This window comes from Populus trichocarpa, chromosome 8 (genome assembly GCF_000002775.5).
Source record: "Populus trichocarpa isolate Nisqually-1 chromosome 8, P.trichocarpa_v4.1, whole genome shotgun sequence".
NCBI lineage: Eukaryota > Viridiplantae > Streptophyta > Magnoliopsida > Malpighiales > Salicaceae > Populus > Populus trichocarpa.
The window spans coordinates 17,196,888-17,268,976 of NC_037292.2; the positions used below are offsets into that span (position 1 = coordinate 17,196,888).

The 72,089-nt window shown below is 34.3% G+C and overlaps 2 protein-coding genes across 5 annotated transcripts; both read right to left on the minus strand.

The window, feature by feature from the left end:
* Nucleotides 1-17,537: 17,537 nt before the first annotated feature.
* LOC18101869 (leucine-rich repeat extensin-like protein 3) lies at nucleotides 17,538-18,484 on the minus strand. Its single transcript, XM_006380150.3, has one exon. It carries the CDS (start codon nucleotides 18,343-18,345, stop codon nucleotides 17,827-17,829), a length of 519 nt encoding a protein of 172 aa, XP_006380212.1. The 5' UTR covers nucleotides 18,346-18,484; the 3' UTR covers nucleotides 17,538-17,826.
* Nucleotides 18,485-37,645: 19,161 nt separating this feature from the next.
* Nucleotides 37,646-41,974, minus strand: LOC18101870 (two-component response regulator ARR2). Of its 4 annotated transcripts, none has more exons than XM_024607461.2 (6): nucleotides 41,449-41,974; nucleotides 40,831-40,983; nucleotides 40,358-40,741; nucleotides 39,864-39,940; nucleotides 38,514-39,698; nucleotides 37,646-38,395 (listed from the first exon to the last, which is right to left on the minus strand). In XM_024607461.2, exons 1-6 carry the CDS (start codon nucleotides 41,624-41,626, stop codon nucleotides 38,318-38,320), a joined length of 2,055 nt encoding a protein of 684 aa, XP_024463229.1. In that variant the 5' UTR covers nucleotides 41,627-41,974; the 3' UTR covers nucleotides 37,646-38,317. The 4 variants fall into 4 exon arrangements, with proteins under 4 accessions (XP_024463229.1, XP_024463227.1, XP_024463226.1 ...); XM_024607459.2 differs by having other exon boundaries at nucleotides 37,646-38,401; XM_024607458.2 differs by having other exon boundaries at nucleotides 37,646-38,404.
* Between the last annotated feature and the right edge of the window lie 30,115 nt (nucleotides 41,975-72,089).

The window sequence follows — 72,089 nt, forward strand, 5'->3', positions numbered from 1 at the left end:
TTTTCCCAAATAAAATTTTTAAAGGTCACCACGATGTTGGGAGCGATAGAATGACGACTCCACTGGGAATTGTTTTTTAGACTAAGCTTTGCCTTTACTTTGTTAATTGCTAAAAATGTTAGTATGTTGTGTTTATTTGGTTATCTGTTTTTATTTTCACAGCTTTAGCATGCATATTTATTCATGTCATCATGCATATATTGGATATAGATTTGTGCCTTCACATACCACTCATTTCATTTTAAATATTTGGGATATCAACTTTAGGTTAAATGGAGAAGTAATGGTACCTCAATGACTTTAGCCTGGATAAGACTCGTGAAACTATCCAACTCTTGCTTGATTGTTTACTCGATAGTGGTTGGTATGCCAATCTGATATCACTTAGGGCCTCTATCTTCACACTACTTGTAATCCTTATATCGATATTTCAAGGACAATCGCTAAGTATGCAAAAGACCCTTTGAGACTAGATAGTAACCTACCACATGCACTTAATGGCTAGAACTTACCCTTTAAGTTGTTCCTTATGTAATTTCACTAAAGCAAGCTTAACATGTAGCATCTTTATTACAGGACTTTTGGGTGACATAATAGTCGTTAATCGTGAGATCACAACTATTAAGTATGAGTTTGAATCTGAATCATTGCAAATGACCGAGAGAGACTGCCCTAAACTGGATATCAATGGGATATTGTTGCTCAAGGATGTAAGTGTGTAATAAATGATGCCAACTAGTTGTTTTTACTCACCAAGTATTTAGCAGATGAGACATAATTTACCAAGATATATGGGAGAATTTTGCACTTTCTAAAAGTTCCAGTGCTTCCATTAGCTATAAAAGCCTTGATTCATTTTTGAGATTGTGCATATTTCTTTCAATTATGCCTTTTATTCATTGACTATTTACTTTTCCAGAATTATACACTCATAACTAAAACTCTTTCTGCTTTTAGAAAATCTAAAAGCGGATTGTCAATAAACTCACAAACTCATTGCATTGAGAATAATTGGCCTAACTTTGATAAAATTATAATCGCAATGGATGAGAAAGAATGTGGGAAGCAAGACATCGAAGAGTTTACAAAGTTGGTAGAATAGTTTAAGCATGGATGGGAGCCTATAAAAGAAGAACTAGAACTAATAAATGTAGGCACTGAGTATGATAAAAGAGAATTGAAAATAGGAAATCTAATCACCGCTGACATGAGAAATGAGTTGGTTGTTTTTTTACAAGAATATACTGATGTTTTTTCCTGGTTATACGCTGACATGCTTGGTCTGGATACTAATATTATGGTACACAAGTTATCCTTGATAGAAGGTTGCAAACCGGTCAAACAAAAGTTAAGGAGGACAACGCCTTATATACTGATCAAAGTGAAAGAAGAAGTAAAGAAATAGTGGGATGCTGGATTCCTGGAAGTAGTCAAATTTCCTCAACGGGTGTCCAATATTATAGCAGTACCCAAGAAAGACAAAAAGATCAGGGTATGTGTGGATTTTAGAGATTTGAATAAGGCAAGTCCGAAGGATGACTTCCCTATACCGCCACATAGATGTACTTGTGGATAATACTGCTAAAAGTTCTATCTACTCTTTCATGGATAGTTTTTCTAGGTATAATCAGATTAAACTGTTTGACAAAAATAATCATAACTTTTAATTCAATCATTAAATTAGATTCAAATTGTGGTTCTATAGGCCCAATTTTATTAGAGATGGTTGTTTGTAACTAGCCAATGTTTGCTAGCTATAACCAGTCTGAGAAGATTCTCAAATTAGATTTGAAGGGTGTTGTTTTTTCTATTTTAACTAAATTTTTATTTACTTTCATATTTTAATTATTTTTTCTACTTATTTTTGGATTGGTTTGCTGTATAAATTTATACTTTTATATAAACATTTGATGTATTTTTTTCATTAGATTAATGAAATAAAATTTTTTAGAATATATAAGAGTTTTCTCTATAATTTTCACTATAATAAGAGTTTGAAAACTCTATTTTTTCTAATTTAAAACTATAAAATCTTAAGGATTAAAAAATTCTAGCACTATTTGCTTTGTTAATGGGTAACTATGTATTTTGTTTTGTGGCGAATAAAAGCATATTCAAAAATATATTTTTTAGTTAGCGTTTGGTTACTATCTCGGGATAAAAAAGAAAGAGGTAGCGAGGATATAAATGTGAATGGTTAAAGAGACAAACAAAGACATAAAAACAATCTATCTGTAGGATAATTTTAAAGTGAGTTTTTATACTTTCAAAACAAGAAGTACAGAGAAAACATGTCTTCAAAAATATTTTTTTTATTTTTTTATCCTTAAAATATCTTTCTCAAAATCTCTTAATTTCAAACTTGTCCAAATAAGGTATGCAAGGATAAAAGTAATTATTATTATAGTTTTAAAACTTAACTTCAAGATTGACTCGGGGCAAGGTCTGAGTCACAGATTGAGGGGTCAATCCGGGTGAATCTTATGTTTTTTAAAATGATCAAAACAACATCATTTTAACTATTTTTTTTTTAAAAAAAGCCAATAGGTTTTTTTACCCAGGTTTTGACCGTGTTTTATATCTAGTTGACCGAGTCAAGGTGGGTTAATCATTTCTCTATTTGTTTTTAAACTCAGACTAGTCTAAGTTCCGGATCAACTGGGTCTCAGATTGACCAGTCGAGCCAGTTTGAGTTTTATAATTAGGGTTATTATATTATTATTATTAATTTTATCACTTAATATAAAATAAAATAAAAAAAATATCTAATTATTTTAAAAATATATATAAGTTTGACAATAATATATATTAATAGTAAAATGAATTTTTTATATTTTATTTTATCTTATCCAACATAAATCAAACATGATATAAAAATATTCATTTTATTTTGTACATTGTTATTAAATATAATTTTATTTATATCATCATTTTTATTTTGTCTCATCTTCTTTATTATAATTTTTTATTATAAGACAAAAAACAAACATTATATTAGAATTCAAAATTGTTAAGTTGTCTGTCTCCATACGATGCCATTGCCTAACTTGCCTGGACCTGGACCCTACCGTCATCACAATACGTGCCATCCAGCTAATTTTTCCTGTATTTTGTCTCGTTCAAAATGTCAAAGGAATAAATAAATAAATAAATAAAAGAAAGTGGGATAAATGTCCCCGTACTCGCAAATAAAATGTGCCAGCAACCATCAAGCTGTTTCGTAGCATTTTGATCACTCCATTATTGTTTACATGAAAAGAAATGCTTCGAAAGATTACATGTGTTTTTATGTTTACACAGTCGCTAGTATTTTCGAGTTAATTTTGAAGTCTTCTATTTAGTGAAAGCATATATCATTGACACTAAAATTATTTTACCCTAGATCCACCACTCATATCTTGACTTATAAAACATATTTAGAATAAAAATTTCATAAAATTATAATTTTTGTGTGAACCAGTCGACTAGTTCATACAATTAGTTTAACCAGCCGACTAGTTGAGTCAGAGGATTGGTAGTAAGGCTACTGCCCCTATTAGCAACAAATTCCCCCAACATCTTAATCTAACAAAAAATATTTTTTATGAGATTTTTTATTTAGTTTGTTAATTTGAAATTTAATTTAGTTAATAATCTTAGATAGTTAAATGTTTTTCAATTTTAACAAAATTTGAGCAAAGTTTTCACTATATAGGAATTATATCTAACATTTTATCTCACTTTAAAAAACTTGCAAAAAGCCACAATAATCAAACTCAACAAATTCTCACATTTCATAATCACAAGTAGCTCTAGGAATGCAAATAAAAAAAAAACATATATAGAAAATGAATCTCAAATATTTCAATAATACAACATTCTAGTAATTAAAATCCTAAAATATCTCAATATAACTCATCTATCTATTTACATCTACATCGTCTACTAGATTATTTGGGCTCATAAATAACTCGATTGGATCCAGCTCTTACCCTTGTCCGAGTGGTCTCGTCTTCAGTCATGACATCATTAAGAGTTAACTGCTCTCCAAATATTTCAAGTCCAGTGCGAAACACATGATGACTTAACCAATCATGTATCCTTTGTTAACTGCTCTCCAAATAATGAACCACTGGACGTATAAATGTATCCTTTGTTTTCTTCATCAATATTATGAAACACGGATATGACCTCTCAACTCTTTTATAACATGAAGTCAACCTAATATTAATAAAACATTAATGCTAAATTAAAAGATCAATAAATAAAACTTAACGATTTGATTTCTTACGATATTTTGAATCTAATTGGCATGTTGTTCGTATTACATGTATCTAGGTAGAGGAACCTGCTAGGGCTCCGAAGTAATGACCCGACATGTGATACTCATATACCTAATTAAATACTCATCATTTGTAATCACATGATGCATCTTTGTAAATATTTCATTCATTCGTACATCCCATTGTAATACATAAACTTCATGATGACTTAACCAATCATAATAATTATTTTTACCCCGACGATTTATGGCATGCAAAGCATCACTCATATCGATGTCAAATGGAATGTGTTGTCTATAGCTAAATTATCGCATTACCTAAACTATCACATTACCCAATCATCTTAAAAAATATCAATGAAACCACTGATATTCATCCTGTTAGTGCAAATAACCGGAATAATTATTAGTCTTTCATCTGAATAAGGTGTTTATATGACCTGTAGAATATAAGTTTCTTCGATTTATACTTGTAGAAGTAGCAAACATTCCCTAACTTATGTGGCCTCCTTTATGCATGCAAGACATAGATTTATATACAAGCATGTCAACACAATCAATCCCCAGCTATATATGGGAATGGTGTCAAAATCATCCAGGGGCATTAGATAAATTAAAGGCATATATCTCCATGTGAGATCTGTGAATAATATACACTATCAAACAAATACAATATATGATATAGCATACCTATATAACACATTAAAATTATCATAATAATTCACGCAAACTTAATAAATAATCAACACATTCAAATTATAATAACTACTTAGTACCTCCGCAATAAAGAATATTAAACTGATATGCACTGAATTAACTTTATTGCTTGATTTATTTCTCTGTGCATGTATCATGCATATTTATTTACATTGGTTATTCACTAGTTCTAGAAGTCCATTGTGAGTAGGACTTTGTATGAAGCTAAACTTTGTCTTTAAATAGAATTACACTAAAACAGAGTTGCACCAGGTGTTAGACCACATAAGTGTAGGTGACAGATTCTCTTGAGTTTCTAGGATTAGCAGTATCCTTTATACGCCTCCTCAAGATTGAGCTGCCATCAAGCAGAAAAATCTTGCTACACAAATATCACATGCGTTGTCGGGATAGAGGCTTGGTAAGCAAATCAACCAACTGATTATGTGTATGCACATGCCGTACTTGAAGACACCCTTGGCTGACCAGATCACGTACAAAATGGAGATCAATCTGAATATGTTTCATGCACGCGTGATTGACAAGATTAAAGCTCAGCTGTGTGGCACCAAGATTGTCGCACAACAACATAGGAGGTTGTGGGAAAGAGAGACCAAGCTCAGTGAATAGGATTTGCAACCACAAAGTTTCAGCTTCTTTAAAAGAGCGAGCAATTACACGTTGTTTGTTGGATTTTCAGGAGATAAGTGTATCCTCGAGAAAGCATATATAGGCAGAAGTGGAGGATCTATCATCTAGGTTTCCAGCCCAGTCAGCATTAGAGAAAGTATTAAGAGCAGGAGCACCAGTTTTTGAGATTTGAATGCCATGGAAAATGGTCTGCTTCAGGTAACGCAGGAGACATTTTGTTGCAGTCCAGTGATTTTGGGATGGTTTGTGCATGAATTGGGAGAGTTTGTTGACAGCAAAACAAATATCGGGACATGTAAAAGAGAGATATTGAAGGCTCCCAATAATGCTGTGAAACTGAGAGCAATCCGTGGGTGTTGTACCATCTTGTAGTTGAAGCGAGTGGCTAGTGGAGAGGGGAGCCGAGACGTCTTTAGAACCCACCATATTTGTATGAGATAAAAGTTCACGAATGTACTTATGCTACGTTAAGAACAGACTAGCATGATTTGGATCACCTCGACGCCCAGGAAAAAATACAGATCACCCATGTCTTTGAGATGGAACCGGTTGCTAAGGTGCTGAGTGACATTGTTGATGAATGTTGAATTGTTTCCTGTGATAACCAAATCATCAACATAAACCAATAAATAACTGTCGATACACGACGTCGAGCGACGACTTCGCTTTTTGTTTATTTAACAAAAAAAGTTTTTTTCTTGATTGGGGGAAATGAAGATTTTATTGGAGTCGCCATATAGTAATTTGAGGGAACTAGAAATTCCAAATTAGACACTGGTCCTAGAGATTCGGGTACAGGGTTAGTTATGATTAAGGGAAGGTAGACACCACCCTTAAAACATCCTTTCAAGAGAAAGGTTACCCTTACTTGTGTGTTTTTTATTTGATTCAAATGCTATTATATTTTGGGCTTATTGATAATTTGTTTTTTTAAATGGTTAACGTCGGTCCCTAAAAATAGGAGACACGTTAAAAATGACATCAATCCCTAAAAATTAGGAGACTCGTTTGAAATATTGATGTTTTAACCCTAAAAAGGAGAGTTACGTCTGAGTTACCAAAAAAACAATAATGGACATAATCCATATTTTGTATTTTAAATTTTTGACATCGGTCCTTTTCTAAAAAAAAAAGACGTGTCGACAAACAATATTTATTTATAAAAACAAAATTATTTTGATATTGTTGAGAAATATGTATAACCATACTTGAGAACCGGGCTTTGGACCCACAAACAATGACATGATAATATGGGTGTTGGACCTACGTCATTATTCCGTTTATATTTATTTTTTGGTTTTTTTGTTATTTTTTAGAATGCGAGAAAATTTACAAGCATTTATATATACAAAAATATCAAAAATACCATCAGGAACCCCAAAAAAATTACCTGAGTGCCACTGTATATGTAAAATACTGAAATACCCTTGAATTTCTCCGAAATTTACGAAAATGTCACTGGCGGCGCGTGTGGCCCACGCGCGGTTACTGTTGGAGCGGTGAAATTTTCTGGCGAGATTTCCGGCCAAAAATGGTTGATTCTGGTAGATGTGAGGGCGTGGATTCTGATGGCGGTGGTCTCAACGTCCTTTGATGGCTGATGAGGGAGAATCGTCGGTTTGAAGCTTCGGGTGGCCGACAAAAATTGCGGCCTTTTTCCGACCAGATAAGGAGGGGAGAAAACGCTGAAACAGGCTGGGGTTTTGCTTTATAGGAGGGTATCAACCTTTCTGTTGTGGTTCGGATTCTTCACACGGCCGGAAATGGGATATCGGATGAGAGAGAGAGAATCGCCGGCGAGAGGAGAGAGAGACTCCGAGATTTTGCTACGGTGTGAACGCGAGCATGCTACACCCGTGCAGCTGAAGGTTTTTAACCGTTAGATCGCGGATGAACTGATCCTGTGGCAGTGATTGGCTTGATCTGTAAGTTGATCGGACGGTCCGGATGGTCTGAGTTTCGGCATGGCATGGCGCGGTGTACTGAGAGCTTTGTACACCTGATGACGTGGCACAACAGGATCAAAGGGAAGATTGTTTTAAGGGCTGAGATGGATTTGGATTTTAATCTAGTGCGGTAAGCCCTATTGTATCCTATTAAATCAAAGGTCCAGAACTAAATACTATTAGATCTAATGGTTAGGATATTTTTGATATTTTTCAAATTTTTTTTTAAATCAATATCTTAAAGAAAAACTGAAAAAAACTCAAATAATAATCCAAATCTCTCTTTTTTTTCTTCTTCTTTTTCCTCCTCTCTCTTCCGAGTTGTAACTGGCTCTTTATAGCCAATAAGCAGGAGACATAAAATCTTATCACTATCTGATTGTAAGAAAAAAAACTCGTCGGCACAACTGCCCCGCCTGCTATGACAAAAGAAATTTGCATTATATATAATAATAAATATTTATATGGATAAAACTAAAAACTCAAATCAGTATTAGAAAAGCCTATTTCAACCACTAAAAATCAATTTTAATTATCGAAAATTATTTTGGAACACTAAATAAAAACTCCTGATGGGTATCAACCCGGTGGACCGGGTTTTGACCAAGAATAACAATTTTAACCCAAAATGGCCTGAAACTCATTTTTTATCTCGGTCAACATGGTTGGACCCGTATTGATCGGGTGGACTCGATTTTGACAAAAAATGACGGTTTTGACCCGAAATGGCCTGAAACTCATTTTTTATCCCAGTCGACATGGTTTGACCAGTATTGACCCGGTGGACTCGGTTTTGGTCAAAATGACGTTTTTTACCCGAAACATCTTGAAAACTCATTTTTTACCCTGGTCAACATAGTTTGACTCGTATTGATCTGATGGACTCAGTTTTGGTCGAAAATGACGGTTGACTCGAGAAAAATGTATTTTTGAATTTTTAAACTTTTTCTTAATTTTTTTGGATTTTTATGAATAATAATAGAAATAAAATAACATTCAAGAAAATATTGGTGAATCCAAAATTGGGTTACAACAATAACATTTGTGAGAGTCAGTCGAATAAATAACATTTGTGAGAGATGGATCCGCCTTTGATTGAAGAAAATATAGCTGAGTGATAGCAGCCTTGAAAGTTGTAAACCAAGCTTTGGGAGCTTGTTTCAGGCCATAAATAGCTTTCTTTAAGTGACACACATGATGAGGTTTTGTTGAATCTTTGAACCCAGGTGGTTGAAGCATGAAGATTGTTTCGAAGAGATCACCATGTAAGAAAGCGTTGTAGACATCCATCTGTTGTAAACTCCAGCCATGCATAACAACAATTGTTAGGATAGGTTGGATGGTTGCAGGCTTGACCACAGGATTAAATGTGTTCGTGTAATCCAAGTCGAGCCGTTGATTATATCCCTTAGCAACGAGGAGAGCTTTGAATATGTTAATTGACCCATCTGGATGATGTTTCACCCGAAACACCCATTTGCAACCCACTGATTTGATAGAATCAGAACAAGGAACTAATTCCCAAGTGTCATGGCGCATTAAGGCTGTAAGTTCAAAGGACATGGCTTTACGCCACTGTGGGTTGGAAAGAGCTTGAGTGACACTAGAGGGTTCAATGGCTTCAGGTAGGGGATGTTTATTGACGAGGTTGAGTTATTTCTGCTTTAAGATATTATTCATGGACCTGGTGATCATGGGGTGAACACGGGATGATGATGTAGCGGGAGCAGATGTATTTGGTTGAAAAGGGTTGATGGGGAAAGGGAAGAACAAATCAGAGGGTAAGGGGTTGCATGGGGATGGTAACTGAGATGAAGGGGATTAAGGGATAGAGATATTACCTGAGGAAGAGGCAGCAATGGTGGTGTCACCTTCCTGTGTGGATGATGGAGATTGGTGCGAAGGCATAGTGATTGATGGTGAACATGGAATTTTAACAAAAAGGGACGAGAAAGAGGGAAGTAGGGACTGTGAGGACACATCGGGTGGAATGGGAGGGACATGCCGGTTTTCATCAAAGAGAACATGACGGGAGAGAATCAGTCTATTTATGGTAGCATCCCTGCATTTGTATGCATTTTGAGTTTGAGAATAGCCTAGAAAAACACAAGGGCGGGACTTGGGCTGGAGTTTGTTGGTGTTGTATGGACGGGTGAGAGGGTAGCAGAGACACCCAAATTTCCTTAGTTTAAGGTAATTTGGAAGCTGACCAAAAAGGTATTCATAAGGAGAACAATTCTGCAGGAGAGGAGTGGGGTGGCGGTTAATAAAGTTGGAGGCGGTGTGAAATGCATGGGGCCAGTAGGAAAGGTCAAGGCTGGCATCATGAAGTAATGTGAGACCTGTTTCAACAATATGACGATGGCAACGTTCAGCGACACCATTTTGTTGTGGGGTATGAGGAGCGGTGGTATAATGACTGATCCCACTATGTGATAGAAAAGATCGTAAAGTAATGAATTCACCACCATTATTAGAATAGAGCGATTTTATCTTTGTTTGAAATCGTGTCTCGGTGAAGTTTTTGAATTTTGGAAAGATTGTCGAGACATCAGACTTTTTAACCATTGGATAAAACCAGATGTATTTACTAAAATGATCTACAAATATTAGGTAATAACGAGATCCATCAATACCAGTGGAGGAGGCATGTCCCCACACATCAGTGCAAACTAAATCAAGGGGAGCCTGACTCGTGAGACTATTTGGACGAAAAGAAAGTTGATGTGCTTTATTGATAGAGCAAGAATTACATAAGGAAGAGAGTTTGGAAGATGAAACTAGAAGGGAAAAAAACTTGACTAGATGAGCGACTATTTTAGGAGATGGATGACCAAGATGTTTGTGCCAACCATCGGTGGAAGTTCGTTCATGAACGTAGGCAATGTCTTTTAGAGAGGACGACACCATGGGTTTCGGAAAGGTGTACACTCCATTGCTACATGTTCCTCTTAGTAGAATCACCCATGTGTGTTTGTCCTTCACCAAAAAATAGAGAGGATGAAGTTCAACTAAAACATTATTGTGTTTTATGAGATGGTGAACTGAGATTAAATTTTTGCAGAGATATGGAACACACAATGTATCAAGGAAACGAAAAAATTTCTTATGAAATTTTAAGGATAAGGATCCAGTGTGAGAAATTTCCAAACCTGAAAAATTTCATCAATGCCATCATATTCTGAGTGTGTGGTGAGATTTGCAAGATCACTTGTAATGGTGTGAAAAGCTCCTGAGTCAAGAAGCCAAGGTTTGTCCATGGCATTGGATGTCTGAGTGCAATTTATCGTAGCAGTGTTGGAATTGAATTTGGAGCAGGTCTTTGTGGTATGTCCCAAGTGATCACATATTTGACATCGGAGTTGATAACGACAATTGATCCTGTTGGGCTGATTGGATCCATAAGAGGCTCAACGGTTGTCTGGGGAGTAAGTTGGAGATTGTCCTTGTGAGACCCAACAATTTTCATGGGTTTTAATTGAGGAGCGGGAATGCCTATTGTTTTTGTTAAAACACCTAGGAGAGTAACTACTGTGGGGACTCTATTTTGTGTGATTTGTATAATTGGCAGAGATCACGAGCTGTTGAGTGGCAACTTTTAGGCAACGCATGTAGGTTTCATGACCAATTAGCAGATCATGTAATTCTTCAAAGGTCAGCGATTTTTCTCGTGCGCGAATGGGAGCAACAATCTCCCTAAAGTCGGCCCCTAATCCATGAAGGATGTGAAGCGTAAGATCACCATCCGAGAGTGGTTGATCGATGATGGCAATTTTGTCTACCAACATCTTCACCATATGTAGATAATCGGTGATTGTTCTATTTCCTCGTTGAATTAGAGTAAGCTCCTTCTTTAGCAGCATAACTCTAGTTCTGGACCGACTAGCATATAGTGTGTGTAGTTTTTGCCAGGCTTGTTGGGATGTTTTGGCAATAGCTATGAGAGGGGTGATTTTTGTTGATGTAAAGGCAAGGATAGCGCTGAGAATGAGTTTGTCTTGTCTGACCCAATGTGTTTTATGTTGGCAGTGAAACTGAGATCACTTGAAGGGCAGGGAATGTCACCATTTACATAATCAAGCAGGTCATAGCCAATGAGTAATGCTTCAAATTAAGCACGCCATTAAGGGAAGGTGGATGGAGTTAATTTTTCGTTGATTTGTGCAGTAATATGTAGAGCTATTAAAGATTTCCTAGATTCAGAGGAGGGGAATGTGTTGGAACTGAGATTTTGGCTTTGTTGTGTAGGTGAAGACATGCTGGGATTTGAGTTGTTCTCGTGGGAGATTTCAGGCTCTAATACCATAAAGAATATTAAACTGATATGCACTGAATTAACTTTATTGCTTGATTTATTTCTCTATGCATGTATCATGCATATTTATATACATTGGTTATTCACTGGTTATAGAAGTCCATTGTGAGTAGGACTTTGTATGAAGCTAGACTTTGTCTTTAAATAGAATTACACTAAAACAGAGTTGCACCAGGTGTTAGACTGCAGAAGTGTAGGTGACAGATTCTCTGGAGTTTCCAAGATTAACAATATCCTTTATACGCAAGACCTCGTTGTTAGCATCATCTGGTGGTGTCATAAATGTCTCCTCAATCCATTTAAGATGTATTCTACCCCTTTTCAATTAAGAAAGAGGTGGTGCCAAATCCAAATAATCACTCGCATAATGCAATCCAATTACGAACATCAATAGATGTGACTGCCCTATCATCAATAAGCGGTCCAAGCAATACCATCACGTCTTGTAGTGTCAATGTCATCTCTATATGCTTAAGATGGAATGTGCGTGTCTCATGTCTCCATCGCTAGATCAGTGAATGGATCAAGCCGTGGTCAATCTTGATGTGGTCTCGATAACTAACATATAAAAAATTGCCTAAAACACATATGGCTAAACTCGTTTACGTAGTCTCATCCACCTATGTGTGCAAAAATAAACAATGGTCTCATCCTACATAACAATTTAAAATATAAGTTCATAAATATCTAATACCTTCAATGTTAAGTAAATTAAAAATGTATTAAAAATTAATATTCTTACAATGATGGTGAAAACATCCTTTAATCCATGTTTATCCTCCAACCGCAAGACAGATGTGTTAATGGGTCTAGTAGGCATGTGCTATGAATCATGCTCTCCATATATGTCATTGTCATGCTGTTTGGAATATCATTGTCGTAATGTGGATGCTTAGTATGAGCAAATGATCTGCCACCTCGAGTGCACGACATCCTATGTAATAGTACTTGTGTTTAATGTGAAATTAGATAAGTTTAATATGCTTTACATAAATGTCACAATATATCATAACAGATTTATGTTTTTTCATACAATTGTATTATCATATATACGTTATCGATTAGGAGATGTTTTTCTATTATTGCTTGTGCCATTGCATATGTCACACCTATAATATACATTACTCTCCCTTGCATCCATCTCGTTGTGCAAACAAGTAGACATTTATTGACTATGCATGAATTTCCTTCTAGACGAGTCTGCTTCAACTCCAGTGTAATCACTCAATTCTAACTCGTCTGGTAATGAAAAAAATAGCATGTCATATGCCGATTATAACTCTAAATCATGTAATGATCATCAATAAAATGTGTAAAGTCTAAGTGATTCTCGACGCAACAAGAAAGAACATGTGAGTATAGACGTTGGAATGCCTGTCATTTATCATATGTGCATGTTCTGTCATTCAATCTGACTGTTTATCTGACTTTTTTTTTCAACACCCAATTTAATAAGGGTGTTGACCTAGAACATTGTTACTTAGAGTCAAACAACATTGTAGTATGATCTCTTGATTTATTCCTACTCATTATGAATTCAATCTGAATTGATGGGAGCCAAATTATTTCACGTTAAATAAAATTATTAGTTTCACGTCTCTGTTTGATCCAATAACTATTACACTTGTAAAATATTAATTACACTAGAGCTTAAAGAGACATTGCATAAGCACCTTTCAGAATGTGATTAAATGATTCTTAAAGATTAGTTAACATATTAGCATACCGGTTACCGCTATCATAAAATAATACCTATTTTTCTTTTGATTCTCATTCAGGTCATTCTTGATATGCTGAGTCCGACATACACATTCTTTCATACTAGATATCAAATTTGCACCTTGAAGGTTCATAATACATCCTCATCAAAAAAAAATTTCATAGTTGGGTCTTTGAATTTATGATTAAAGTTACTAACAAAATGTCAGGCACAACACCGATGATATCTTATAGGTTCATGCTAAATTTCTATTTATTTTTTTATGCCCGCATGTCTGTTTAATATTATACAAATATATGTTCTTATCACTGGTAACGTATCTTTATAAGCAAAGCAAAAAACATATCAAATTTGAATTATTTTCTTCATGAACAATTGTAAAAGCTAAAGAGAATATATCATTATTTACATCAAAAGAAATTGCAATTAATAACTTCCCATTATATTGTTCATACAAATATGTGCTATCAACACTAATAAGTGGTTTGCAGTACTTGAAACCTTCAATACAAGGTCTAAAATGACTAAAAACTCTATCTTACAAACCATTTTACTATTATCAAGATTTTCTTTGTGCATCCAATCAACAACCGTTCAAGGATTTGATTAATTTACTACAAACAACAACTTAGACAATTTTTCAAAATACTCTTCATGTGAACCAAAAAGATGCTCAATCACCTTCTGTTTAGCAACCTATGCTTTTTCATATGAAATTTTATACTTGTAATGTAATTTTTTCTCATCCTATATACTTGCAATTGTTATTGAAAGCTTATTCATAACAAGGGTTGATATGACATTAACAATAAAATTTACATCAAGCTGATGATGATCTTTATGAGAAAAGGTCGAAACATATATATGCAACCCTTTTAACTTTTCTATCTCAAATGAATCCAATCTTTTATGATATCCCCCATGCAAATACCACTTACATTCAAGTGCTTGCACACATTGTAATTGAACAAATATAGAGTTTGACTGTTGGACTCGATATTCAACCGATTGAGCAATGTGCCACCATTTAACTATATTAACCAATTCGTTTTTACTGCTGAATGTTTATCTAACCTCCAAATCAGACCCTTTTGGCATACGTCTATAACTAAGTGTCCAATCATGAAAAACAACAAAACTAGACCTAAAGCATCTCCAAATTTAGGAACAGGAGGTATCATTTCATCATCATCATTTATTATCACATTCGGGTTTAACAACTCATCATCTTCATTGTCACTAGGCTTAAAATAGTCAAATATATGTTGATCAGTAAATGGATTAATAAACATAGTATCATCTATCATTTGTAACAAATCATCTAATAATAAATTGTTTTTACCTCTACTAACTGACTTTGAAAGACCGACATAAGTTGGAAAAAACACAGATTTTAGTCGATTATTCACTTACAATACCATCATGTTCAAACCACTTTGAATGAAAAGAATCAATCATCGTCTTAAAACTATCATCACACACAATCGGTACAGGATAATACTAATAATCACCAATTTAACACCTTGAAGTTATTTCAGCATTAATATCATTATAATTCCACTCAAGTTCATAACAAATAGTTTCTTTCATTTCTGTATATGACATGTCTAAATTATCATTTAACAACAAATTGCTCCTGCTATTGTATGTGATACTGCTATTCACATCAGGAGCAATTGTGCCACTGTAATGACATAACATAAATATGTTATAAGATATTCTGTAAAAAAAAAATCGGATTCTGGTTAATTGGATATAATTTTAACTAAATTGCATTACCTCAACTCTAATTGGCAAAACTCATTGCAAATTCAATCAAATTCCTAAAATTTAATATAAAAGTAAACTTGACCAAAATCAAACACAATTCATTATACCAAATCTAATTGATATTTTCATGTTCAATTGCATTAAATCAAACCCAAATTCATATCAAATTAAAATTATTAAAAGAAAATACCAAATCCATCAACTTATCAACAATTCAAGGCAACATGTAATTCATCATAATTCTACAGCATTCATGCTCTATTGTATGAAATCATTAAGCATAGTTAATTATATTATTAACTGATTCCAACAATCCATACAAAACCTCTAATTCAACAACTTATCTAAAATTAAACGCAACACATAATCAATTGAAATAATTAATTCATAATTAATTTAACTTATTTTATGTTTAATTATATTAAATCAACCCTAATTGATGGTATTCATAACTAATTTATCATTAATTTAACAAACTCTAAATTCATCTTAAACTTTAAATTCAACCTGTACAATTATTTCATTTCAACTAAACCAAACACAAATTCATAGCAATAATAACATGTTTACCTTGCTTGTAAGACTAACAAAAAAAGTTGGGGTTGCAATTGTAGCGAAGGTAACGGTGGATTTTGAAAATAAAAACATCCAAGGATGTTTAAAAACTATAATGAATTTGATTTTTGAGTGTTTTAAGAGAGAAGAAGTTTTTGGTGAGGTTTTTTAGAAAGACAAGGGTTAAGAGTGTCGGTTTGAAAAAAGAGAAATAAGAGTTGTTGTGTTTGTGTGTTTTGAAACAGGAAAAACATTTAAATTTTAATTGATGTAAAAATTTTCCTTTATTTTGCACACCTGACAACATGCTACGAGAGATTTTAGTTACAGCTTACAGCCAACACAGAATCATGTGTCAGTAACAGGAAATCAGAGCTTCCAGATGAGCTGATTGCATGGAAAAAGTACCTGATTCTTGACAATTACTATGATCGCGTTTGACAGCCTCAGCTTTTGTTTCAATCAAACAAAAAGATGAAAAAAAGTAGGAGTTTTATTAAAAAAAATTCAAAATTTAATTTAAAAATAATACAATTTTAAAAATTATGAATGTCATTAACAATTCGACAAATGACATATAAAAACATGACATTAAGCATCCTCATTTTTTTAAAATTAAATAAGTATTATTTTTTATCATAACTTGATATTAAGAATAATATTTATTTATTTTTAATAAATATTATCAAAATTATGATAAAGACAATATTTATTTATTTTTAAATTCAAAATATAAAATAATTTAAAAAAACTTAATAAAATTGTATTTACCAAATTTTTTTAAAGAATCTTAATTATTATATGCAACATATAGAACTTGAATATTTTTTAATTTTATTTTAAGCTTTGTTATTTTGTTTTTTTATTGTGCTGCATTAAAAAAACTGAGAAAGTAGTTGAAATAGAAAAAATATATTTTAAAAAATTAAAAATATATTTTAATAATAAATATATTTTTATATTTTCAATTTAATTTTTAACTGAATATTTTTTTCATTTTTTTTTAATTTATCTCTTCTACATTTATTATCTATTCTTTTCATCCTGATAACCCAATAAACACAGCCTGTATGTCATGGCATCAGCAATGCGAAGCCCCCTCCTGTTTTTTTTTTCATTCTTTTCTTTTCTTTTCTTTTCTTTGTCAGCTGGACAGCTATTTTCTTCTCTGTTTTTTTTTTTTTTTTTTTACCACTATTCCCAAGTCCGACTGAAGTTTGACTTCCATTTTTTATGACAAGTTCATATTTAATTTAATTAATGCGATAAAACAACAAGTCTTTGAGTAAGGTGTCATATAATAATGATGATTTTCTCCCAATTAAATATTATACGATACTAATTTATTATATCATCACATGATAAACTATGCATAGCATGTATTTTTTTTGCAAAAAAAAAAAAAAAAAAGTTTTGATTTGAAAATAAGGGAAAGAAAGACACGAATTATAAATCAAATCATGGTAAGTGGAGCAATCAAGGCACGCTCTTCTAAAACCATCATCATTTCTAATTATATCGGTTCCACAATGTTAAATATTACAAGCAAACAATGAGTATATTTTGTTTTGGATAATTATTTTATTTAATAGATAATAAATATAATATAAATATTATTAAATATTTAATATAAACCTCTACAGCATTAATTAAAAGGTAACGAAATAGAATATACAGGTACAAATTTGGTAAACAAATTACAGATCAATCTACAGCAAAGAGAAAAAGGAGAGTGATTTACTTCACAATTGTTTCTGCGCCAAAAATCCCATGTCTTGATCCAAAGCTAAGTGAAAGAAGGGCGCCTTCTTGTTTCAAGAAGCCAAGTCTCTCAGTTTCTCTGATATCATCAGCAGCGACTTAATTTCCCAGATCTGCCACATTATTTCATTTTCATTACTTTCTTTATAATCTACATCAAAACAAGCAAAGTATTTAAAGCAACCCCCGCAAGCACAGTGTAAGAAGCTATCAACTTGAAAGAAGCAGACGTGGAAGGAGGTGGGGGGATATAATAGTAGAAAGGGAAGTATGGGACAATTGGGTTAGGAGGTGGGGGTGTAGGATAGTTCTTGTAATTTGGTGGAGGGTAATAAGTGCCGCCAATGACACCGTCTTGTGGAGGTGGCGGTGAAGAGTAAGTGTAGGTGGAAGGTGGTGGTGGTGGTGGTGGAGAGTAGTAAAAGCCCACTCCTGGTGACGCAGGCGGAGATGGTGGTGGTGGGCAGTTGGAAGTGGTGGCTAGTGAAGGTGGTGGCGGAGGTGGTGGTGGTGGTGATGTAACCGGGGAACTGCCACAACATGTGGAGCACATTGTGCATGCAATTTGGTACAACATTCTTGAATTTGGCAGTACTGTTGAAGATTTTGTCGAGGACAGTAGCATTAAGAGAGCTAGAAGTGATAGTTTGAATTTGTGCCTTGTTTCCATTTTTTTGGGTAAACTTTTCTAGATCAATGGAGCTTGAAAACTTAAGGGTACGTCTTCAACGTGTAATTTACAAGATGAACAAATAATTTATGAGAAATTCTTAATGAAATTTAGACAAGAAAAAATGAGAACGAGAGAGAGTAACTAATGAGTGAGTGTCATAGAGTATTTCTTATCTTCCAAGCGACACCATCCATCATGTACCCTTTTATCATGCATAATACATTACTAGAAAATTAATAAATATAAATAGACATACTGATAAAAAAATTTTGTTGGTAGATTAAAGTGAATTTTTTCGACTGAATATGTCATCGTAGTAAATACCGAGAGAATTACAATAGGAAAATAATGAATAAAAAAAAGCCAAGAAGTATGATGACGTGTCATTTTTACAGATAAAATTACCAATGAATTTAAATCCGTCTATAAATCCATCTTTAATATTTAATTTATGACCTGACGAGCAAACCTTCTCTCTCTCTTCCATTTCTTCCTCTTCCTTCATTTTTCTCTGCAATAAACAGAGCCCCCCTCCCCTCCGACAATTTTAACACAAATCAAAAATAGGTTGTTTTAACACAAATCAATTTTAACACAAACACCAATGTTCTGTTATTTATTTAGTTTACGTAATTAATTAATACATGTTGTCATCAATATTCTATATAGGTTAAAAATAGGTAATAGATGATCATTCATTAATGTATCGAGATTCACCCGAAGGGTTGCATAGAATGGATTATTGTAATGAGATTCAGGATTTTATTAATTATACACTATCTAATTCGAGAAATATTAGTGGAGGCGGTATGTAACAACCCCAACATTTGTATTCAAAACAAAGAGCAAGGACATGATAATTCAAATAAGATTAGGGATTTTTTTTTTGTAATCAATAAAAAATTCGGCTGAGTTTCCTCTATATTTTTAGGTACCAAGTTATCGACTCTTCATCCACAATCCTCAATTATCAAATTTCTTACTCGTCCTATCATCCAGGACTTCCTCCTCTCATTACATCACAACTTCTCAATAATCAAATTCACACATGTCTAAACAATTCAATATCTCACATTTACATGGATGCACTCCGAAGAATTATTCTACAAATTATAATTGAAGTACATTACACAATTCAAAGATTTACAAATAAGGACCATTAACAAAATTATAATCGAAGTAAGTACATAATTAAAGAAGAAATTCATAACTAAGATTATACTACACAAAAGGACTTTCGATAAACTGTTGACGCATTATATTACATAAAAAAATGATAAATTCATTTATTACAAAAAGATACGCAACAAAATGTAAGGAAACTAATCTACTGTTCAGTCCGATAGGTGGATGTACCTGAAAATTGATTTAATACAATAATTCGATTAGACAGATGAAAAAAAGATATCCATAAAATTCTTTCTACTTTTTTGAAAATTTAGTCAAAAGATCATTAAATTAACTTGCTCATCTAGTATTATATATATCAATTAAATCTCAGAATAATCAATGAGTTTGTTTTTTTTCTTTTTAAACATCAACAAAAAATATAATTATTCATATCACCCAATTAACCCGGCATTACTTTCACTAATAGATGATTAATTTTCCACCAGTCCATTCAACAAGCACTATTGTCATCAATCCAAAAATCAGTTTAACGTTTCACCCATTCATCAGGGTACAAATCTCATTAACCAGGGAGATTAATTCTTCATCTCGCCCATTTGCCAGGGCACTAATTCCATTAAATCAGGAATTAGTTCAACAATTTACCCATTCACCAGGATACTAATCCCATTAACCAGGGACTTAATTCCTCATCACGCCCATTCACCAGGACATTAATCCCATTAATTCAAGAATTAGTTCGACAATTTGCCCATTCACCAGGGTTCTAATCCCATTAACCAGGAAGTTAATTCCTTATCACGCCCATTCACCAGGGCATTAATCCCATTAATTCAAGAATTAATTCATCACATCATATCTTATTTTCTCAAGTAAACAATATAATAATTACTAATTTATCAACCACAATTAATCAAATAAAAATACATATTGACCAATAATAAATTCAGGCACCGTGTAATTACCTGACGACTGAGCTCGAGCTGAAGTTCCCTACTGTGGTGTCGGCCTGACAGCCTCTCCTGAATTGACAAGTATATCACATCATTATTCTACTTTCCATATTTGACACACTCAATAAATAAAATCCTTCCAATTATCCTTTCATTTGTCAAAATGAAATTTAGAGAGAAACATGAAAATTCCCTTCTTTCTTTTGTAAATTTCCTTCCTATTCTTTCAATTTCCACATTGTAACACAATTCATTTCATCATTCAAATCAATATATATATATATATATATATATATATATATATATATATATATATATATATATATATATATATATATATATTCTTTAAACTTCTTTATTTATTTTTACAGAAATTTAAATCAAAGAAAAACATAAAACATTTCATGATCTATTCACTCTTTAACATTAATATCATCTCTTTCCTACACAATCTCATCATCTTATCATAATTCTTAAATTTTTATTTTTCTTATTATTATTTTTCCAAAAATCCCTTCTTCAAGAACACCTAAAATTTTGCTTTAATGACCATAATTTCTTACTTTCTCTACTCACTTCAATAATCTTAACACAATTTCACAATCAATTGTAATTTTCTCTAAAATTTATCATGAACCTTATTTTCTCATTTCGCAAAGTTCAATTAATTTAAAGCATAAATGCTTCAAGAATCTTATTTAAAAGTGTGAGAGCACCTTACCAAGCAATAGCCAAAGTTTAAACACTTTTAAATTGAGAAATTTTCCTTACTTGAATTTGTTTTTCCTCTCCTAGCCTAATGCTTCCTTCTTTTTGAAAAAGCAAGTTTATTCTTTTTTTTTGTTTCCTTACAGCACACACTCACTTGCACTCATATATATAACTTTTTTAAAAATACCTTCCATGTCCCTCAATTTTTTCTTCCCGCACGCACACACACTTACACACATATAATTACTTAACTTTTTAAAAAAATGCCTTCTATATCCCTCAATGTAACTTTTATAATTTTGGATAAAATTTCCTGAATTCTGACGCCTGTTTATACTAAATCTTACCCTGGTTATTTTGAATTTCACTAAGTTACTCATTGGTACTTTCAGTTTCATGAAATTCACTTCCATAAAAAAAACATTTCACATTTTCATGTTTATTTATTTATTTTTTATATATTTTAACACCCAAACAAAACATTTCAATTCAGATTCTCGAATATATCATCATTCTTATAATTTAATTTATCATTTTCCCTTTTTTTTTTCATAATCTTGACTTTTATTAATATCAATAATATTACCTGGGGTTTTACACGGGTGCATAAAGTAATAGATGACAATAGTAATCCTTATAGGATTATGATGAGAAAGAATTAGGGTTAAGTCGGTCAATGTCCAATAGTAGATGAAGAATATAATGTAGATGAGACCACGTTTTTTTTATATTTTGAAAGACTTTAACGAAATATTATAGGATGGATGCACAAATCACAATAAATCATTTACTGTTGCACAGGTTTTCACTATCAAGTCAGATCATTGGTTGAGTAAGGTCAGTTATGATATAATTGTAAAATGGACGAAAAGCATTTTACCTGAAGGGAATAGGATGAAAGAGAAATTTTATGTTAAATCCATGATGAAACCTTTCGACCTAGGATACCATAAAATTAACATGTGTTCAAACTTTTGTATGTTGTACTACCTGAAAATAAAGAGTTGACCGAGTGCAGGACATGTGGGCATGCTCGTTATAAATCCAAAACTGGCAAGGGAAGGACTTTTGTCGCATATAGAAAACTTAAATACTTCTCAATCACACCTAGACTACAAAGGTTATTCATGTTACAAAAGACTGTTGAGCACATAACATGACATCATTCACATAATATGGTGAATAGACTAATGGTGCACCTTTCCAATGGTGAAGTTTGAAAATATGTATATACGAAATGTTCGTATGTACATATTAATAGGGTACATCCTTAATATTTAGTGGAATTAAGGAATATTCGTCTTAGGTTATATACATACGGATTCAATCCATTTGGGTCATTTTCTGCTCCTTATTCTTGTTGGCCGATAATACTCACGGTTTACAACTCGCCACTAGGGATGTGTGTGAGGCCGGAGTTCATGTTTTTATTTATGGTCTTATCTAGTTCTAATAGTTTGGGTCAGAATATAGATGTTTGTCTTTGTTTGTTTATTGATGAGTTGAAGTAGTTGTGGTCATCTAGGACTTTGACATATGATGTATCGAGGAAAATAAATTTTCAAATGAAGGCAGCTTTGATGTGGATTATCAATGATTTTTCCTATGTATGAAATGGTTTTTGGTTGAAGCACACATGGAAAACTAACATGTCTATACTGTATCGAAAATAACAAGGTCTCATATTAACAAATGGTGGTAAAACGTTAAGAGATGATTGGAATCTGGTTGGAGTACGCATAGAAAACTAGCATGTCCATATTGTATCGAAAATAACAAGGCCTTCACATTAACAAATGGAATATAAAGTTGATTGGTTATTTGATATAAATATTTTTTGTGCATAATTTGACATATACTCTTAGCCTAATCTAGTGTTTTATTCTCATTTTTAGTTTATTTTTGGTACAATTTACTTATTTCTCATCTTGGGGTGTAGGTACAAATAGTTAAATGAATGACCTTAAGAGATGCTTCAATGTTTATGTTATAGAAGGAGTTACTTGCTTAAAATGTGGTCTTTAGCAAAGTTTTAGAGAACATTTCAAGCTTTCCAGAAAAGGTATTTAAATAATGGATTATGTTGAATTTGGGATCATATGAGGAGGCAAACAATGAAGTGAGTTTAGAGTTCAAGCACTAGTTGGTCTGTCCCAGACAAGCCTGAACACTAATTGATTTTTGGGTTATAATAGGAGTTATACAACTCTATTTCATGGGTTCTCTAACTTTCTGGAAAGCTGAAACATATGCCTACAATTCTTGTGAATATAAATGAACTTATTTTTCTATTTTGAAGCCCAAAGAGCGAGTCAAAATACAGAGTCTGAATTAGACTAGGAATCCTTGCGACCCAAACTCTGTCTTGGGTTTTGGCCTATATCTTAAGTTCTGATTATCAAATAATTACAAGGTTGGTTTTGTTGGAAAGCAATCTTGATTACCTACAATTGTTCTAGAAATAGAAAAATCTCAATTCACATGTTTTCTGCCCCAAAATTAGCCCACAATATCATAAAAGAAAATGAGTTGGAATCCGTGACAGAGAAGGATAGTGATTTCCTTTCCTTTGAAGGATAAAATCATACTATAAAAACCCTTTTAGGTAGCAACTAAGGGGAGTTTGGAGACCCTAAACATTCCAGAAGAGAGAGGAGGCGGCATCTAAAAGGAAGGTTTGGAAGAAACAAATAATTAAATCAGGTTTTATCTTGGAAGTATTAAGCTATTAATATGTACAACTAAAACCTTTATTGGGTTATTAAGGGGAGATTTTTATGAACTCTAATTGAATGATCATTTAATTTCAGTTTTGATTTCATTCATTGATCTTAATTTTTTATTGCTAATGAGATTAATTAGGCTAGTACCCTAGTTGATTATGATTGGTCATTGATTGTGAGATTTGAATTGATGAAAACATTATTCTCAATTGAAAATTGGCATAGATGAATGAACATATATTGAATGTGTTGGAAGTATTTGGTGTATGATTTACCAAAGTCTTGACCCTTAAAATTCATTAAGTAAGATTGATTGCTAGTAACAATTATTCTTCTTGATTGAATTTAGTATCATCAACCGAACATCTAACAGACTTGACACAATCTAAGATTGGACTTTATGTCATACTTGATTTAAATTAAAATCAACAGGGGGTAAATTAACCATAATTGAGATACCTAATATTTGCTAAAATTGTTTTCTCCTTCGATTGTTTTCAATCCATACCATTTTTCTTGAATTATTTAGTTTACTTAATTTTCAAACCAAAATCATTCAGAATACGTATTTAATTTTCTGTTAAGAAATTTGGTTGATTAGGTTAATTTACTCCACTAACAAATCCTTAGGATGATCCTATGGGTTTAACTTATCATATATGTTATATGTGATACGTGCACTTGCAGGGTTTATAAATTTAAGATTTGTGTGCATGATTTTATGAGCATCATTATCCGTGGTGAAAACCAAACCTAGAAGTCATGTCCAGATTGTTCATGATAACAATAACGAATTAACTGTGTGAGATGATGTCTTTCAACTTAATGAGTTAGTTGATCTTTATTGAGTTGCTCTGTTTAATGATTTAGAAGAAAATTCAAATTTTCACATAGCCGATAATACTTTTCTTGATGTTTACATTGAGGAGTTAAATGATGTTTTGAGAACTAGTGAACATATATAAGTTAGTGAAGATGATTATAGTGATGAAATCAATGTAGACGATTATGATATATATGACAATGATGAAATTGAAGAAGAAGACAATTATGATTAATTTGCACAACACGAATGTGTAATGCCATGAACTATAATGTAATATTTCTAGAAGAAATTAACTTTAATGCAATGACAATGACATTTATTTATTATTAAATCACAATGAAATATTTATTTTATGTGATTTTATTATTATAAACAGAACTAGTGTTATTATGTTGTACGTGCTGTGTGATTTGAAGTATTTGCAAGATGGATACATAAGGAATGCAAATACAATCTGGCAATATCAACTATTTTTCACTAATGGAAATACCGACGACCTTAGAAAATAAAAACAGACACACCAACGGATTAAAGTCGTTAGTATATTCTAGAGAGCATTGGAGCTTTTCCCCTTTTAATTGCACCGTTCATTATGTTCAATGCATATTGGATTATTGACGGTAAATGTCCATCAGTATTTTCCTAAGAGCTAAGGTATTGTTCACTTCTCACTTGCACTGTTTATTATTGTTCAGTACAACGGGATCGCTAACGGTTAATGTACGTTGATATTTTCCCGAGAGCTAAGGTGCTATTCACTTCTCACTTGCAATATTTATTACTATTCATTACTTATGAGATCATTGACAGTTAATGTATGTCGGTATTTTTCCAAGAGCTAAGGTACTATTCACTTCTCTCATGCAATATTTATTATTGTTCTTTGTAAATGGAATCAACGACGAACTGAAAAGTAGTTGGTAATAGTTGGTGGGTTTCTAAAAATTTTGTATTAAATTGAAAATTTTAATTAGACTTGATAGACAGAAACACCGACAGAACAATTTCAATATTAATTTTTTATTTATTGAGGTAAAGGCGTTGGTGATAGTTGGCGGGTTTCTAAAAGTTTTTGGATTAAATCGAAATTTCAATCAGACAAATACACCGACAAAAAAATTAAAAAATTACTATTTAATTTACCATTGGTAAAGGTGCCAGTGATACGTGGAGGGTTTCTAAAAAAATTGGATTAAATTAAAAATTTCAATTAGACTTGATAGACGAAAACACCGACGAAACAATTGAAATATTAATTTTTAATTTTCTGACAGTAAAGATGTTGATAATACTTTTTTATATTGAAAATTCCAATTAGACTTAACAGATGAAAACACCAACAAAAATATTAATATTTAATTCACCATCGGTTAAAAAACCCCAAATTAAAAGACCAAAATCCTTAAAATCAGGAACAGACGAGCACATCTCTTCTTCTCTCTTCCTCTGCATATTATTCTTTCCTCCTCCCAAATCTTCATTTTTCTTTCTCTTCTCTCTCTCCTTCTCTCCTCAACCCATTCTCTTCTCTTCCACGAACATGTATGTCTTCTCCTCTTTTTTCCTTCTCCTTTTATTTAATGATTTTTTTTGGATTTTTTTTCTCTTCTCAGGCTCGAAAAAACTCAACATTATGTAAGATTATTATTTATCCTTCTTTTTTTGTGCTTTTTTTCATATTTTTTTGTTATTAATAATTGTATAAATGTTAATGGAAAATGTTTATTTTTTAAAAATATTTCTGTTATAAATAATTGTATAGATGTTGATGGTAATTTTTATTTTATTTTATTTTTTAATTTTATATTATAAATAATCATATAAATGTTGACAAAAAAAATTTAATTTATTTTTTAAAATATTTTTGTTATAAATAATTGCATAAATGTTGATGCTAATTTTTTAATTTTTTCTGTTTTTAATAATTGTATAAATGTTATGTGAAATTTTGTTTTTAATTTTTTCGTTATTTAATGATTGTATATATATTGTTGGATTTGTTTTTAATTTTTTTAATTTTTCTATTCTTTAATGATTGTATATAGATTGTTAGGATTTTTTTAATTTGTTTTTGAATTTTTATGTTCTTTAATGATTGTATACAGATTGTTGGAGTTTTTTAAAAAACCTTATGTTGTTAACAAATAAAGTTTTATTTCATGAAAAATAAAAATTATTTAAAAATAAACAAAAGTAGTAGTCATCATAAATAAAAAAAAATTAAAAAGTAGCTAAGATAATATGTAGGATAAATGAATAATTTTTAATGTGAAATATGGATACTACAAATCCTTTAATGTGTTTATATTAACCTTCTATGATTATTTTGCAAGTGGTCATAACAAAGTTAATTGAAAATTTGATTAATAACATAATTAAAATTATTCAATTGACATAGATTGAAACAAAATTAATTGGTTTGTGGTAATCCAATTTAAATTGTTACGTATTTTCAAGTTTATAAATTTTGGGAAGTCTCATGTATAGGGTAGGTGTTACCAATTTCTTTTTAAAAAAAATAGGAATGATTTACGCTACGTTAATTCTTTAATTTGTGTTTTGCCTAGAAAAAAATCAATATAGTACATCATACAAACAAGATTGTTGCTAGTTCTTCTAGGAGTGCTTCTAACGACCATGAGTCGTTAGGTGCCAACCAAGAATAGGTACCTGAGACACAGGCAACCACACTCGATGTTGGCTTGTCAAGGGTGATGCTGCCACGTCAAGGGAGGTCCCTTCACAATAAGATACATTTACTTGGAAGTACTAGGCTTAGTGGAAAAACAACCTTTCAATATAAGTTTGTTTTCCTTTCAAAACGACATGTTAATAATTTTTGAAAAATTAATTTCAAGCAACATTATCAATTTTAGGTTTACAAACATTGAGGCTGCCAAAACCATAACATCAGCTGAAATTGTCGATGAAAATTTCATTGTTTCAATGGAGTCATGTTTCCAAACATCTTGAATGGAAACTTATGATTGATGCATGGTTCAAAAGGTTTAAAGTTAATATTAACTTAAATATTTTTTTTATTATGTTAATTTAGTTAGTTTATTAATATTAATAAATTATTTCTTGTAAAAATTTTAAATGCAAGGAAAAATTTGAATGGGATATAGTTGACAACGCTATTACAAGGAGGGTTTGGGAGAATCATGCTGCAATTAGGTAAGATTGAAATCAAGATAAATTTTTTTAAACCTTTTAGTCAATTTTATTATTTATTTATTAATAGATAATTCATTTGTACCATATAGGTTGTGTAATTTTTGGTACAAGGCGTAAAAGAAAGCTAAAAAATATGTGAAAAAAAAGAGAGCTTTCAGGTTAGAAGGAGGTGGCGGGTTGGAAGGATTTCAAACCACCGTACATTTTGGAGGCCATGTGGACAGAATATATTTAGCCCATGATGTCCAATTGTTTTGTGCAACAATCACACTCCAATGCAGAGAACTAGAACCAGTGTTCACGGTTCCGTTACTACGCATACCGGTAGCTCCAACTCGTTCGTTTCACATGCAAAGTGGATGGTAAGATTCTTCTTTAATTACATCCATTTTTTATTTTTTTTCAATATATTTAACCAATAAAAATTTTCTCTTGCAGGCTACAGTTCTTGGACGTGAACCTAACCCGATGGAGCTTTTTTTGGAAACATACGTGTGAATTGATCACCATTAAAAGGGGGTGTAATAGCTCATGAATAGCTGAGCCACTTTATGGTATGTTGTTTTAAACCTTTTTTTTTTATCTTAAGTTATTTTTTCCAGGATACATATAACATTCGATTAAAGAAGAGATACCGTGACAATCCTTCGACCTATCTAGATCTCTATCTAGAATTGTGGTTGGGGGGCAAATCGTCTAATAGACCCAATTAAAATCAGGTGTACGGTCTCTCTAACACTATGACCGAGGACTTGCAGACAACCTATACTATTTCAACCATTTGATGATCGCAATTGGTTTTGAGCACTCAAACTCTAGAGTTTGAGGTGATTTTAGATCAGCAAGTTTGATGTTGATTATGAATGACTCAGTGTTGACATGACTGAACTCCACCAATATAGAGATGAGATTATAGATGGGTGATACATGTGCTCCATCTTATTTTCTCCACGGTCCAAGCAAAGACCTACCTCCTCCTTTTCCTCCAACGCCTCTATTCTAGATTAATTGTATTTGAACTCAAATGTTTAAATTTATAATAAATATTTGAATTTTATATTAATTTATTTTTTAAAATATTTTCTATTTCTTTTTAATAAATTATTTTAAAAAACATACTTTTAAATTATTATTAACAGGGTTACCAATGGCCTAAGTCCATCTATATATTCTATAAAGTTGGAAAAGAATATATTCTATAGATGGAATATCAAACGGTCTGTTTGACGACTATACATCAAATTCACCAATAAAAATACCAACGAATGAAAAAAAATCATCAATGGAATGACATACTTTTTTTCTGTCGATGATATGTTATATTCAATGACGGAAATATCGATAAAATGAAGCAGGTAAATTCTTTTTTGGCGCGCTTTGTTTGTTAGTAAATTTATTTGTAAAATTATTATTAACGAACTCAACGACATACCACAAATCACTTATGAGAGTTTTGTTTATGGATTATTTCCATCCATGAGCTCGTTGGTAAATTTTGTGCGATGGATTGTGAGTATAAATACCGATAGAGAATTCTGTTGGTAAATCTAAAATTTTTGGTAGTGATATAAAAATAAATAAAGTGAAGGCGTATATACTATACTATATATTACTAAAATAAATTAAATCAAAGAAAAGGAGGTTAACAGAAGAGGAGAAAAAAATTATAAAAAAATACACCGAGTCCTTTAACTTATTAGAGCAATAGTAACCTTCATTTCTCTAAAACTAGTTGAGTGAGGTTAATCATATTTTTTGTTATAGATTTTTATAACTAGAAAAAATTATAAAAACAAAATGGATCTAACAAATATATCAGACCAAAGGACTTGAGTTTGGAAGTTAACCAAACCAAAGGTAATGTGGGTCTGGAAATGATGCTAGACCCAAAGGACTTGGGTTAGGCAGTCAACCAAGCTCAAGGTAGCATGGGTCTAACATGACAAACATGTTAGACCTAGAGTTTGGATTCAACCATTACCAGGTTCTAAGACTATATGCTATATAAATAAATAAAATGATGGCATATATACTATACTATATATTACTAAATAAATTAAAACAAAGAAAATGAGGTTAAAAGAAGAGGAGCAAAAAATTCTAAAAAATACACTGAGACCTTTTACTTATCAGAGCAATAAAAACCTTCATTCCTCCAAAACTAGTTGAGAGGTTAATTGTATTCATGTAATGTGATGAGTCAATATTTTTGGTTAATATATTTTATAAATAGAAAATATCTTAAAAACAAAATGGGTCTGTAAACATGTCAGACTTAAAGGACTGGGTTCGATAGTCAGCCAAGCCCAAGACAGCGTGGGTGTGGTAGACATGCCAAACACAAAGTACTTGGGTTCAATAATTAACAAAGCCTAAGGTAGCATGAGTTTGACAAATATGTTAGACCCACAAGACTTTGGTTCGGCAGTCAGCCAACCTCAAGGGAGCGTGGGCCTGACAAACATTCTAGACCCAGAGCATTTGGATTCAACCATTACCAAGTTCTAAGGCTATATGTTTGATCCTATACGATCCCCTAAATTAAAAGTATAGTAGGTATGATAAACTGTCATGCTTTTCCATCTAAAACAATTATATGAGTCATTCATATCTGATGTATTGATTTTTCTATACTCATAGTTGTACAAAAGATCTTTTAAGGGACCTACCATACTCACTATTTCATTAATGACATGTAAGGGATATTTGTCTCTCATTAATGTCATCAAAAGCATAAGACTTTTTAGTCATTCACTTCTTTTAAAATGAAAAGGTTTAGGGGGTATAAATATCCCTTGAACCACCAAGGTAGGGGTTCAAAACTTTTCATCTCTTACGATAAACTTATATAGATTTCAGAGCATTAACCATCTTAAAACTCAAGAAAAAACATCTTTGTTCCTTGAATTTAAAACTCTTTTAAGTCATTTATTGTTTTTTCTACAAAGATACTAACTTTATCATCGAAGGGTCTTTAAGTTCCCCTGATTGGGACTATTTTTTTAGGTACTCAAGCTTCTACCATTAGTCTAAATCTTCTTGATCTAAAGAGAAGAAATCCAATTATTTACATATATTGATTAACCATTATCTCAAACACTAAATAACCTATCATTTATATATCCTAGATTTTAGGACATCATTAGTGGTGCTGTTTGTGGGAAACTTTCAAAAAGTCATAAATAACTCTATTGTTTTAGTGTTTTCTTTAATTATCATCATTAATGGTTGATAATTAGGACTCTTCTATAATAGAACGAGTTACTAATCTCCCTATCACAACAGATACTCCAGCTCCCGTACAATTGATCCTTCAACAACTTATGGAACATATATAACTCCCCACCTAGGTAGTACTGGGAAATCAACAAACGAGAGAAAATCCACCTCAACAAGTCTCAACCCCTCCTCAGCAAGTTACTACATCTTTTCACTCACCTCCTTGACAACTGGCCCCACCTAGAGTCTGTAGACGATTACACTATCTAGAAGAATTTCGGTAAAATGATCCAATAGAGGGTTTTCAAACTCAGGGGTCATCGAGCCATTCCAAAGAGTATACATGCCCTCATGACGCTCGAGCACAAAGCAGATTTTTTAGGCATTTATCTAGGCAGTGTAAAAAAGAGGTTGTCCGTGTATCACACCATCCTACACTAGAGATTTCAAGTTCCCCTGAACCCAATAGGTGTAGGAGCAGCAAATAGCTAAAATAAGGATTCACCCATGAGGATGTATACACTCCCCTATTAGATGAAAGATTCTTTTCTATCCAAATGTGTGTTGAACACCCGCATACCCAAAAAATACATCGCCAGTAAAATGACCCTGGATAACTATAATAGGCTCACATATCCCAAAAAACATGTATAAAATATGCGTAGCAATATGGATTTATTCATTCAGGATAACCATGTCATGTGCAAGATACTCCCTGCTACCTTTAAAGGTTCAGTAAGAGCATGGTACAACAACCTGGAGCCAGGTTCAATCACAAGTTTCGGTGATCTCTGTGCTAAGCTGGTGGCACGTTTTAATTCAAGTATTCCAGCCAAAATGAGTTGCATTGAACTCTTTGGAATCACTCAAGCAAAGGATAAGTCTTCAAAAGCATACCTAAAGAGATTCAATAAGGAAATGCTTATGGTTGAAAATTTGATCGAACTTATAGCTTCAAAAGCTCTTATCAGTGAAGTGAGGGAAAAAACCTTATAGAAGAAGTTGTACGCCCTACCAGATAGAAGGTTGTTAAAAGTGAAGCAAACCATGGAGAGTCACATTCGGGTAGAGGAGACAAGTATATTGCACTATGGTCCTCCATTTTCCAGGGATAAATAGATAGAAGGGTCCCATAAATGGGATCGCTTACCCAAATGGGACCGCTCTCTCAAAAAGGACAACAATCTTAAAAGTGGTTAAAAGAAATCAATGAGGGAGTGCTTAGGTTATCTTGAAGTGTGTTTTTCTCCATTGAACACTAACCTCACTAAATTCCTTGTGGCCATCTAAGGAAAAAAGTTTGTTCGATATCCTTCACCTATGAAGTCTCCTCCCATCACATGCACATCTAAAAAGTACTGTATTTTTCATAAAGAAAAAGAACATGACACTAAGGACTACTATGTATTGAAGAAGGAAATTGAAAGGCTGATAGTTAAGGGCTACCTTGTTAGTTTCCAAAGAAGAATTTTTGCCCCGATTAGAAAAAAGAAGAGCCTGGTCAATCTGCTACAGCTTTACCTAAGATCAACGTAATCTTAGGGGGGACCTTTGTAGGGGGTGATTCTAACAATGGAAAGAGGAAGTATGGGAAACAAGTCCTTTACTAGATCACTGGGTCAATGTCACAAGCCAATAGTTTTTACTCTTGAAGATAGAGAAGTAGTGGCTTTTCCACATGAGGATGCCCTTATTATTTCCACTGTTATCTCCAATCATAGAGTACATTGGGTGCTAGTAGATGATGATGGTGTAGTTAACATCCTTTTCACAAAAGTTATTATCTAAATTGGAATCCTTTTTTCAAAACTGATGTCGGTAAAAACCTCTCCTTATTGGGATAAAGGGTTCGAACGTGCGAGTGCAAGGTGCTTTAGAGTCACCTATTGTGATGGGCACCCCTCTAAGATGTGTCTCACTTCAATAAAGCTTTATGGTGATTGATATGGGTTGTTGCAACTAGGGCTATTGCTGGTTTTGGGGGAGAGGAAAAGTCATCTCTTTTTCCTTCCCTTACATGTATACCCCCTCTTAAATGTGATGGGTGTGTTTAGGTGTTTGGTTGTTCTTATCCTTTCTCCTTTTCTAATTAACCTAGGGCCGACTTTCCCCCCATGTTTCCTACCTAGAATAAGCCGATCCATTTCTCTTTTTTTTTTTACATCATTAGACAGATCTAGAATTGTTTAGGAATTTGTTACCTAAAGATCTTATCTTCTTTGGGTTTGAATAATTTATTAAAGACTAGGTTGTCACAAACCATAAGTCGTCTAATTGTCCGGCCTCCAACGATAATCCTCACGAACCACCAGTGAGAAATATCTTACATCCTTATTTAGGAGAAAAGGATTGTTATGCCTAGAATGTTAGCTCTCTATTCAGTGACTTTCGTAGATTCTCTGTCTAATAAACAATCACTAAAAATAAGAGGCATAGCTTACTATTTATAGAAAAATATGAAAAAACCCTATAAATTGATAAAATATCAATTTGCCCCTGAATAATATTCATATATTAATTCAGAAAATTTTTAGAAATTAACTCAATCAAGTCCTTATTTGATTTTTCATGATCTAGAAATATAATCCTTGTATTAATTATATTCTAGTCATTAATTTATAAAATATATTTTAATCAAGTTATACTTGATTAAATAATTCCAATTTAATTTTTGGCTAATGGTTCTTATTGTGTGTGACCCATTAGGTTCCTAATATGTTGACCCAAATATAAATTCTAATTCTAATTAAATAAATTAAATAATTTAATTTATTATCAATTCAATAATTGATTAATTTATATTTGAAGATTAGATACATCGTCTAGCAACATGTCATGATCCCCCAAATATTAGAAAAGTCATTAGTGGTTTGAGTTAACCTTTCGGTGATTGGTTTCTCAGTGTAATTAATATCCTTCATTAATAATGTTCTGATTTAACATTAAAGCATAGAGTATGTCTACCATTTAAATCATGTTTGTTTTGTACATAATAGTCATTGATGGTTTGAATAAAATTTAAAACTCTTCTCAAATCTCATTCCATCTTGGTCAATGATTTCTCAATCAATACTATTTGATAACTCAAGTACCTTCATTTAAATGGAACATTTTCCCTAAATTCACCTAGAGTGATGAATCTTCTTTTGATCACTCAAGTACCTTTATATAGTTCATGTTATGCTCAATGTTTGCCCCTTTGTCACCTCAATTAAGATAACATGTAACATGATCAAAGCATAACATTCTTTATATAAAATAACTTACTGATCTCAAGTCTATGGATCATTTACACAACCATCATGTGAACATTTCCATAGACATAGGTGATATTTCCATATGGAATTCTCATATGGGTCAATTCAGTGTACATGTCTTATAACAAACATCTACATATACCTCAGCTTAAGACAACAACTGTTTCCTTTCATAAAGAAAATAACATAATATATATATCAGTCTCTACGGCTCTAATAATGTTTAGTATTTAAGAGAGCATCAACTAGGAACATTTTAGGAACTATACTTTGATGCAATAGAAATCTTATAATTAAAACAACTTTATAATTTTTTTTTGCAAAGTATTTTTATCCCATAGACTTTATCTTTAATCTAGATTCATAAATCAAATATTAGATTCATTAATATAATATTATATGAAAATTAAAGATAAATTAAGCCTTTATTAATAATAAATATGTATTTACATGAATATAATAACATCATGTGTAACTAACCAATTGGCTACATAGCATATTAAACTAACATCATCTTCATTAAGAGCCTCAAGATATTGGTGAACCTTAATAGATAGACTAAGCACTTTTTGAGGAAGGAGGAATCATATAGGTTAAGAAGTTAAAAGGGAATAAGAAAATTGTTTTAGAACATGAATTATAGAAAATGACATGATAAAGAGCTAAATTTGAGTGTGCTTACCTAGAGTTCATAGACTTGGCTTATTACTTGACCTTTTGGCTAGACTTTTTGAAGGCTTTCTTTTGTTGCCTTGGGAAAAGGGCTCCTAAAAAAAGAATAACTTATTGGTCATATCCTTTATAGAGGTGTTGATGATAACATTATACACTTCTAATAAAAGGAAAAAGAAACAGCGTAACTGGTGACCAACCGCTAAGGTAAAGTCTCTCACCCTACAATGACTAAAGTGGTGTTCAGGTGCAATAGTCATGTCCGCTACTTTTTCTAGGATCTCAAATATTACCTTATCTAGTTTTATTCAATTTATGTCAAAGAACATTAAGAAGGGGATGTACTACATGAACCTTAGTTATGTTACCACATAATGAGGTTTATAGGGCTCACATGAACAGTAGTTGTTTCTCTGTATAAGGTCAATCACTAACTCAAAATGAAGATCCCTAAAAGTTAAAATACTTCTCCATATTGAAGCATTTTACTCCCTGACATCCTATGCTTTCTGGTTTTATGGACTTAACAGCCAACTTGAACCAATCTTTATTGCTACAAAGAATAATATAGACTAGTCACTTCTCATCATGGCAAGAAAGGTTTCTATATATTGTCTAAAGGTGAAACTTTGGAATAGTGTTTTCATCAACCTTTCTTCTATACAGGCTAATTGAGGGTCTATGGTTGATTGAACATTGCGAATTCATGAAAATAAGTTGTGGTCCATAATTATGCCTATCATAAAGTGTTACATATATTTCCCTTCACCATAAAAAGGTGTTTCTCGCTCCTAACTTGGCATTCCCCTATATTCTTGTAGATATAACTAAGTACAAATAATCTTAAAACGAATGTTTAGCCTTCTACTAAGGTTATATTGATCTTCAAATAAGCTTTAGTGGGTTTTTTGGACCTATAGAAAATTAAGTATCTACATACCTATCAATACATAAGAAAAGCGACATGCTTACGCTAGCTTGGGTAATTTTCTTCTTTCTTCTCTCATTTGAGAAGAGTTACTATACTTAGAGATGCCTACCAATAAGTCTTCAAAGTGACCTAATATAACTTGTGAAGAAGCACAAAGTACTTCACCCCTTGAAAAAAACCTCTTATCATGGCCAAATCTAAAAAGGTTATGACATCCCATACCTAAAGATGAAGACATTATTGGATTAAAACTAGAAGGGGGAAAAAGCAATTAGCATCTCTTTGTTGGGCTTGGTAGTGATTCTAGATAGTTGAATAGTGTGGAAGATCCTTTGACATTTCCACTCATCATCAAAGTGTTGTTGCATTCTATTATGCCAAATAATGTAGTTATCGGTACAAATGTTAGGACATATTGGAATTGATTACTTCCAAGTATTGAGGTTGATGTGATCATCTTAAAGAGGAAGAATTTCTCTTTCAATGTCTAGAGGGAAGAAACGAGCTGCTTTAGGAGAAATTTCTTTTTTATAAGACCTTAGGCACATCCCTAATCATACCTTATAGGAAATTACTTATAATTGTCCAATTAATGTTTGGGATATAGTCAACAAGGTTCTAGAAACGAGTACTTTGAGAGAGTTTTTGTTGGGAGTTGTTGGAAGATGCCATTTTTATGAAGAAAGCTTAAGGTTTTTTAAGATCTTTGGTATTTTTAAAATAAATTAGGGATTTTTAGGGGAAGAAAATGAAGAGCTGAATATTAATCGTGAGATAGAGCTTCATCATGACACTTCTTATAATTTTAAGTAACTTGCATAAACCAAACAACGCTTCAAATTTGAAATTGCTTAGCTGACTGATACATCAACATGATTGATATTTTAAAGGAACAATGATTGATTTGTCATGTCATTGATTGTTGACTTGTCAATCTATTTAAGAATAAAGCTAGGTCAATATCCCTTCGTTTATCCTAAATAAATGAATATGAAATTATTGTTATATCAAAAATAAACAACCACGTGTTATTTGATTAAGAATAGTAGTTGTTCACTTTGTAAATAAACGAAGGAAGTTGAAATCAACCATTGACCAGTGTAAGCAACTAAGATTGACAATCGACCAAAGAGATAAGAAGTCAAGTTATTGAGCAACAATCAAGTTCTACCCAGAACATGAGTTTTTAGTATATAAACATTAGTGAATGCTGTAATATAATTAGAATTTCATCGCATACAATTGTCAGAATGAGACAGACATTCATGAATTGTACTATGATTCAGATTGTAAAATCTTTATTTATCATAAATGTATTGTATAGGACTATGATTCATAATTTATATGAAATTCAATCTTTGTAAGATTATAAATAAATTATCTAACTGTCCGAAAAAGATAGCTTATTATACACACTTTATAACCTTTATGTAATTTATATATTGAAACTTACATTCCTTTCTTTATAGCTTTCCTTTACTACTTTCTTTACCTTTATTACTTTATTTTCTTTTTGTTTTTACCTAGTTTAAAGTTCTTGACATTACTCTTATCATCTTTTAACATGTTATAGTTTCACTTTGTTGAAAGAAAAAAGGGAATAACATATAACATATTAATAAGAGAATCTCATCAATCAATATATTGGCGATCACTATTATACTGGTGAGATTTACAAATTGATCAACAACATCAAATAACAGATCATAAAAATTGAGGTTTCATTATAAAATTGCAGACAATAGGAAAAAAATGAGAACCTCCTGAAATTTGAAGTACTGGAAAAAATCTAGGGGAAAACATACTCAAGACTTGTGCCTAGAGCAATCAAATGGAATATGTACATCAAGGTCAATCCCTTAAATAATAAATAAAAATTATAAAAAAAAAAAAAAAAACAAGTTGAAAACAAAATCAAACTTGATCTATTATTAGAGTTAGAAAGGTTCCTAAAATTCTGCAGATGTCTAAGTTGTTTCCACAACTCCAGCCAATGGACTTCTCACGAGCACTCTAAAATTAGTTGCTTCTTGCTAGCTTTTCCAATCAAATGCACAGGCAAAATTTTGCAGGGACGCCTTCGCATTCCATGCTGTTGAATCTTCTGAGCTTCCCGGTTATCTTCCATAAGAATTTATCCATTTCAACTTCCATTTGCCTATTTTTTTTATATCCAAGCTGAACCAGCAAGAATATTCACAAAGGAAATATGGCTAGAAAGAAATCAAACAATCCTCTTTGTTTTTTAACAAAACAATGACTTGAATTGCCACCCTCTGGCTGGGGAGAGAGAAACCAAATTCATCTGTAGCAGCAGATATGTACATTACAAACTGAAATAGCCAAGAGAACTGAGCATGGGGTATGTCCTACACAGGAATATTATCCAGGGAATACCCATCGAAGTCAAATTCATTTTCAGCTAGTCCAATGCCTCCCTGCTGCTGCTGCTGCTGCTACAAAGGAAGAAAATTCAGCACAAATTATTAGAAACCTTGGAAATTAAAATTGAAGTCAAATTTCCAAAACCAAACGTTTAATATTGATATAGAGACAGGAACCAACTTGTTTGAGAAGTGCACTCATGAGATCCTCCTGACCAAACTGTCCATTAAAGAGTGCAGTTTGAGGGTTTGCATCAGGGACTCTTTCAGTCTTAACTCTCATGGAATTTTCAGCAAAAAAAGTGTTGATAGGATGTTCAAGACTTTGCGCATTCACGTGCTCCGTCGCATCTCCTGCTGAAAACATTGGCTTGCCTACCACAGATATATTATTCCTGCTTTGTCCATTACTTTGGCATGAAGAAAAGCCTTGATGAGATAAAACTGATGGTGCCACGTCAAGGTTGCTTTGCACAGAATTGGATTGCTGAGAACCATTGAAGGTCATGCCTACATTCTGTAACTCCCAATCATGGGATCTGTGCTGTTGCAAGTCGCTAAAGATATCATAACTTGGCATGAATCCTCCAGTTCCCTTTATTTCTGAGCTGATCTCTTCCTGAAATGTCCCCTTGGATGTGAGACTAGGCACCTCAGCAGCACTTCCAAGAGGAAAACTAGTGGCTGTCAATTCAGCTGTGGTGTTCAATGGGAAATTCAACAACGTAGATGATTGTGAAACTGGATTGAATCCTATTCCTCTGCCATTTTCAGCTAATCCATTTCTTGTCAAGACCCCACTGGCAAGTGCATTAGATGCAATAGGCTGCCCTATGGATGATGAGAGTCTGGGAACATGGCTGTGGGTAGTTTCATTTAGTATCTGACCCCTAGACTGCTGTTGAGACATCTGCATCAGCAAAGAACTACTCTGGCCTGCATGGGCATTGAATTGCATATTCATGCTCCCAAGAGACTGTGCTGAATGGTGCAAGTTTGCTAGCTGCTTTGGCTCCATGGTGGTTGGGATTCCATGAAGCAGGTTCGTTTGCTTACCATTGTTCAAATGTTGCTGTTGCCCCTCCCCAAATCTTAATTTTGGATTTTCAAAGCTGAAGAGGTTCCTCTGATCAACAATTGGCATGGGCATTCTAGGTTTTGCTGTTGATCGACCAAGTCCGGCTGCTTGCAGTGTGGCGAGACTTTGTGCAGGGAGTTGACCAGCAGTAGCAAGAGTTTGAAGGTCGAGCCCGTTAAGGGAGGACAATGGCCCATATGTTGCCTCTTGTGGGCTGATAAAAGAGCTGCCCATACCGTTCTGGTGCTGTGAAACCCCACTTAACCTTCTAAGATACAAGCGATATTTCTGCGCCATACAGTTCGATAGTTAGCATAAATGAAACTGGAAGGAGAAGTCACAAGATATTTGTATGAATTAACCCAGGGCAGACAAAAAATCATGACAAATAAAAGAAGCATGTACATGATATTCTATGGAAAACATTCCATGCAAAGCAAATTTGTTCCATACCTGAAGGTGGCTAGCAACATTTTCTCTAGTGAGTCCAGGAACATTCATCAACTCCAGAATTTTCTTGGGGACAGCCTCTGCATCCACGAAAGAAACATAAACGTATAAAAGGGCAGGAGTATTGGAAGGAAATAAACAGAGTCCAATGGAGAGAACTATGATGATGTAAGGTTTGACCTCCAGTCAAATTACATTTGGGTGACTGGATTGAATGTTTAAAAAAAAATGTCAAGGCGGAGCACAGAGAGCCATTAGTTATGCAAAAATAACAAGCATTTAGTCAAAACTGTGAGTTGATTGAGAACAAAAAGGCAGCAGAAAAGTATGTTTATGGCTTGCACTTCCTTTAACCCCAAGATTGTTCTCTTAATTTCCAATGCATGCTTATATCTATGTGCATGGCTTCTCTAAACACAAGGTACAGCCTTTAGGTGCATGTAAATTAGGCAGCAAAGCAGTATTAGCAAAGTGAGAGATATGGTTAGGATACTTACTGTCAATGCCTAGTTGATTAACTGCTGCGACAAACTGTTGATGAAGTTCAACTGACCAAACCACACGTGGTTTCTTTAACGCGGATGTATCATCCCTCTCCTCTGCTTCTTCTTCCTCATCTTTTCTCCTCTTTGAATTTTTCCAACTTCCTTCATTTGCTGAGGACGAGTAATCAGCATCTTCAGGTTGTTTCTGCTGCCTGTCTCCTCCCTCTTCGACACTCCCTGATTGCTCCAAATCCTTCCATTCATTCTTTCTCTTGCGAACCACATGCTGCCATATGTTCTTCAGTGCCTCAATGCGAATCGGTTTAATCAGGTAATCACAAGCACCGTGAGTTACACCTTTCATCACCACATTTTTCCCATCATCAGCAGACATCACTGCACGGTTCATGATTAGGCACATGACATCACATTAATGTTAAGAAAGATCATTAAATCCATCTGAAGCGACTGTGCAGGAAACTTACTGATAACAGGCAGGTCCATCTCCAGCCCAATTTGCTCAAGAAGTTTAAATCCATCCATGTCTGGCATGTGGACATCACTAATAACAATATCATACCCGTTTTTGTTCTCTCGAAGTAAAGACAACGCGATCTCTGCTCGATTGCACTTTGTAACTGAAAATTCCCACACAGACTAACTAAATCAATCAAATTACACGAACAACGAGTCTGAAACACACACACACACACACACACAGGCTGTGAAGGAAGTTTACCAACCAGCCACCAAGAGGAAAGCATCAGACATCATAAATTCAAGCAAATTTCCAAGACAGAAGATACATCCAAATTCCTAGAAATCTTGAACCAAATTTAGAACTTCAATTCACAACATGATTATAGCACAAAGTATTACAGATGTGACACCACCCCTCAAATCTAAACACTTCCACATATCTCCACGATAAAATTCACTCAAGTAATAGGAAAAAAGAAAAGATCATTTATAAAAGTCACGCAGAAAAATCACAACACACTCAAAATGAAGGCAAAATAATGTCTTCCACAACAAAAACATGAAATTCAAAGAAACTAAACTTATCTTTTGGAAGTAGAATTCACATAAATCTCCATAAATACCTTCATAACGGCAGGTCCTAAGCATCTTCTCCAAGATCACAAGGCATGTTGGATCATCATCAACAACCAACACACGCAACCCTGCCGGAAACTGATCTGAGGCACCATCAGAGGCCTTCCAGACGCCACCAGAAGTAGCCGTTGACATTGATCCTTTGCAGTTAGCAAGATTCATCATAGCTGCAGGAACTTTGATCTCCAAGAGAAGCAATTAAACAGAAAAGAGACACCAAGTTCACATGTTTGAAAGACTTCAACTTGGCATAAAAAACATTAAAAATAAAAGGAACCCGGTTGAGAAACACGGGTGTTCGAGGGAAAGAAGGGATTTTCTTGGATTATTAGAGTAATTGATTAATAAAAGAGACATCCATCAGCTTCAATTGAATTGAATTCAAGCTCTAAAAAATTCTCTGGTTTCTTTCAGTATTAATATATATTTATTTTAATTTTAATCAAAGGATTATTTTATTCAAGAGTGGGTCAGTCCTTGAAGAGTGGATCCAGCTCACACTTGAAGTTAACTAACTCCACCGCGTATCAAATAAATCTACTCTAACAGAAGTAAAGAAAGCCCCTGACGTTGAAGTCTTTTTCTTTTTCCTTTAGTTTTATTTCCACTGTTTACTGTTGTTATGTGGAACATGTTCGTGTTGCTTGCTGTCTTTGCTTTTTAGGTTTTTGTCTTCTGTTCTTCGTTGGGTCAATTATTTGTTGCCCAAATTTGAATTTCTGTTGCGAAGGAAAGCCTCTGCATTCGGCTTCGTTTGTTGAAATGAACGAGTCATGCTTTATCCAATCTCTTAAAATTAATTCAAATTGTTCTGACTTTGATTTCTTTTGAATTTTTTATTATTATTTCTCCTTCTTTTTTACAATTTTTCTAGTTTTTTTTTTCCTGCCAGGACTTGTTCAAAATAAATTTCTCATATATATTTCTAGCTCTCAATAAGCACAAATCTATATTTTTAATTAAAGAAGAAGAAAATTAATCTACCTGTCTTATAATCTTGTTTTTACCTTATAAAAACACTTTTAAAAAAATTTAAATTTTTTTTTATTTGTTTCAAATTAATATTTTTTTTTGTTTTCAGATTATTTTAATATGCTGATGTAAAAATAATTTTTCAAAAATAAAAAAATATTATTTTGATGCATTTTCAAGTAAAAAACACTTTGAAAAGCAACCGCAACTACACTCTTGAAACAAAACAAAAAACTTATTTTAATAAGGTATTCAATTTATACGGTACCTTACATTGATGTCCATCAATTTTATTTTTTTTTATTAACTGTGAATATCCAGAACAGTTTACGTGTATTTTAACTAAATTTTCAAAATTCTAAAATTAATAATCATATAAACCTTAAATAATTCTAAAATTTATTTTCCTAAAATCTCCAGCATCATTTGAGGTTTCCACGTTCAAGTTCCAAGAGTGGCCAGTGCCCAAATTCACTTGCATAGTCACTTCTATTATTCTATTATTCTTTTTAGACCTTTTTGTCAATGTGATGTAGTATTTAATCAATATATATATTATAATTTTATAAAATAATTTATAGCTTATAATTTTTTTAAAAAAATTAATTTTCAAATCACAACATTTAAACCCCAAGCTTTATGATGGTAAGTGGTAACTCTTCGTAAAGTTTTACCTCCGTCAAGTTCCTATCTATGATTTTATTTTCATGCCATCTGCAAATTAACCTCTTCCACTTCTCCACTCCCTGCCCCTAACTGACAAGTGTCCTTTGCCGCCGCATAGTTGGATAAGGTCTGTTTGGCTTATATTGTTTCTTCAGTTCTTGGTTCCCAAACTCATCCTTGAAGCATCTTTTGGCCTCTTATGTTGTGCCCATTTCTGGAAATCTTTTTTTTTTTTTCATAATTTTCATAGGGTAACATGGTCTTCCTTATATGTATATGATTTGGTAGGGTATTACTTTATACTAAAATTAAAAAAAGTGTTTTTTTTTAATTAAGATTCAAGAGAGAATTTTAAATGGGATATATAAAAATAAATATAATTTTATTTATATAGTTATCTCACATTTATTTACCATTCCAGTGTAGGTCATGATAATGCATCGTACCAACAGGGAAAATCTTTTAGCTAGATACAAAAAAACATTATCCCAAAATATCTTAACCAGTAAAATTAAAATAAAAGAAGATAATTATCTAGTAGGGGTTCAGTGGTATGAGTTTGAGAATAAAGGGTTTGCTCCCCCTGTGATCTCAGGTTCGAGCCCTGCGGTTGCTAATATGATAGCCACTGGAGGCTTACATGATCGTTAACTTCAAGACCCGTGGGATTAGTTGAGATGGGCACAATCTAGCCCGAACATCCACGTTAATAAAAAAAAAAATAAAAGAAGGGTGCGGCATCAACAATTACTAATGTGGATTTGAGTTTAAGATTTTTTCTTCTTACTACTGTATTTAAATTCAATGATGCAATGAAAATCAGTATTTTACTAGTAAATGCACTATAGACTTATTAAAAAAAAAACATTCCAAGTAATAAGAATCTGTGACACTGCATTATTTTATTCATTTAATTTATAAAATAAGATTTAGGGAAATTGGGATGAAACGGCTCCTGGTCAAAGTGACACATGATGCTGTATAAAGCATGCCAATTAAAATACACAAAGACTATGGTTTATCCACTATTTGTTTTTAATATATAGTAAGAAATTGATGGCTTGCTTTTTCACTGCAAGAAAAGCAGTGACCTTGCTAAAGTAGGGCACCCTGCAAACGTATATTCTCTGTAACCTTTTAACTTTTACGATGAATACATGTATTTGTCATTTACTTTCACTGTGAAAAGTGAAAACCCTTCGAAGCTTCAAACCCAATAAATAAATAAATAAAAATACGCAGTGGATTTTACAAATCTTGTAAAGCTAAAGCAAAATGATTTAATAATTATTTCTGGTTGTAGCTTTTTATGCAAGAGCTATGGAATATTGTTGTGTGTGACTGCGCGCGCAGAATTATCCTCCACGCCCGCATTAAATTAGTTGGCACTCTTATGATAGCTTGAGCCTTGGTGGGTTCCAGGTTATTGCACACTTGACACGTGGCTTCTCCTGGAAGTTGATAAAAGTCTATGTAACTTTTTGCCAACCTTTTTCCCCCTCTTGAATTACGAGTACCATGCCGCTGGTGTTAATTATTGTTCTTTTTTTTAAATAATTTTAAAAAATATATTAGAATAACATTTACTTTATTTCTTTTAATTTATTTTTCATATCATTTCATTAAAGTTTTTTTTATAAATACTAAAAAAAATTAATTTTTTAGCAAAATAATATTCAGAACACAATAACAAACACCTTATAAGCAACCATTCATCTTTTAGAGTTTGATTGATGGTAGAACAAGAGTAAATACAAAATCAATTAGAGATGTTGAGGTCATGGGTAATAGACCATGATTTTTCCCTTGCCTTTGTTTCTATCTCTCTCCTTTTTCTAATAGCATAGTTTATTACTAGTTTATTTATGCCTGAGTTATCCCACGAGTCGGATTAATATATTTTTAATGTAATAAATAATATTTAAGTAGTAGAAAATTATTTAGCTTTGTTATTATATCCGGTCCAACTATTTAACTTTAAAACCTTCTTATCCAACTTCTTACCTTGCCAAAATTTAAAATTAAATCGTGTGAAAATTGACCTGACATGACCTAGTCAACTTAGTCAATCCAAATGCAACCCGGCTAACTCGTAAAAGAAATTTGAGGATGAAATTGACAAAAACAAACTCTCCCGGCCCAACTTCTTGCCTAACTTGAGTTTAAAATTAAATATTATAAAAGTTTTAAAATTAAATCGTGTGAAAATTGACCCGACATGACCTAGTCGACTTAGTCAATCCAAATGCAACCCGGCTAACTCTCAAAAGAAACTTGAGGATGAAATTGACAAAAACAAAAAACTCTCCAGACCCAACTTCTTGCCTAACTTGAGTTTAAAATTAAATATTATAAAAGTTTTAAATTAAATCATGTGAAAATTGACCCGACATGACCTAATCAACTTAGTTAATCCAAATGCAACCCAGCTAACTCGCAAAAGAAATTTGAGGATGAAATTGACAAAAAAAAACTCTCCCGACCCAACTTCTTGCCTAACTTGAGTTTAAAAGTAAACATTATAAAAGTTAACCCTAACATGACCTAGTTAACTTGGTCAATCTAAAGGCAACTTGACAGGCTAGTAAAATAATTATGAGGATAAAATTAATAAAAAATAATGAAATTGACATAAAAAAACCTTTCAACCCAACTCATTGTTAGCTCAGGTTTAAAATTAATTGTGTGAGAGTTGTTCAGATGTGATCCATTCGACTTGATTAATCCAAAAACAATCTGGAGGATTGTTAAAAAAAGTCTAATTATAAAAATGAAAAAAAAATGATGAAATTGAAAGAAATAAAAGAGGAAAAATGAAAAAAAAAACAGAGAGGAATTAAATTGATAAAAAAAACAAAAAAAAAAAACTTCATTGTTCATATAATGACGTCTTTGCCCTTCTTCAAAAAAATTAAATGCCTTGATGTTAGGGATATTTAGGTCTTTTCATATGACTCATTAGTCATTAAAGGATTGAACTAGGGTTTAAATGTTTTTTCTATTTTTTAAGCACGGTAAAATGACTCAATTGTTTTCTAATTCAAAATTTTTGAAATTGATAGGTAAGGGTATTTATGTCATTTTACTTTTTCAAACATAGTAAAATGACAACTTTACCCTTGAAATCAAAAAAATTAAAACGTACATCCAGGGGCCTTTTGGTCTTTTCATTATAGTTCTTTTTTGTTATTATTGGTTCATGGAGGGAAATTGGGCCTTTTTACATAGATTAAATATTATTTTAATGGAAAAAATGTAGGTGCATGTGGCGCACATAAAGACGTGTGGGAGGCACCCGTGAAATTCGATCAGCGTGTGCAACGCTCCCAACAGCCAAAAATACCTTTCCTCTGTGTCATTAGAAACACAGTCGAGTCATATTCTTATTGTTGCAACACGTGTCAATGTTGGTGGGGAGATTTGTTGCTAGTGGATCATTCTTTCTTTTCTTCTTTTCTCTCTCGTCCCTTGAAAATGACAGCTTGACCCTCTTTATTGTTGATATTTCAACTTCAGTCCTTATTCTTTTTATTTTTAATTTTTGTTTTCGCTTCATTTTATAGAATTTTTATTTGTTTTCAATCCCATCCTTGAATCCCAATTTGTCATATATTGTTTTTTCAATTTGGTCCTCATTCTTTTGATTTATTTTTTAACCTTTTGTTGAATTAATATTTCTTCTCAATTTCACCATTCAATTAAAAATTTATTTGCATTTTTTATTTCAATTTGATCCTCATTATTTATTTATTTTGTCTTTTGGTTAAATTGATTCTTCTTTTTAATTTTGCCCTTCAATCGAAGATTAAATTTATTTAGTATTTCAACTTTGATCATTATTCATTTAATTGTTATTTTTAAAAAAATCATTTCGTATAATTAAAAAAAAAATTCTCAATTTTATCCTTCAATATTTAATTGATTAGGAATTGAATTTCATGGTTTTTTTAGATAAGGTGCCTCTAGTCTAATGATCCAAGTCACGAGTTTGAAAAGGTAACGTGGTTTGACATTGGTTTTTTTTCTTTTCAAATAGGCTTTGTGATTTTCATCATATTTTGTTTTATATCAGGTTATCTCAATCTCATGACTTGGATCACGAGTTTTGTAGAATAACTTGAGTTGGCTCGGCCTTGACTACTTGGGTCACATGTTTGATATGCTAACTCGAGTTAACTTGGACCTATTTTTTCAGGTCCTTTTTATCCTTCAATATTTAATTGATTAGGAATTGAATTTCATGGTTTTTTTAGATAAGGTGCTTCTAGTCTAATGACTCAAGTCACGAGTTTGAAAAACCAACGTGGTTTGACATTGGTTTTTTTTCTTTTCAAATGGGCTTTGTGATTTTCATCATATTTTTTTTTATATCAAGTTATCCCAATCTCAGGACTTGGATCGTGAGTTTGGTAGAATAACTTGAGTTGGCTCGGCCTTGACTACTTGGGTCACATGTTTGATATGCTAACTTGGGTTAACTTGGACCGATTTTTTCAGGTCCTTTTTAGACCTAGTTTTGTCCTTATGTATTTTATGGGTTATGAATTGAGCTAAATTGTTTGTTCTTTTTTAGAAAAATATTTTTTCATCATTGTTTTTTAATTTGGTCTAGCTGTTGTTGTTGCCTTTTTATTATCTAATTAAAATAAAACCAATTTATTTGATTCAATTAGGTTTATGACCTATATCACATATTTGTTTCCTTGTTTGAAACTTTTTTGCTACACCTAAACATTATTTTTTATGAAAAAAAATATACCCCGCGGCATAGCTCGAGTTCACAGCTAGTTTAATTTTAAATGATTAGTTGAGTAGATTTATCCATTTAAATGAATGCATGATACCAGTTTAGATTTTTCTAATGGCTTTAATTTTGTTAAAATATTTATTTTCATCTCTATAATGAAGCATTAAAAATTTTAATTTTTTTATTTCTTAAATTAAAATGTCATCCAAATTTCTTAATTTTTATTTTGATACCTTCATTCATATTATAGATATTTCATTCATGATATCAAAATGATAGTTGTGTCATTTTTAATTTCTTTTTATTTTTAATTTTAATAAGAAAAACATAAAACTTGTAGGTTTTGTACATTTTGGTTCAAAAAACAGAACCAACACCTTCTATTATAGTTTTCAAGCTATATTATTCAATTTTGATGAATTTTGACAATAAGTTGTTAGTTTTTTTTAAAAAAAAAAATTGTAGAATTTAACGATCAAGGTAAAAAACTTGAAATAAAATTTCACAAAATTGATGATGTTTCAAAATTTAATATGCTCGGGAATGAGATTTTTTAGTGTTTGGATAGTAGGTAATCATACATTCATATCAAAATTTCCTTTTTAGAGCTCCATAAGCAGCTAATTGATGGTAGAATACCTAATACCTGCAAAAAAATCTCTTTTGGTGGGGTTGAAGGACCCTTAAATGATAAAGATATTGACTTTTAGTAAAGGATTGTAATAAATGAGAGAATAAGCTTAAAATTTTAAGAACAAGAGTGTTTGTTCTTGTTTTTTTTCCTGATAAATGCTATGAGAATTAAAGTATAAATACTAAAAGAATAGAAATTATGAGTTTTTTACCTGGTTGGTTCAAGAGATCATGTTGCTTGAATTGAGGCGTTGGAATGCCATTTCCTCCTGATATCATTAATAAGAGATAAATATCTTATACACATCATTAATAAGGGATAAATATCTCTTACACAATATTAATGAGAGACATATATTTCTTACATGATATTAATATTGATAGAAATATGGTAGGCCCTTATAAGATTTTTATACACCTAGGGTGTAAAGATATGAGTATTCTAGACATTAACACTTTAAGTTAAAAGTCATAAGAATAAACAAACAAAACCTTATAGCCAAACATAGGGTCTATAATGGTCGTTAGACCCATATCCACTTGGACTTGGCATGATACCAACCCCATGAGAAGTAGATATGATAACTTGCTAGACTCATATCTGCTTGGGCTTAAATTGTAGTTGAACATATGAACATTAGGTTCGGCAACTCACCACACCCTCAACTTTTTAGGCTCAATGTGTAGCTGAACTCAATGATGTTGGGTCTAGAAGCTCCCCAGATCTATATGTCCTTGGGCTCAGTATGTTACTGAACCCAAAGATGTTGGATCTAGCAACTTGCTAGACCCATATCTGATTGGGTTCAGTAAGTAGCTGAACCTAAAAACATTGGGTCTAACACTCGTCATATCCATATATACTTGGGATTAACACGTAGCTGAATCTAAAAACACTGGGTCTAGCACTCGTCATACCCATATATACTTGGGATTAACACGTAGCTGAACCCAATGATGTTAGGTCTCGCAGCTCACCAGACCTAAATTTGTGTGAGCTTAGCGAGTAGCTGAACTCGAGAACATTGGGTCTGGCAGCTTCAGACCCATATATATTAGGGCTCAACATGTAGTTGAATTCAAAGATATTAGGTTTGAAAACTCGCCAAACCCATATTTGTATAGGCTTAGTAAGCGGCTGAACCCAAAGAGATTGGGTTCGACAGCTGATTGGTGGTAGAAGGCTTAACACCTGTAAAATAGTCCTTTTTAGTGGGGCTTAAGTACCTTCATCTGATAAAGTCATAAGGGATTGCAATAAATGAGAGAATGATCTTTAAATTCTAAAAACAAGAGTGTTTGTTCTTGTTTTTGTTTGATAAATGCTATGAGAATTAAAGTATGAGTACTTAGAGAATATAAATTATGAACCTTTTACCTGGTTGGTTCAAGGGCCATTTATACTCCCTAAACCTTGTCACGTTGCTTGAATGGAGGGGCTGGAATGTCATTTCCTCCTAATAGCATTAATAAGGGATAAATATTTCTTACACAACATTAATAAGGGACATATATTTCTTACACAATATTAATGTTGATGGAAATATGATAGGTCCTTAGAAGATTTTTATACACATAAGGGTGTAAAGAGATGAGTATTCATGATATTAACATTTTAAATGTCATAAGAATAAACAAATGAAGCCTTATAGCCCAATATAGGGCCTATAATGGTCGTTAGACCCATATCCACTTGGACTTGGCATGATACCAAGCCCATGAGAAGTAGATCTGATAACTTGCTAGACCGATATCTGATTGGACTCAATTCATAGCTAAACCTAGGAACATTAAGTTTGGCAACTCACCATACCCTCATCTGTTTGGGCTCAATGTGTAGCTAAACCCAATGTATTGGGTTTAGTCTGACAACTCTCTAGACCTACATGTTTTTAGGCTCAACACATAGTTGAACTAAAAAATATTAGGTCTAGTAGCTCGCTAGCTTCATATTTGTTTGGGCTCACAAATTAGCTGAACCCAAGAACATTGGGTTTGCCATTCGCCCGACCTATATATAATTGGGATCAATATGTAACTGAACCCAATGATGTTAGGTCTGGCAACTCACAAGACCTAAATCTGCGTGAGCTTAGTGAGTAGCTGAACTCAATGATGTTGGGTCTGGTAGCTCGCTAGACCAATATATATGTGGGTTCAACATGTAGTTGAACCCAAGGATGTTGGGTCTAATAGCTCGTCAAACCTATATATATTTAGGCTCACTGCATAGCTGAATCCAAGGATGTTGGATCTGATAGCTTGCCAAACCTATATATGTACTTGGGCTTTGCACATAGCTAAACCTAGGGATATTAGATCTGACAACTTGTTAGACCCATATCTGCTTGGATATAGCGTTCAATTGAACCCAAAGATATTAGATGTGGAAGCAAGCTAGACATATGTCATTTAGGCCTAGCATGTTGCCAAACCTAGGGATATTAGGTTATCACCCTGCCTTTAGCCCTTTCAAATATGGACGTAGGTTAAAATTTTAATTTTGAAATATATTGATCCATTAATAGTGTAAACACCCAAAAAAAGAAAGAAAGGTAAAGCCATAAATGACTCCACCGTCGCTGTCGATTGCTGAATTGGCAGCGACACAGTTTTGAATCGGTAGCGACACTGTAAAACCCAACAAAAATTAGTGTTGGACCAACCTATCCCAGGGGAGAATTAGAATAGAAACCAATCTAAGATAACCCAAAAGGGGGATAATGACAATCCTTGCCTAGCACCCAAACACCCTACCTCATTTAAAAGGGGGTATAAATATAAGGGGAGAGGGGGGGCGACTTTTCCTCTTCCCAAGACTAGCTACAGCAGCTGTATGTGTCCAGCTGCATGCTCTTGCTCCTTTCCTCCTTCCCAAAGAGAGTTGAACCAAACCCAGCTGCATGTGCCTTCCTTAGACGTGAGAAAGAGGAGGGAGAGCTTGAGAGGAGGCTGAACAGCTGCAAACATGGATGAAGTAGAGGCTTAAATCCGTTACGAAGCTGACAGGAGGGGAGAAACCGAAAAAGAGGAAGAAAAACCGAGAGAAAAAGGGAAGAAATACTATCAAGCCCTTCCCAAAAATACTTAGATTCATGAGGTATGCACCATGCCATTTCTCCACCTGTTCTTAAGTTCTTGGAAACAAAAGGAAGAAGAAAACCATAAAGGAATGCCCATAATTTTTACACCAACTGTTAAGGAAAGAACTAAGCTAAAAAGAGGGACAAAAATGGGGCTGAATAGGTGATCTAAACCCAGAACATTCAACAAGGGAGATGGACAATTTTGAATACACAAACCTAGTAAGAGGACCGACCATAGTGAAGGCTGGATAAATTTTGAACTTATATAACAAAATGCATAAATGATGATCTTGTTAGAACTCTAGAGACATACTTGAACCAAAAGCAGAGTCATACATGAGTTAATGATGAAATTTCTGCAAATTGAGTTGCTGAAGTTGTATGTAAATGTGTTGAATTGATGTTAAGTGCAAAAATGGTGTTGTTAATAAACCTTGAAAGGCATGCATCAGCTGAAACAAGAATTTCACTAAATAATGCTTTGATTTTGTTGATGTGATGAATGGACATGGGTAGTAGTGAATCAAAGAATAGATGTAACATCCTCATATCTGGGATTAAGCAATAGTCTTATGTCAACTGATACACAGAGTAATTATTTTTTTTCTTTTTTTTTCTATATATATTATTGGTGTTCATATTAAAGTCTACCAAAATTTTGACAGAGTCTCCTTTATATCGAAAGGTCCCAAGTTATCGACATTTAACCTGTTTACACTTCTAATAATTCACATATCATAACTCAATCAAGACCCAATCGTTTGGGTCTCAATCCCACAAACATCATCGTCATCACAACCATAATATTTATAACATACATTGAACAACAAATATCATTATAGAGGAATAAATGAGATAAACATGTATACATGGACACATTCATATGAAATTCAGAGTTAAGATTATCTATTCAAGTTTAAACATTGATTATACAAATTAAGTTATATAAAAGTTGTAAGATTACAAAATACAAGGGTATACTCCCTAGAACCTAGAATTTACAAAAAGTAAACATAAGCTAGGATCTACTCCTGTCGTGCATGCGAGGGTCCTGAAACAAAATACATATTATTAAAACATGAATATCACAATAAATTTAACAGCACAAATATCCAACAATTTAAAAAGGCAAACATGCATTAATATTTTATTCACTTCTCCCTTCTGGTTTTCATTGGAAACTCTTTCTCATTCAACTACTAAAAACCGTTTCCTCTTCCATTATCAACCTCAATTCAAGATTTCATAAGATCAACCATGATTATTTCCGCTTAACATATTACCGGTACTAATTTCACTGGTAACATCATAACCCCGTAGGAGTCGACGCAAGGTGATCCCCTTCCCCGGGATCCTAACATACACTAAATGTATGCTAGCCAATACATGTTGCCTTACCCGGGATCCTAACATACACTAAATGTTCGGGATCCTAACATACACTAAATGTATGCTAGCCAATACATGTTGATCCCCTTACCCAGAATCCTAACACACACTAAATGTATGCTAGCGAATACATGTTGATCCCCTTACCCGGAATCCTAACATACACTAAATGTATGCTAGTCAAAACATGAGGATCCCCTTCCCAAGGATCCTAACATACACTAAATGTATGCTAGTCCAAATATGACGATCCCCTTACCCGGGATCCTAACATACACTAGATGTATGCTAGTCCATACCCCGTATCACACTTCTCGTATTTTCGTTGTCAGCAATAATTTCATCACTTAGCAATTCACACAACAACCTTTCACCTCGAATACATATACATTCCAAATAATATCCAAAATATCGACATCATTACACAACTTTCCTCCTTTCATATAATATCCAACATTCGGTAATTCACATTCCATATCAATAACATATTAAATTATGGAATTTAACTAGAAAGTAGAGGTGCGGATCACCTACCTGCAATAGAAGCCCTACTTGTGCTCCCCTGCTGCTGCTGCACCACGCTTGTGGTCCCTCATGCAATCACAGGTTTATCTCATAAATTTTCCTCATTCAAGGATATGTTTTATAATAACCATATCAACAACCTATAAGTCTTTCTTTCGATCATTTCTTTATATTTTATGTTTTTCTCATTACAACCATTAATATTGTTGTTCTTTGTCCAACCATAGTTATCATTCCTTTCTTTATATTTGAACTGTTACTGTTTAAATCTCGAACGGTTACTGTCCAATTATTACTGTCTAGATATTGGACTGTTATTTTCCAACCATTACTATCTTGAACTATTATTGTATTGACCGTTACTGTCTAGAAATTGAACTGTTACTATTTAGACATTGGACCGTTAACTGTTTAGACATTGGACCGTTACTGTCCGACCTCTCCTCAGGATTTTAACTATATCCAGAGTTATAGAACTCCGTTTCAAGTGATATTGGTCTCGTTGGAAAGCTAAGACACGAGGCTACAAGTTCTCTGAAGGAAGGAGAACCCAGTTCTGCCCCCAAGATAGTCAAAATTGTTCATCAACTAATCAGTCCTACTGCCCTATAGGGTCTGTCATGACCCAGTCTCGGTTGGTAACCCATAACTGGAGTTTTATAGCTCTAAATTGCGCAAGACCAATTTTCTTAGTTAGTCAACATCCGAAACTACAATTTCTATGAAGGAACCGGTTCCTAATTCCTTTATTCTCCTACCCGAAATCGCATCGAAAGTCAGGAGATGAGCCTGTCCAGATTCGTCACCCCTTCTATTCACACATAACATTCACAAATTACATTTTCTGGGTAAATTATCATGGTTTCACGTCCCCAATCATATACAACATATGAATTAACTTAATTTTAACATCTATTACATTTTTCCCAATTCAAGTCTAAGAACCCTAATCTCTAATTCAACATCAAGGCATCAATTCATAATCGAATTTGAAACGACTTATAGGACCATGATTAGACCATCTTACTCGGTAAAAATCAAGGTTTCGATCTTCAACCAGTTGAAGATTTTCGACTCCCCATTTTTCCTATGGATAACCGACACTCCCCTCCATCTTTTGTTCAAATTTTTCTTGTTAATTCCTTGCCCCTAAGTGTTTATTCTACCTATAAACCCTTAATCTTTGATGGGTTCTTAAAATTTGGTGTTTCTCTCTTGATTTACAAGAATGGATACAAAAACTTCTTCTTTTCTTTCCTTATGGTTGCTGCAGATTTTTGGTGAGGAGAGGAGTATTTATACTCTATAATTTCTCTTATTTGCACTTAGGTCCCATTTTCTTTAAATGTATTTTTTTCTTTAATTAAATCCAACCCTCGACATTACCAGGTTTATTTATAATGTCTCGAATTATTTTGCCCAAAAATTTATGTTCAAAAATTTCTGAATTCCTGTTTTTATTTAACCATATGCATGAATTTCTTCACTTTTATTTCTCATGTAGTTAGTTTGCTATTTAAGCAGCCTTTATTTTTCCTGGGGTTTACAATAGATGTGTGTTTGTGAATTGTGATTGTGACTATGCTTGTGATATGATATGATGAATTGCATGTACAAATATGGGAGTGTTGGGCATCAATGTTTCAACTAGGGGGGAGAGATAAACCATGAAGAACTATGCATAATGAACACACTTAGAGTAACATGAGCTAAATTAGAAATAGGACCCTTATGTGCTGTAGAATTATTATGAGTTGTGTTGATACATTGCCAAGTTACAATTGAGAATATAAAAGTGTATAATTGTAGCAATGTTAGATGTCGATATGGGAAAAAAATGATTTGGGAAAACCTTGCTAAATGAACATGTGTCAATGTTTATATTGGTTGATGATGAATGATGAATGAAGTGTGATTCAGTGAGGTTTTATGTCCAGCTAGGTTGAGGCCTAGCATAAGCCTTACGCTTGGCCGAAGGAAAGAAGTGAAACCAGAAACGACTCAATCGTCACTGCCAATTTTTGAATCGGCAACAACAGGAATTGCGTTGATGACTTTTGAGTTATCAGCAGCTCAGTTTTCGTCAACAATTTCTGTGTCAGCAGCGAATCAATTTTCATTGCCGAAATGTGGTGTCAATAGCGAATCGGTTTTCGTTGTTGAAGTGTAAACAAGTTATATTATGGGATTGAGACCCAAGATGATTAGATCGTGATTGAATTATGAGATGCGGGATATTAGAAGTGTAAACAAGTTATATGTCGATAACTTGGGACCTCCAGGTATAGGGAGACTCTGCCAAAATTTCAGTCGAAATTTCAACAGACTTTTATATGAAAACCGTATAAAAAAAATTTCCCTGTTTGCTTATGTGTTTGGAGGTGATTTGTTCCAGAAAAATTTAGATTGTTACATTTGGTATCAGAGCTCAGGTTGCTATTTCGGGGACTGAAATAATGATATGGTTTTGAAATGTGTTTCAAGATGGTTAGAACTAGACAAGGAACCAAGACTGATCCATCCCTAGTTCGGGAAAGTGACCAGAGTTCTCATTATGAGAGTAATCCATATTGGGATCCCTTGGTAGACACCTCCTCTCATGTACCTGCAACATTAGTACAATCCGAGAGGGGCGGGTTAGTAGGACTTCGAGATGATTCAGAGTCTTGTCAGATAGAGGTATCATTTCCCGAGGCATCTGATAGACATTGGGGAGATAATGTACCCCCACCATTGGCACTAGTAGCTGTGTCAAATCCATTTTCAGATCCTGTCTTTATGGATCATATAGTGAGAGCTGTAGTATCAAGGATGGTAGCGGGAGCCTCCAGTACAGCTCTTAGACCAGGGGGATTAGTCACTATAGTATAGTGGGTGAAAGGTACGCGAGAGATGGGTTGTGTGATTTATTGTGGGGAGGAAGATGCAGAGGTTGCTAGGCAATGACTAAGAAAAGTGGAGAGAGTTATAGATCAAATACAGGTGCCAAAGGAGTTACGAGTGGATTGTGTGACTCATCTATTGATTGAGAGTGCCCACTCTTGGTGGGAGTCCATTAGAGAGAGAAGATCGGGGGATGTATTGAGATGGAAGGATTTTCGTGAGGAGTTTGAGGAGAGATACTATTCTTAGGAGCATAGGAGGGAGAAAGAACATGAGTTTTTAGATTTAAGGCAAGGAGATTTGACAGTTCTGGAGTATGAGAGGAGATTCCACGACTTAGCAGCTTTTACCTCCACTTATCTTCCTACGAAGCGCCACAGGGTAAAGAGGTACCAAGATGGACTGAGGCAGGAGCTGAGGATAATATTGATAGCCATGCAGTTTTAGTCTATTCAGGATTTAGTACGGGCTGCTCAGGGTATGGAGAGGGTGATGAAGGATGCCCCGAAGCCAGTGGTTGAACAGAGTCAGGCGATTGGAGCTAAGAAGAGAGATTTTGGATTTTCAAATGGGAGACCTCCTCTCCCAAAGAAAGGGAAAAGTGGAAAGTCTTTGGGACAGTTCTAGAGAAGATGTGGGAGTTACACCCCAAGGGGTAGCTCAGGAGGATCTAAACAGGTTGGTAGAGGAGGATCCTGGGGAGGACAGACTAGACAAGGAGCCACAGCTGCTGGAGGGTCTACAGAGCAGAGGGGACCCATGTATCCATTTTATCAGAGGTGTGGCCAGAGACACCCTAGAGATTGCTCCGTTATGTCGGAAGATGTTATATTTGTAAAGGAGAAAGGGCATCGATAGAGAGAGTGCTCGTATATGGGCAAAGGCTGTTATTATTATGGGGACACGAGTCATAGAAGGAAGGATTGTCCCCGTAGGGCTATCAAGGGAGCCCAAGGCCAGAGGACTGATGTTCAGAGCCAACAACAATCAGTTATAGTTGATCGCCCTGCTAGACCCACCCAGTCAGGGATGAGTGCTACTTGAGGGAGGCCTAGATTTCAGGCTGGGAGGACTCAGGGTTGAGTATATCACATGACCCAGGAGGATGTGTGTAAACCCCAAGAAAATAAAGGTTGCATAAATTGCAAACTAAATAAATGGGGAATAAAAGTGAAGAAATTTATGCATAGGTTTAAATAAAAACGGGAATTAGGAAATTTTTGGATATAAATTTCCAGACGAAATATTTTGAGACACTATAAATTAACCTGGAAATGTTGAGAGTTGCATTAAATCAAAGAAAATAAACTAAACTAAAAGTTGTGGGGTGGAATTATAAGAAATGAAAAGAGGTATAGCTTAATTATAAGAAGAAAAAGATGTGGGGGTAAAAATAATAGAAGAAAAGAGAGAGTTTTTGTATAAATACTCCTCTTCTCACAAAAAATCTGCAGCAACCATAAGGGAAGAAAAGAGAGAGTTTTTGTATCCATTCTTGCAAATCAAGAGAGAAACACCAAAATTTCAAGAACCCATCCAAGATTAAGAGTTTATAATTAGAATAAACACTTGTGGGCAAGGGATTAACAAGAAAATTTGAACAAGAAGAGAAGAGGGAGGGTCGGCTGTCATTAGAAAAAAGAAGAAGGGAGTTGAAAATCTTCGATTGGTTGAAGATCGAAACCTTGATTCTTACCGGGTAAGGTGTTCTAAACATGGTTTTATGAGTCGTTTCAAATTTGATTATGAATTGATGCCTTGATGTTGGGTTATAGATTAGGGTTCTTAGACTTAAATTAGGGAAAAAGTATTAGTTGTTAAAATTAAGTAAATTCATGTGTTGTGTGTAAATGGAAAGGTTGAGAAATCTGAACAGTTTCATCTCTTGACTTTTAGAGAGATTTCGGGTAGGAAGATGAAGGAATTAGGATCAGGTTCCTTCATAGAAATTGTAGTTTTGGATGTTGACTAACTAAGGAAATTGGTCTTGCTCAATTTGGAGCTATAAAACCCCAGTAATGGGTCACCAACCGAGACTGGGTCATGACAGACCCTGTAGGGCAGTAGGTCTGAATCGTTGACGAGCAATTTTGACTATCTTGGGGGTAAAAATGGGTTTTCATTCCTTCATAAGACTTGTAGCCCCATGTTTTAGCTTTCCAACGTGACCAACCTTGCTTAAAATAGAGACCTAGAACTTAGTATATAGTTAAAAATCTGAGAAGAGGTCGGAATGCGACCTCTGCAAACAGTAACAGTTCAAGACAGTAACGGTTGGACAATAATAGTCCAAGGTCTAGAGAGTAATGATTGGACAGTAACAGTCTAAGGTCTAGATAGTAACGGTTGGACAGTAACGATCCAAGGTCTACACAATAACAGTCCAAGGTCTAAACAGTAACAGTTGGACAGTAACAGTCCAAGGTCTTGATAGTAACAGTCTAAGGTCTAGACAGTAACGGTTGGACAATAATAGTCCAAGGTCTAGAGAGTAATGATTGGACAGTAACAGTCTAAGGTCTAGATAGTAATGGTTGGACAGTAACGATCTAAGGTCTACACAATAACAGTCCAAGGTCTAAACAATAACAGTTGGACAGTAACAGTTCAAGGTCTTGATAGTAACAGTCTAAGGTCTTGACAGTAACGGTTGGACACTAACAGTTCCAGGTCTAGATAGTAACAATTTAAGGTCTAGACAGTAACAGTTCAAGACAATAATAGTACAAGGTCTAGACAGTAACAGTTCAAGGTCTAGACAGTAAAAGTTGGACAGTAACTGTTCGAGATTTAAACAGTAACAATTCAAATATAAAGAAAGGGATGATAACTATGGTTGGATAAATAATGACGATATTAATGGGTGTAATGAGAAAAACATAAAATGTAAAGAAATATATGATTGAAAGAAACACTTATTGACTGTTGATATGGTTATTATAAAACATATCCTTGAATGAGGAAAATTTATGACATAAACCTGTGATTTGCAGGAGGGACCACAGGCGTGGTGCAGAAGTAGTAGCAGGGGAGCATGAGTGGAGCTTCTACTGCAAGTAGGTGATCCTCACCTAAGCTTTCTAGTTAAATTCAAGAATTTAACATGTTACTAATATGAGATGTGAATTTGAAAACGTTGGATATTATGTGAAAGGATGGAAGTTGAAGTAATGATGTTGTAATTTCAGATAGTATCCTGAATGTATGTGTGTTCAAGGTGAACGACCCTTGTGTGAATTGCCAAGTGATGAGAGTACCACTGATAAGGAAAATATAAGAAGTATAATATGTGTTTCGACTAGCATACATTTAGTGTATGTTAGGATCCCGGGTAAGGGGATCACCGTGCATCGACTAGCATACATTTAATGTATGTTAGGATCCCAGGTAAGGGGATCACCATGTTTTTTACTAGCATACATTTAGTGTATGTTAGGATCCCGGGTAAGGGGATCTCAATACGTTAATGCTAATGGGATGATGATGATACCGATGAAAAGGGTATTAGTAATGTGTGGGTGAAACAGTTGCGGCTGATTTTAATGGAATCTTGAATTGAAGTTGGAAATGAGAGATGAAACAATTTTCAGTAGATGAATGAGAAGGAGTTCTAACAGAAACTAAAAAGGGAAAAGGAATAGAATAAGAATACATATCTACCTTTTTAAATTATTGGAAATTTTTGTTACTGTACTTATTGTGATATTCATATTTCAATAATATGTATTTTATTTCAGGACTATCGCATGCATGACAGGAGCAGATGTTAGCTTTTATTCACTTTTGTTATGTAGTCTAGGGAGGATGACCTTACATTTTGTAAACATGAAAACATTTGTATAACTTAATTTGTATAGTTAATGTTTAAACTTGATTAGATGAACTTAACTCTATAGTTCATATAATTATGTTCCATGTATGCGTATTTATATCTTTTATCCATTCATAATGATATTTGTTATTTAATGTATATCATAAATATTGTGGTTGTTATGAATGATGATGTTTGAGGGATTGAGACCCAGGATGATTGGGTCGCAATTGAGTTAGGAGATGCGGGTTATTAGAAGTGTAACAAGTTATATGTCAACAACTTGGAACCTTCCGGTATAGGGGAGACTCCGCTGAAATTTCGATAGACTTTAATATAAACACCATGCATATATATATATATATATAACTTGTATTACTCTATTTTTCAGTTGACAAGAAATTGTTGTTTTATCCCAGATACTAGGGATGTTACATTTTGGTATCAGAGCTTAGGTTGCTATTCCGGGGACAAGAATATTGAAATGTGTTTCAAGATGGTGAGAACAAGGCAAGGAGTTAGGACTGATCCATCCCCAGTTTGGGAAGTGATCAGGGTCTTCATTATGAAAGTGATCCAGACTGGGATCCCTTGGCAGACACCTCCTGTCATGTACCTGCAACATCAGTACTCTGAAAAGGGCGAGTTGGTGAGACTTCGAGATGATTTGGTGTCCCGTCAAGCAAAGGTATCAATGCCTGAGGTATTAGAAAGATAAGGGGAGATAATATACCCCTACCAGTGGCACTGGCAGCAACGTAAAACCCATTTTCAAATCCTGCTTTTATGGATCATATAGTGAGAGCTGTAGCAGCAGGAATGATAGCGGGAGCCTCCAGTACAACTCCTAGATCAAGGGGAGTAGTTACCATAGTGCAGTGGGTGAAAGGTATGGGAGAGATGGGTTGTATGACCTACTATGGCGAAGAGGATACTGGGAACTGGCTGAGGAAAATGGAAAGAGTTATAAATCAGATGCAAGTGCCAGAGGAGCTACAAGTGGATTGCGTGACTCATCTGTTAATTGAATGTGCCCACTCTTGATGGGAGACCATCAAAGAGAGAGGAGATCGGGGGAGGTATTGAGATGGAGGGACTTTCATAAAGAGTTTGAGGAGAGGTATTATTCTTGGGAGCATATAGGAGGGAGAAAGAACAAGAGTTTTTGGATTTGAGGCAGGGAGATTTGATAGTTTTAGAGTATGAGAGGAGATTCCAGGACTTACCTTCCCACAGAGCGCTAAAGGGTGGAGAGGTTTTGTGATGTACTGAGGCAGGAGCTGAGGATGATATTGATAGCCATGTAGTTTCAGCCTGTTCGGGAATTGGTATGAGCTGCTCAGGGTATGGAGAGGGTAATGGGGGATGCCCCAAAACCAGTGGTCGAGCAGAGTCAAACGTCTGGAAGTAAAAGGAGAGATTTTGGGTTTTCGACTGGGAGACCTCCTCTGTAAACACCAAAAAAAAGAAGAAGTAAAGCCAAAATGACTCCATCGCTGTCGATTTTCGAATCGGCAGTGACGCAGGTTTGGCAGCCGATTTGTGAGTCAGTAACGATGCAGTTTTAGCTGCTGATTTCTGAATCGACAGTGACATGGTTTTGGCTGCTGATTTCTGAATCGGCAGCGATCCAGTTTTATGGTCGATTTTTGAATCAGCGGCAACATGGTTTCCACTGCTGATTTCTGAATCGGCAGTTAGGGAGTTTTCGCTGTCGATTTTTGGATCGGCAGCGACGCAGTTTTCACTGTCGATTTTTGAATCGGCAGCCATTCGGTTTAATTGAAAGTTTAGGAAAACAATCAGGTTGTCTCAAGGAGTTAAGAGGGAGGGGTAAAACCGGTTTTGGATAGACCAAAACAGGGACAAGAGCACATCTAAACCAACCCCAAACACCCCACCTCATTTAATGTGAAGTATAAATGCAAGGAGAGAGAGAAGGTGACCCTTTCTCTTCCCAAAGTCTGCCTACAACAACTGCATGTCCAGCTGCACGCTTCTCTTCTCTCCCTCCTTCCCAAAAAAAACTAAACCAAAACCAGCAGAGAGTACCTCTGTGGACATGTGATAGAAAGAGAAAGTTGAGATCTTGAGGGGAGGCCGAACAACTGCCTAGAGGGAAGGGAGAAGGGGCTGGAATGTGTGGGAAGAAACTGATAGAAGAAAGAGAACCGAGAGAGAAAGAAGGAGAAGGAAAACCTGAAGAAGGAGAGAAGGAACTCTACCAAACTGTCTATAAAACTTAGATCCGAAAGGTATGGGTCATGTAGTCTTCTCCCTCTTGTTCTTGAAACATAGAACCGAAAATGATGAAGGAATTCTTACGAAAAAATTGACCTAAGACCTCTAAGCTAGTTGTAAAGGAAACTAAAACCGACTAAAAGGACAAAGAAACATAGATGAAATAAGGAAAATTTCCATAACATCTAACAAAGAAAAGGTATAAAATGTAAAGAACAAAACATGGTAAAGGGTCGGCCTTAGCAAAGGGGTTGGCAAAAATACATGTGTGTGTGTTCTACTGAGATTTGATGAAAGATTTTGTGTTGGAATTGATGGTTTGCAATGTGTGTTCTGCTGGAATTTGATGAAAGATTATGTGCTGGAATTGATGGTTTGCAATGTGTGTGTTCTATTGGAATTTGATGAAAGATTATGTGCTGGAATTGATTATTGCATGTGTGTATTCTGCTGGACTTTTGTAACAGATTATATACTGGGATTGATTGTTGCATGTGTGTGTGTATGTTCATGCTAAAATCATGTGACTTTATTGAAACCTAATGTTAAATTGCGTGTCTGCAGCGAAATTGTAATTCGCTGCCGAAATTGACTTGGGTGGAGCGAATTAACATTCACTGCCGAATTGTGTGTTCTGCAGTGAATTTGGGATTCACTGCCGAAGTTGAATTGTTTGCAGCGAATTTGTAATTCGCTGCCGAAATTGAGTTGGGTGCAGCGAATTAACATTCACTGTCGAATTGTGTGTTCTGCAGCGAATTTGGGATTCGCTACTGAAGTTGAATTATCTGCAGCAAAATTTGTAATTCGCTGCCGAAATTGAATTGTTTGAAGCGAATTAACATTCGCTGCTGAATTGTGTGTCCTGCAGCGAATTTAGGATTCGCTGGTGAAGTTGTATTGATTGCAGCGAATTTGTGACTCGTTGCTGGAATTGAGTTCTCTGCAGCGAATTAGCATTTGTTGCTGAAAAACGTGTTGGCTGCAGCGAAGTAGGATTCGCTGCCAAAATTATAGCACCAGCAGTGAAACAGTTTTTACTGCCGAATTGTGCAGCCTACAGCGAACCAGTTTTCGCTGCCGAATTGTCCAGCCTGCAGCAAGTCAATTTTTGTTGTCGATTTCTACAATAGGCCTCCCAGGCAGAAATGACTCAAATGCTTGCAACAATTTCATTGTATAATGGTGTAAAATGTGGAACACTTGAATGTGAACATATGAACTCTTGAATTAAGTATGGTGATGAATGTGATTCAAAGATACAAATGTACTGATTTGTGACCATTGATGTCTTAGGTGGTGCGGTTGGGACCGGACCATCGTCAGGACAAAGACAACCCGCAGGTGGAGCAAGTAGGTGGTTTCCACCTTTTTCTCGTATGATATTTATGTTTTGAAATGATTTACTTATGATGATATTTTATTACATCCTTGTTGAATGATGAAACGACGATGAAGTGTTTGATTGAATTCTTGATGATTGTCGAAATGACTATGAAATGCCGATCGAGTTCTTGATGAATGTTGAAACAATGAAAAAATTGTTAATGTTCTAAAATGACCGATTTGAGATGGATATATTATTGTGTTGTGATGAATATTAAACCGAATATGAGATGTTGATTGGGCTATTATGAATTTGGGTTGTGAAGAATGGTTGTATGAGTATTATGAAGGATCTATTGTTGTATTTTTATTGAATGTAATTGTGATGAATGTATTACGAAGGATCTACCGTTGTATTATATTGAATGAAATTGTCACGAATAGTTGTATGAGTATTATGAAAGATTTACCGTTGTATTATACTGAATGTTAATTATCACGAATGGTTATATGAGTATTACAAAGGATCTACTGTTGTATTTTTATTAAATGTAATTGTGACAAATTGTTGTATGAGTATTACGAAGGATCTACCATTTTATTATATTGAATGTAATTGTGATGAATGTATTACGCAGGATCTATCGTTGTATTATATTGAATGAAATTGTCACGAATGGTTGTACAAGTATTACAAAAGATCTACCGTTGTATTATATTGAATGTTAATTATCACGAATGGTTGTATGAGTATTACGAGGGATCTATTGTTGTATTGTATTGAACATTAACTGTCATGAAATGGTTGGATGAGTAATACGAAGGGTACTATTGTGTTATACTGAATGCTAAACTGTTATGGAATGTTTGTTTATGTATTACAAAGGATCTATTATCGTGTTACTGAATATTAGACTATTACGGAACGCATGTATGAGTACCACGAAGGATCTGCTATTATGTTGCAGTGAATGTCAAATTGTTATAAATCGTTTGAATGAGCAAATCCAGGGATATTACCATGTTATAGTGATTTCACAAACAGCCTCTAGAATGTTTGATTGGTTGACGATTAGCTTCTGCTACTGACATCCTAAGCGGATGACCGGGATGAACAAATGATTAGCTTCGGCTAATGGTATTCGAATGGATGACCGGGACAAATGATTGATTAGCTGCGGCGAATGGCATCCGAATGGATGACCGGGATAAATGATTGATTAGTTACAGCTAATGGCATCCGAATGGATGATCGGGATGAACAAATGATTAGCTTCGACTAATGGAATTTGAATGGATGACTGGGATAAATGATTGATTAGCTTCGATTAATGGCATCTGAATGGATGACTGGGATAAATAATTGATTAGCTCCAGCTAATGGCATCCAAAGCGGATGACCAGGATGAACAAATGATTAGCTTTGGCTAATAGCATTTGAATGGATGACCGGGACAAATGATTGATTAGCTTAGGCTAATGGCATCTGAATGGATGACTGGGATAAATGATCAATTAGCTCTAGCTAATGGCATCCAAAGCGGATGACCGGGATGAACAAATGATTAGCTTCGGCTAATGGCATCTGAATGGATGACCGGGATAAATGATTGATTAGCTACGGTTAATGGCATCCGAATGAATGATTGGGATAAATGATTGATTAGCTTTGGCTAATGGCATCCAAAGCGGATGACCAGGATGAACAAATGATTAGCTGCAGCTAATGGCATCCGAATGGATGACCGGGATAAATGATTGATTAGCTACGACTAATGGCATCCAAAGCGGATGACCGGGATGAACAAATGATTAGCTCCGGCTAATGTCATCTGAATGGATAACCGGGGCAAGTGATTGATTAGCTTCAGCTAATGGCATCTGAATGGATGACCGAGATAAATGATTGATTTGCTTCGACTAATGGCATCCAAAGTGGATGACCGGGATTAACAAATGATTAGCTTTGGCTAATGACATCCAAATGGATGACCGGGACAAGTGATTGATTAGCTTCAGCTAATAGCATCCTAAGTGGATGACCGGGATGAACAAATAATTAGCTACGACTAATGGTACCCTAAGTGGATGACCAGGATGAGTAAATGACTTACTTCAGCCAATAGCATTCTAAGTGGATGACCAAGATGAATAAATGATTGGCTTCAGCTAATGGCAACCTCAAAGGATAGTCAGATTTGAGTGTTATGAGTTAGTTTTAAGAACATATACGTTTATGTATACTACATTTTGTATATACTAAGTATATGAAAGAACTACAATTGTTATAATTTAAACGGAGAATAACATTAGTTCGGCTAACGGTATTCGAGATGAATGATCAGGTTTGAGTATTGTAATTAGCCTCGGTAATTGATGAATTATTAACGGTGCTATTTACATAAGTAAGGAGAAATGAATGAATTATGCTCTTTTGGCCTATGAATGAAATGTAACGTTAATATTGCTTTATTATTCTTTCTTAAATTGCCTATAATGCTTGAAATTACCTTGTGTTGTAACAGGGACATCATACCAACATAGTGCGTAAGGAAATTCGTTTTGCGGCTCACACATTTTGAAAAGAACTATATATCCGCATGTTATAGGTGATATGAGTTCTGCATGAACGGACATGTTAATCACTCAATTAGTCGTCCGACCCTTTCTGTAAAGACTAGTAATGAAAAATTGAAACGGAACACGAATGTGAAAACATGAACAAGTTAATATGATGTGTATGAATATACATATGAGGTATTCATCTAATAAGGATGTCGTGTTGTGAAATTACATGAGGTCAGGATAACGAAAATACTAGTTGTGTAACTTGTTGTTCGACACTCTTATATGAACTCGTGATGATAACGAGATTAGAACAAGAATATGAACTTATGAGTATGTCGATATGATGTAATGTAAACCTATGAGTATGGAAATATAATATTATGGGCACGTGTATTGAGAATTCATTCTATGGGAATGTTGATTTACGTTATCCTATATAGATTGTGCCTTGTTAATGAACAGAATGCAATGATAAATATGAAGAATGATATGGTGAAAAACATCAAGAAACCGGATGATTTAAAAAAAAATCCAGCGATTTTGGCCTTGAAAAAGTCGGGTCGTTACATCCTCTCCCGAAGAAAGAGAAGAGTGGGTAATCATCAAGACATTTCCAAAGGAGAGGTGGAAGTTTCACCCTAGGAGGTAGCTCAAGAGGATCTAGACAAGTTGGTGGAAGAGGATCCTGGGAAGGATAGGCTAGACTTGGAGTCACAACTGCTGGAGGGTCTACAGAGCAGAAGGGACCCGTGTATCCATTCTGTCAGAGGTGTGAGCAGCGACTCCCTGGAGATTGCTCCGCGATACAGGGAGATGCTATATTTGTAGAGGAGAAGGGCATCGATGAAGAGAGTGCATGCCTATAGACAAAGGCTATTACTATTGTGAGGACATGAGTCACAGGAAAAAGGATTGTCCCTGTAAAACTACTGAGGGAGTCCATGGTTAGAGGACTAAGGTTCAGATCCGGCAGCAATCAGTTACAGACGATCGTCCTTTCAGACCTACCCAGTCAAGGACGAGTGCTACTCGAGGAAGGCCTATAATTCAGGAGGGGAGGACTCAGGGTCGGGTATATCACATGACCCACGAGGATGTTGGAGCTGTACCTAATGTGGTGGTAGGTACTTTACAGTTAGATACAATTCAAGTTTATGCTTTAATTGATCCTAGAGCTAGTCATTCTTTTGTAGCTTATAGAATTGTGAATAACTTGTATGTGTTATCTAGTAAGTTGGGTGTAGGAGTGACGGTTAGTACACCTCTAGAGAGAGTATACATATTAAAATATTTATATAGGGTTAAAACTATATATATTGGAGGGTTAGAATTGATGGTAGATCTTATGCCATTAGAATTATATGATTTTGACTTGATTCTGGGCATGGATTGGCTAAGTAAACATAAGGCACAAGTGGATTGTTTCACCAAATAGTGACAATCCAAGGAATAAGTGATAAAAGAGTAGTGTTTAAAGGGAAAAAAAAGTAATTCCAAGTTGTGTAATCTCAGTTTTGGTGGCTGGAAAGTTAATGAGAAAGGGTTGTTCTGCTTGGTTAGCCCATGTAAGAGAGCTGGAAAAGGGTAGCATAGATTTGGCTAGTATTCTTGTTGTGAGGGAGTTTCAAGATGTATTTCTAGAAGAGTTGCCTAGATTACCTCCGGTTAAAGAAATTGAAGTATCCATAGAAACTATTCCAGGAATTTCTACTATAGCCCAATCTTCTTATAGGATGAAACCTATGGAATTGGTTGAACTGAAGGTCCAGCTTCAAGAATTGTTAGATAAAGGCTTCATCGGGCCTAGTAACTCGCCCTGTGGAGCTCCAGTATTGTTTGTAAAGAAGAAAGATGGCACGCTTCGTTTGTGCATCGATTATCATCAATTGAATAAAGTGACGGTGAATAACAAATATCCACTTCCATGAATAGATGATTTGTTTGATCAGTTAAAGGGTGTTAGGGTGTTCTCTAAGATAGATTTGAGGTCTGGGTACCACCAGTTGAGAATCAAGGAGTAAGACATACAAAAGACTACTTTCAGAACCTGTTATGGGCATTACGAGTTTTTGGTGATGCCTTTTGAGTTAGCCAATGCTCCGACCATATTTATGGACTTGATGAATCGGGTGTTTCGGCCTTACCTGGACCAATATATGTTGGTATTTATTGATGATATCTTGGTGTATTCAAACTTTTACTTGGAGCATGAACAACACCTAAGGGTTGTGCTACAAACTTTGTGGGAGAATTGATTATATGCAAAGCTGGATAAGTGTGAGTTCTGGCTTAAGGAAGTAGTATTTTTGGGCCATGTAATTTCCGTAGAAGGAATATTTATGGATCCAATGAAGGTTGAGGCAGTGTTGAAATGGGAGAGGCCTACCAACGTGAGAAATCTGGAGTTTCTTGGGTCTTGTTGGGTATTACAAGAGGTTTATTAAGGGGTTCTCCACTCTAGCATCACCTTTAACTAAGTTGACCCGCAAGGAAGTCAAATTTGTTTGGTCGGAAGAGTGTGAAGTGAGCTTTCAAGAACTGAAGGAGAGGCTAACTTCTGCTCCTGTGTTGGTCCTTCCATTAGGGACATAAAGGTTTATGGTATATAGTGATGCCTCAAAAAGGGATTTAGGATGTGTATTGATGCAACACGGGTGTGTGATTGCTTATGCATTAAGACAACTAAAGTTGCATTAGGCGAATTACCCAGTTCATGACCTGGAACTTGCAGCGGTGGTGTTTGCCTTAAAGTATGGAGACATTATTTGTATGAGTCATAAGTTTAAATCTTTACGGACCATAAAAGTTTAAAGTATTTAATGTCACAGAAGAAGTTGAATATGTGACAAAGATGGGTAAAGTTAATAAAAGATTATGATTGTGTGATTGACTACCATCCTGGTAAGGCTAATGTAGTAGATGATGCCTTGAGTAGGAAGGGAAAAAGAGTAATGAATGATATGGAGATTAAGGAACGAGGAAGTATAGTGGAATTGAAAAGGATAAGCTTGCGGTTAAGTGTAGGGCTCGAGGGATCACTGTTAGCTCAATTAAAGATCTGATTTGTGCTTCGAGACAAGGTTTTGGTGGCTCAACAAACGAATAGGAAAGTAAATGAGATCAAGGAGAGGGTAAACTAGGGTATAGAGACAACATTTCAAATGTTATCTGATGGGCTAATAGCTATGGGTAGGCGAATTTATTTGCTTGAGGATAAGACTTTGAAAGATGAAGTATTAAGAGAAACTCATGAATCTCGATTTGCTACTCATCTTAGGAGTACAAAGATGTATAGGGATTTAAAGGAATACTACTGGTGGCTAAATATGGAGGGAAATAGCAGAATTTGTGTCGAACTGTGGGATTTGTCAACAAGTAAAGATAGAACACCAGAGACTTGCAGGGGAATTACAATCATTATCGATTCCGGAATGGAAATGGGAGGATGTTTCTATGGATTTTGTGACGGGATTACTCAGGGGAAAGAAGGGTAATGATGCCATATGGGTGGTTGTGGATCGACTGACAAAATCTACTTTGTTTTTACCTATAAAGATGACTGATTCGGTGGATAAGATGGTGAAATTGTATGTAAATGAGGTAATCAGACTTCATGGGGTGCCAATGTTGATTATATCATATCGGGATCCAAGGTTCACATCGAGATTATGGCCTAGCTTACAAAGGGCATTGGGGACAAAGTTGAATCTAAGCATGATATTTCATCCTTAGACGGATGATCAATCTGAAAGGACCATTCAAACTCTTGGGGATCTCCTGAGGTCCTGTGTGCTGGAGTTTGGAGGGAACTAGAAAGATCTCCTGCCATTGGTGGAGTTTACTTATAATTATAGCCATCAAGCTACTATTGGTATGGCTCCATATGAAGCATTGTATGAGAGAATATTGTACCCTAATTTGTTGGGATGAAGTGGGAGAAAGGAAGCTTTTGGGATCTGAAATGGTACAACTGACAACTGACAAGGTAAAGGTGATCAGAAAGAAGATGAAGGAAGCACAGGATAGACAGAAACGTTATGCAGATAGCTGAAGAAGGCATTTGGAATTCCAAGTGGGGGATAAGGTATTTTTGAAGGTGGCGCTTTAGAAAGGCATCACTCAATTTGGAGTAAAAGGAAAATTAGCCCCGATATATATTGGCCCTTTCAAGATTAAGGAAAGAATCGGGCCAGTTGCCTATCGATTAGAGTTGCCTGCATATTTGGATAAGATTCACAATGTGTTCCATGTGTCATTGCTGAGAAAGGCCAAGATAAACCCCTCATGGGTATTGCCAGAAGTTCCTATGAAGATTAAAGGGGATCTAACCATGAAAGCTAAGCCCGTCAAGATCTTGGGTCGAGATGAGAAGGTGTTGAGGAATAAGAAAGTTCCTTTGGTGAGAGTATTGTGGAGAAGCTCTCAAATAGAAAAAGAAACATGGGAAAGAGAATCTGAGATGAAGGAGAAGTTTCCGCATTTATTCTCCAACATAGGTACCTAACTTGAATTTCGAGGATGAAATTTCTATTAGGAAGGGAGAATGTAAACCCTAGGAAAATAAAGGTTGTGTAAATTGCAAACTAAATAAATAGGGAATAAAAGTGAAGAAATTTATGTATAGGTTTAAATAAAAACGGGAATTCAGAAATTTTTGGATAGAAATTTCTAGACAAAATATTTCGAGACATTATAAATTAACCCGGAAATGTTGAGGGTTGGATTAAATTAAAGAAAATAAACAAAACTAAAAGTTGTGGGGTGGAATTATAAGAAATGAAAAGAGATATAGCTTAATTATAAGAAGAAAAAGATGTGGGGGCAAAAATAATACACTTAAAGGAAATGAGGCGTAAATGCAAATAAGAGAAATTATAGAGCATAAATACTCATCTTCTCACCAAATATCTACAGCAATCATAAGGGAAGAAGAGAGGGAGTTTTTGTATCCATTCTTGCAAATCAAGAGAGAAACACCAGAATTTCAAGAACCCATCCAAGATTAAGGGTTTATAAGTAGAATAAACACTTGTGGGCAAGGGATTAACAAGAAAATTTGAACAAGAAGAGAAAAGGAAGGGTCGACTATCATTAGAAAAAAAAGGGAGTTGAAAATCTTCGATTGGTTGAAGATTAAAACCTTGATTCTTACCGGGTAAGGTGTTTTAAACATAGTCTTATGAGTCATTTCAAATTCGATTATGAATTGATACATTGATGTTGGATTATAGATTAGGGTTCTTAGACTTGAATTGAGGAAAAAGTATTAGTTGTTAAAATTAAGTAAATTCATGTGTTGTGTGTAAATGGAAAGGTTGATGAATCTGGACAGTTTCGTATCCTAACTTTCAGAGAGATTTTGGGTAGGAGGATGAAGGAATTAGGATCAGGTTCCTTCATAGCAATTGTAGTTTTGGATGTTTACTAACTAAGAAAATTGATCATGCTCAATTTGGAGCCATAGAACTCCAATAATGGGTCACCAACCAAGAATGGGTCATGACAGACCCTGTAAGGCAGTAGGTTTTATTCGTTGATGAGAAATTTTGACTATCTTAGGGCCAGAACTGGGTTCTCTTTCCTTCAGAGGACCTGTAGCCCCATGTCTTAGATTTCTAACGTGACCAACCTCGCTTGAAACGGAGTTCTAGAACTGTGGATATAATTAAACATTTGAGAAGAGGTTGGAATGCGACCTCTACAGATAGTAATAGTTCAAGACAATAACAGTTCAGGACATTAACGGTTAAACAGTAACAGTCCAAGGTCTAGATAGTAACA

Coding starts and splice junctions, on each gene's coding strand:
- LOC18101869 (XM_006380150.3), bottom strand. CDS start 18,345: ATGGAAACAAGGCACAAATTCAAACTATCACTTCTAGCTCTCTTAATG.
- LOC18101870 (XM_024607458.2), bottom strand. CDS start 41,626: ATGATGAATCTTGCTAACTGCAAAGGATCAATGTCAACGGCTACTTCT. Junction 40,742..40,830: donor GATGGACCTGCCTGTTATCA/GTAAGTTTCCTG, acceptor TGAACCGTGCAG/TGATGTCTGCTGATGATGGG. Junction 39,699..39,863: donor ATGTTGCTAGCCACCTTCAG/GTATGGAACAAA, acceptor TGTATGGCGCAG/AAATATCGCTTGTATCTTAG.